Source organism: Lactuca sativa, chromosome 8 (genome assembly GCF_002870075.4).
Source record: "Lactuca sativa cultivar Salinas chromosome 8, Lsat_Salinas_v11, whole genome shotgun sequence".
Lineage (NCBI taxonomy): Eukaryota > Viridiplantae > Streptophyta > Magnoliopsida > Asterales > Asteraceae > Lactuca > Lactuca sativa.
Window position 1 is genome coordinate 3,166,836 of NC_056630.2, and position 54,412 is coordinate 3,221,247.

The 54,412-nt window shown below is 41.0% G+C and overlaps 2 protein-coding genes across 3 annotated transcripts; both read left to right on the plus strand.

Annotated features, from left to right (window-relative positions):
• The first annotated feature begins 19,197 nt into the window (after positions 1 to 19,197).
• On the plus strand, positions 19,198 to 23,207 carry LOC111920956 (uncharacterized). 2 transcript variants are annotated; one of them, XM_023916521.3, is made up of 7 exons: positions 19,198 to 19,621; positions 20,587 to 20,644; positions 20,845 to 20,925; positions 21,437 to 21,472; positions 21,933 to 22,172; positions 22,237 to 22,374; positions 22,500 to 22,701. In XM_023916521.3, the coding sequence occupies exons 1-7, from the start codon at positions 19,443 to 19,445 to the stop codon at positions 22,551 to 22,553; spliced, it is 786 nt and encodes a 261-aa protein (XP_023772289.1). In that variant the 5' UTR covers positions 19,198 to 19,442; the 3' UTR covers positions 22,554 to 22,701. The 2 variants fall into 2 exon arrangements, with proteins under 2 accessions (XP_023772289.1, XP_023772287.1); XM_023916519.3 differs by having other exon boundaries at positions 19,203 to 19,621; positions 22,237 to 22,378; positions 22,500 to 23,207.
• Positions 23,208 to 42,706: 19,499 nt separating this feature from the next.
• LOC111920957 (phospholipase A(1) LCAT3) lies at positions 42,707 to 46,610 on the plus strand. Its single transcript, XM_052766970.1, has 10 exons — positions 42,707 to 43,122; positions 43,476 to 43,567; positions 43,709 to 43,836; positions 43,936 to 44,071; positions 44,206 to 44,358; positions 44,475 to 44,654; positions 44,874 to 45,031; positions 45,813 to 45,867; positions 46,057 to 46,110; positions 46,239 to 46,610. Exons 1-10 carry the CDS (start codon positions 42,906 to 42,908, stop codon positions 46,401 to 46,403), a joined length of 1,338 nt encoding a protein of 445 aa, XP_052622930.1. The 5' UTR covers positions 42,707 to 42,905; the 3' UTR covers positions 46,404 to 46,610.
• The last annotated feature ends 7,802 nt before the right edge of the window (positions 46,611 to 54,412 follow it).

Genomic DNA, 54,412 nt, shown 5'->3' on the forward strand with positions numbered 1-54,412 from the left:
AGGATGAACAATGACGGCCATAAGGCCCCTTATATACGTCCCAAACCTGGACGGTTAGGGTTTTGCTAAACAACGCAGACTCGCCGAGTCCATATCCGGACTCGTCGAGTCCAGTCGTGAACCCGCGACCAGATCCGCTATCCTACTCGGCGAGTCTGAGCTCCAACTCGCCGAGTCCCCTCTTAAAACACCCAAAAATCATAAATATAACGATACCTGGAATTCCAGGCTGTTACAACTCTCCCCCACTAGGACTAGACTTCGCCCTCGAAGTCTCACTCTGAAAATAGCTCCGGATGCTGCTCCCGCATCTCACGCTCCGGCTCCCAGGTTATTTCCGATCCCTTCCGGTGCTGCCACTGAACTAACACCAGAGGTATATCCTTATTCCTCAGAACCTTGATCTTCCGATCTCTGATGGCCACTGGTCTCTCGGCATAATTCAGGCTCGCATCCACCTGAATGTCCTCTAATGGAACCACTGCCGACTCATCGGCTATACACTTTCTCAATTGCGACACATGAAAAGTGTCGTGGATCTGACTCAATTCCGCTGGCAACTCCAAACGGTAGGCCACCCGGCCTACCCTCGCAATCACACGAAAAGGCCCAATATACCGGGGCCCCAACTTGCCCCTCTTCCTGAATCGAATCACTCCTTTCCAAGGAGAGACCTTCAGGAGTACGAAGTCGCCGACCTGAAACTCAAGCTCGGACCGGCGTCTGTCTGCATAACTTTTCTGTCGGCTCTGGGCGGTCAATAACCTCTGTCTAACCTGCTGAATCTGCTCTGTCGTCTGAAGCACGATCTCTGTACTGCCCATCACTCTCTGTCCCACCTCTCCCCAACAAATGGGGGTCCGACATCTCCTACCATACAACAGCTCAAAGGGCGGCATACCGATGCTCGAATGATGGCTGTTGTTGTAGGAAAACTCCGCCAAGGGCAAATACGCATCCCAGCTACCCCCAAAATCCAACACACACGCCCGAAGCATGTCTTCGAGCGTCTGAATCGTCCGCTCACTCTGACCGTCTGTCTGGGGATGATATGCGGTACTAAAATGCAATCTAGTACCCAACTCCTCATGAAATTTCTTCCAGAACCTAGAAGTGAAACGCACATCATGATCTGAAACAATCGAGATCGGCACCCCATGCCGAGATACTACTTCTCTCACATACACCTCCGCCAATTTCTCTGCTGAAGAACTCTCACTAATGGCAAGGAAGTGAGCGCTCTTCGTCAATCTGTCTACAATCACCCAAATTGCATCAACTCCTCTGGCAGTCCTCGGCAATTTGGTGATGAAATCCATAGTGATCTGGTCCCACTTCCACTCGGGAACCTCCAATGGCTGCAACTTGCCATGCGGTCTTTGGTGCTCGGCCTTAACCCTACGGCAGGTCAAGCACCTCTCGACAAACCACGCGACGTCCCTCTTCATGCAGGGCCACCAATATTCTCTCCTCAAATCCAAATACATCTTTGTAGCCCCGGGATGGATCGAGAATTTCGATCGATGTGCCTCCTCCATCAAAGTAGTACGCGTACCGCCCACAAACGGTACCCAAATCCGACCCTGAAAGGTCATCAACCCTCGATCATCAGTAACGAACTCTGAAACCAAACCAACGACCCGTTCCCTCTTCCGCATCTCCTGTTGCATAGCCTCAGACTGTGCCCCACGAATGGCATCCAGTACTGAAGCTATCACGGTCAACCTCAAACATACATTTCGTAGTGGAGTGCTCTCCCCCTTATGGCTCAACGCATCTGCTACCACATTAGCTTTGCCCGGGTGGTACAGGATCTCGCAATCATAATCCTTGACCACATCCAACCACCTCCTCTGACGCATGTTTAGGTTGGGCTGGTCCATCAAGTACTTCAAACTCTTATGGTCAGTGTATATCGTGCAACGAACTCCATACAAGTAATGACGCCAAATCTTGAGGGCGAACACTACTGCCCCCAGCTCTAGATCATGCGTGGGATATCTCGTCTCGTGAGGCTTCAGCTGTCTCGATGCATATCCTATTACATGCCCTCTTTGCATCAGAACTGCACCCAACCCCGAAATAGATGCATCACAATAAACTACAAAATCCTCCATCCCTTCTGGGAGAGCTAACACCGGGGCTTCGCACAATCTCTGGCGAAGTGTCTCAAAAGAGGTCTGCTACTCGGGTCCCCATGAGAATGCAACCCCCTTTCGGGTCAATCTAGTAAGTGGCACTGCAATTCTGGAGAAGTCCTTAATAAATCTCCGATAGTACCCTGCCAATCCAAGGAAACTCCTGATCTCAGAAGGTGACTTCGGCACCTCCCAACTCATCACCGCCTCAACCTTGGCCGGATCGACCAATATCCCTTCCTGATTGACAACATGTCCTAGGAATTGGACCTCCCGCAACCAGAAGTCACACTTGGAGAACTTTGCATAAAGCTTCTCCGATCTCAACACCCCAAGGACCTCCCTCAAATGTTCCTCATGCTGCTCTCTAGATCTCGAATACACCAAAATATCATCGATAAATACGACCACTGACCGATCCAACATCGGCCTACATACCCTGTTCATGAGATCCATGAATACAGTCGGGGCGTTGGTGAGCCCGAAAGGTATCACCACAAACTCATAATGCCCATATCGCGTCCTGAATGCTGTCTTCTGTACGTCCTCATCCCGCACTTTCACTTGATGATATCCCGACCTCAAGTCGATCTTGGAAAACCAAGATGCTCCCTGCAACTGATCAAATAAATCGTCGATCCTCGGTAATGGGTAACGGTTCTTGACCGTCAACTTGTTCAACTCCCGGTAATCAATGCACATCCGGTGTGAACCATCTTTCTTCTTGACGAACAGAATAGGTGCTCCCCACGGCGAGCTGCTCGGCCGAATGAATCCCTTCCCCAGCAACTCCTGAAGCTGCGAGGATAACTCTTGCATCTCTGGGGGTGCAAGACGATAAGGCACCTTAGCGATAGGCGTGGCTCCCGGAATCAAATCAATACCAAACTCCACTTGCCTCACAGGAGGTACTCCCGGCAGCTCCTCGGGAAAAACATCTGGAAACTCACGTACCACCGGTACCTCCTCAACTGAACTCGGTCTCTCGGAAGTCGCTCGCGTATCCATTACATACGCCACAAAACCCTTACAGCCCTGCTGTAGACACTGCCTCGCTCTGGCGGCCGAACAAAAGGCTGATCCCGAACGCGTACCCTCGCCGTACACCGAAAGAACTCCCCCACTAGGGTCTCGTATAGTCACCAGCTGACGCTCGCAGTCGATGACTGCGCTGAATCGGCTCAACCAGTCCATGCCCACAATGACACAGACATCACCCATCGCGATAGGAATTAGGTCAATCGGAAACTCAACCCCAAAAATCTCCAACACACATCCCCGGAAAACCCCCGTGGCACAAATCACTCTATCATCAGCTATGGAAACTCTCAGAGGCCGACTCAATGCCTCACGACTAGCACTGATATGCCGACTAAAGGCCAGAGATACAAAAGACCGACTCGCACCCGAGTCAAATAACACTAAAGCAGGCACAGAATTCACAAGGAAGGTACCTACGCATAACCTAATATAAGCATAATATTTCAACATCAATATAAATACATGAAAGGAAACGTACCAGCCACCACATCGGGCGCAGCGCGGACTTCCTCCGCAGTCAGCTGGAAGGCTCTCCCTCGAGCTCTCAGTGCCTCGATCTTCATAGGCCGACTCTCTGTAGCTCTGACGGTGGCAGGAGCAGATCCCTAAGGTGCACCGCGCAGCTGCGGACACTCAGCCTTCCGGTGTCCAGTCTGGTTGCAGTGAAAGCACACTGCAAACCCCTTGGGGCAGTCCTTGGCCATGTGCCCCTCCTTGCCATATTTGTAGCAAGACCCCGCTCGGCAAACTCCGTCATGCCCCTTGCCGCACTTTACGCAAGTGCGTCCCTTCTGGCTCCCTGGTCTGGGATCAGCAGGCTTGGCCCGCTTGGCGGCCGGCTGCGACTGTGCCGGTCGCCGATCCCTCCCCTGAGACTCCGCCTCCTCCCTGGCCTGAGTCTCAAGCTCGATCTCCCTCTTCTGGGCATTTTCCTGAAGCTCGGCAAATGTCCGGTACGAGGAGTTTGCAGCAAACTCCCGAATATCCCGCCTCAAGACACTCAAGTAGCGGCTCATACGTGCCTGCTCAGTGGGCACGTGCTCAGGGCAGAACATCGCCCTCTCGTGGAACATCCTCGTGATTGCTGTAACAGACTCAGTACCCTGCTTGAGGGTCAGAAACTCCTGTGCTAAACGCTCCCTCTCCACCTAGGGAACGTACTCATCTCGAAACATGGTGGTGAACCTCTCCCAGGTCACCGCAGAAAGGTCGGCAGGCGTATAATGCGCCGTTGCAAACTTCCACCAGTCCTTCGCTCCCAAGCGAAGCTGGTTCAGCGCGAATCGGACCTTAAAATGCTCAGGAGACGAGCAAATGAAGAAGCACTCCTCAATATCAAATATCCACCTCATAGCTGCCACCGGACCCGGGGTCCCATCGAACTCTGGTGGTTTTGTGTTGCTGAATTCCCGGAATAGTAACGCGTCCCCACCCTGCGGCCTTGCAGCAGTCACCGCTGCGGTAACCGCTGCAGCAGCAGCCTCAGTAAGAGCGGCATAACGCTCGTCGAACGCCTCAATCAGTGTGGTCTTTATGGACCCAAACATCTCCGGAATCTCGGCCCTGATGGCCGCAGCTACCTCCTCCTGGATGATCCGGCGGATATCCTCCTCACTGGTACCACTGCTCTCGGACGTGAAACGTGTCCTCACCATGATCTACCGCTGAAATACGACATACAATAAATTTAGAATCCCCACGTACACACTCACACTAGTCAACTTTTTCCTCCTTGATTCTTGGCATTCCAAAGATTCTTACTTGGGCTGCACCCCGCTCCGGTGCTTCCAGTAGTACGGGCCCAATACTACTGTCCGCACCGCACCAGAATACACTCCAAGTCCTCCTCTTCGGATTCCAGGTCTCAAGTACTCTATCATGCGTAGACCACCCTCTATATATCTATCATAAGTCCCTCGCTGCTACCTACTCACTCTCAAGCATCTCATAGCAGCTCACCTCTCCCTAGACTAAGGCATCACAAATCAAGCCAATCTATTCCTAGTAGCAATGCCTAGCCTACTCTAGCATGCAGATACATCATATCAATATTAACATCACATAATGTAAGGGTATTTTGGGAAATCACCGTTCGGGCGCGGGCTGATCGTACACACATCTCTTGCTCTGCGTCTTTTTAAAATCTTTTAATCTTTTGAAAATTACATCTCAATCCTCAGTTTGAGTCCAAATACGCCCGAAGGTGTACTCGAATCCCTCAAACCAAGGCTCTGATACCAAATTGTAACACCGTGAATTTAAAAATAATTTATCGCATTTAATAAAGACAACTTCATTTAATATTCATAAAAATATCATTGGTTGTAATTCATTTCATAACATATATAAAATCCCCAAGATCACATAATATAAAAATCCCGCGTGTGTGCACTGATCAGGCCGGCGCCTTCCCGCGATCCTCACTAGTACCTGAAACAAATAACACCAACACTGTAAGCATAAAGCTTAGTGAGTTCCCCAAAATACCATATAATACATATTAGCCACTCGAGGCTATAACTCTGTGGGTCCGTGCACCCATACTCTGTGAACCCTCAGGTTCTAACTCTGTAACAAGCATAGCATAAATCACATAGAAGAATGCAGTGCAACACACAACATACATAGCATACAAATACTCTATCATATAACTCTGGTTACCTACTCAAGGTAAAGTATAGTGAGAAGACTCACCTCGCGTGTCTCGATATCTCACAACCTGGGAATCCCTCGTGCCCGATTCTCTGAGCCCTAATCCTCCTATAACATCATAATGTCCCTAGTTAACACTTTATATCTCTAATGTTGACTATCCCTAAGAAGTCAACACAGGTCCACTCTGGTCAACGGTCAACGGTCAACTTTGACCGGACTCGGCAAGTGCTAGGGCGACTCGGCGAGTCTACACGTTCTCACCAATTCTCTAAGATTCCCTTTCTACTCGTCGAGTATCCCCCTTGACTCGACGAGTTCCTCCTGGAAGAATCGCGGGGCCACCCCGACTCAACTCGCCGAGTCTGAAGAACAACTCGGCGAGTCCCAGTTAATCTTCAAGCTACTCGCCGAGTCTGTTCATCGGACTCGGCGAGCCCATGCCATGCAACCGCTCAAACTGCTTCCTAAGGTCAGATCTGCTCCGACAATTCACAGGTCTGGCCTTCCTAAACTGGTTCATCACGTAAAGCCCTCATTTCGGTGCTCATAATACACCCTAAGACTCATAATTTACATTTTGACCTAAGGCATAAGGATTCCAATCCAAAACCTCCATTGATTCCCGAATTGCTCAGGCATGGGACATTCTGGACTTCTAAGGGTCCCAATATAGGGTTCCAATCGCTTGGGGGACTGGGGAAACACTCAATCTAGCCACAAAAGGGTTCAATAAACCCTAAATCTATATACACATCAACATAGAAGAATGCAACTCGAAAATAATACCTAAATAACGTTGCTCTGTGTCCCAAATCCTCAGAATGTGGCTTCTCTTGTTGTTCCCTTAACCAAGCCTCCTCCTCCTTGCACAATAACACTTCCAAGATCAATAATGGTCTTCAACCTTGCTCCAGATGCTCACAATCGAATTAGGGTTTCTCTCAGAGGACTAGGATGAACAATGATGGCCATAAGGCTCCTTATATACGTCCCAAACCTGGACGGTTAGGGTTTCGCTAAACAGCGCAGACTCGCCGAGTCTATATCCAGACTCGTCGAGTCCAGTCGCGAACCCGCGACCAGATCTGCTATCCTACTCGGCGAGTCTGAGCTCCAACTCGCCGAGTCCCCTCTTAAAACACCCAAAAATCATAAATATAACGATACCTGGAATTTCGGGCTGTTACACAGCACATAAGTATTAGTCGAGAGGCGTTAAGTCGACCTCTGAGAGTCTCCATCGCCGATGAGAGAGCAGTGTATGCCACGGAGGTGATTCAAGGATGTGTACTCGAGATTTTCGGTGTAGAGTTTCCTATTGATTTGGTCCCGATTGCGATGGGGGACGTCTGTGTCATCGTAGGCATGGATTGGTTGAGCAGGTTTGGAACAGTTATCGATTGTGAGTGGCAGCTGGTGACTATACGCGACCCAAGTGGGGGAGTTCTTACGGTGTACGGCGAGGGTACCCATCCCGATTCAGCGTTTTGTTCAGCTGCTAGAGCGAGGCAGAGTCTACAGCAGGGCTGTAGTGGTTTTGTAGCGTATGTGATGGATACGAGAGTTGGTGCAGAGAGAACGAGTACGGTTGAGGAGGTTCCGATAGTGCGTGAATTCCCGGATGTCTTTCCCGAGGAGTTACTGGGTGTGCCTCCCGAGAGGCAGGTTGAGTTTCGCATTGATTTGATTCCAGGGGCAGCACCTATTGCCAAGGCGCCCTATCGCCTTGCACCTCCAGAGATGCAGGAGTTATCCTCGCAGCTTCAGGAGCTGCTGGGGAAGGGGTTTATACGGCCGAGCAGCTCGCCGTGGGGAGCACCAATCCTTTTCGTGAAGAAAAAGGATGGTTCGCACCGAATGTGCATAGATTATCGAGAGCTGAACAAGTTAACGGTCAAGAACCGTTATCCTTTGCCGAGGATCGACGATTTGTTCGATCAGCTGCAGGGAGCGTCTTGGTTTTCCAAGATTGATCTGAGATCTGGATATCATCAGATGAGGGTGCGCGAGGAGGATATCCAGAAGACCGCATTCAGGACTCGTTATGGGCATTACGAGTTCGTGGTGATGCCATTCGGGCTCACCAATGTGCCTGCAGCGTTCATGGATCTCATGAACAGGGAATACAGACTGATGCTGGATCGATCAGTGATTGTGTTCATTGACGACATTTTGGTGTATTCGAGATCCAGGGAGCAGCATGAGGAGCATTTGCGAGAAATCCTCAGTATGCTGAGATTGGAGAGGCTTTACGCCAAATTCTCCAAGTGCGATTTTTGGTTACGCGAGGTGCAGTTCCTTGGTCACCTCGTTAACCAAAAGGGGATTTTGGTCGATCCGGCCAAGATCGAGGCGGTGATGAGTTGGGAGGTGCCGAGATCTCCTTCTGAGATCAGGAGTTTTCTAGGGTTGGCCGGCTATTATCGGAGGTTCATCAGGGATTTCTCCAAGATTGTTGTTCCTCTCACCAGGTTGAACCGGAAGGGTGTGGTGTTCAGCTGGGGCCCAGAGCAGCATGCCTCATTTGAGACTCTTCGCCAGAGATTGTGCGAAGCCCCGGTGTTGGCTCTTCCAGAGGTAATGGAGGACTTCGTGGTGTATTGTGACGCATAGATATCTGGGTTGGGCGCGGTGTTGATGCAGAGGGGGCATGTGATCGCGTATGCATCAAGGTAGCTGAAGCCCCATGAGGCAAGGTATCCCACCCACGATCTAGAGTTGGGGGTTGTGGTGTTCGCCCTCAAGATTTGGCGCCATTATCTGTATGGGGTTCGGTGTACGATATACACGGACCACAAGAGTTTGAAGTATTTGATGGATCAGCCAAACCTGAACATGCTTCAGAGGAGATGGTTGGATGTAGTAAAGGATTATGATTGCGAGATCCTGTACCACCCGGGCAAGGCTAATGTGGTAGCCGACGCCCTGAGTCGTACGGCAGAGAACGCCCCGATTCGGGATATTTGTATGAGATTGGCGGTGATGACTCTGGTGTTGGACACCATCAGAGGGGCTCAAGCTGAGGCAGTGAGACCGGAGAACCGTAAGAGAGAGCAAGTTATCGGTCAGGTGTCAGAGTTCGTGACCGATAACAGAGGGCTTATGACCTTCCAGGGTCGGATTTGGGTACCGTTTGTTGGAGGAACGCGTACCATCTTGATGGAGGAGGCGCATAGATTGAGATTCTCGATCCATCCCGAGGCCACTAAGATGTTTCTGGATCTTAAAAGGGAGTATTGGTGGCCCTGTATGAAGAGAGATGTGGCGTGGTTTGTTGAGAGGTGCCTAACCTGTCGTAGGGTTAAAGCCGAACATCAGAGACCGCATGGTAAGTTGCAGCCACTGGAAGTCCCATAGTGGAAATGGGAGCAGATATCCATGGATTTTATCACCAAATTGCCGAGAACGGCGAGGTGTGTCGATGCGATTTGGGTGATAGTAGACCGCTTGACAAAGAGCGCTCACTTTCTAGCCATTAGTGAGAGTGCTTCCGCGGAGAAGTTAGCAGAGATATATGTGAGAGAGGTGGTATCGCGACTTGGGGTGCCGATCTTGATTGTGTCAGATCGAGATGTGCGTTTCACTTCCAGATTTTGGAAGAAATTCCATGAGGAGTTGGGTACGAGGCTGCATTTTAGTACCGCATACCACCCACAGACTGACGGTCAGAGCGAGCGGACGATTCAGACGCTCAAGGACATGCTCCGAGCATGTGTGTTGGATTTTGGCGGAAGTTGGGACATGTATTTGCCCTTAGCAGAGTTCTCCTACAACAACAGCCATCATTCGAGCATTGGTATGCCGCCCTTTGAGCTGTTGTATGGGAGGAAGTGTCGGACTCCTATTTGTTGGGGAGAGGTGGGGCAACGAGTGATGGGAAGCACAGAGATCGTGCTTCAAACGACTGAACAGATTCAGCAGGTCCGGCAGAGATTGCTGACCGCTTAGAGTCGCCAGAAGAGTTATGCGGATAGGCGACGATCCGAGCTCGAGTTTCAGGTTGGTGACTTCGTGCTCCTAAAGGTGTCTCCTTGGAAAGGAGTGATCCGATTCAGGAAGAGGGGCAAGCTGGGGCCCCGGTATATTGGGACATTCAGAGTGATCGCGAGGGTGGGAAGGGTAGCGTATCGTTTGGAGTTACCCACGGAGTTGGACCAGATTCATGATACCTTCCATGTGTCGCAGCTGAGAAAGTGTATAGCCGACGAGTCGGTGGTGGTGCCATTAGAGGATATTCAGGTGGATGTGGGCCTGAACTACATTGAAAAGCCGGTGGCGATTCGGGATCGAAAGATCAAGGTTCTGAGGAACAAGGAAGTGCCTCTGGTGTAGGTCCAGTGGCAGCATCGGAAAGGGTCAGAGTTGACTTGGGAGTCGGAGCGTGAGATGCGTGAGCAGCATCCGGAGTTGTTTTTAGAGTGAGACTTTGAGGGCGAAGTCTGATTCTAGTGGGGGAGAATTGTAACATTCGGATTCCTAGGTATATTATTTATTCATTTAATTTTTGGAGTTTGTGGAGGCACTCGGCGAGTTGGCGCAAAGACTCGCCGAGTAGGGACGCGGATGTTCATTCTAGTTCATGTCTAGACTCGGCGAGTCCACGCTGCTTAGTGAAGCCCTAATTCCCAGGGCTTGGGACCTATTTAAAGGCCCTTATGGTCGTCCCTTGCAGCTACCACACCCTAGAGAGAGTCCTGGATCGCTTGTGAGGAGAAGAGAGCCCCTTTATTGATCATTGTTAGTGAAATTTGAAGGAGAAGGTGTCCAAGGCAAAAGAAGGCTGAAGGAAGTGCAAATCTAGTGTCTTCAAAGATCAAAGGCTTCATATTAAGGTATTACTTCAGACCTTCTCTAGTATTGGGTGTTGATTCATAGAGTTAGGGTTTTTAACCCTTTAGAATAAGAGTATGTAGAGTATTTAGTCCCCTTTTTTGAGTATGTGCTTTGGATCTGGACTCAAAGAGGTCCAGAGACCTTAAACCTAGGAGCTTTATGAGCAATTTTGGAAGTATGAACTTAGAATGTCATTTTTGGGGCTAAATCACCATTTTGGACCATTTTTATGTTATATGTGTGTCAAGGTCCAAATTTTACATGATTATCATGCTTGGGGAGGCCAAATCTATGATTATATGGGATGGATCTGACCTCAGAAGTTGTTTTGAGAGTGTGCATGGAATGAACTCGCCGAGTCCCAAGAACAGACTCGGCGAGTAGTATGAAGGTTGCCCATTAATCATTCAGTGAGTGGACTGCCGAGTTGGGGGATGACTCAGTGAGTCAGAAAGGGATTAGAGGACTGAAGTTCAAGGCTGTACTCGCCGAGTTGTTCTTGAAACTTGGCGAGTTGAGTCGGGGTGGCCTCGCGATTCATGCCTGATGAGACTCGTCGAGTTTAGGGAGGGAATCGACGTGCCAAGCGGGACAAAGAGTTAGGAGTCATGTGTGTACTCGCCGAGTCACCGGAGTGCACTCGGCGAGTTGGGTCAAAGTTTGACCGTTGACTTTTGTTGACTTTTAGGGTTTGGTCAACAATGGAGTCCTTGAGTCAAGAGGGGGGTAAAATAGTCTTTTACCCTTCTGAGGGTGACAATAGAGGGTCGAGTCTAGCCTCGAGTGTTATATTTATGAGGATATTTACTTTGTGTGAATAGGCGGAGGCTAGGAAATACTTCTACCGAGTCAGGGATTTACGGGAGTTTGAGGTGAGTCTTCTCACTATACTTTACCTTGAATAGGTAATCAGAGTTATGTGATACAGTGTTTGTATGCTATATATGTGTTATGTGTTGCACTGCATTATTCTATGTGATTTATGCTGTGCATGTTTACAGAGTTAGAACCTGAAGGTTCACAGAGATAGAACCTCAGGGTTCACAGAGTTTGGGTGCACGGTCCCACAGAGTTATAGCCTCGAGTGGCTAATACGTGTTATATATGGTATTTTGGGGAAATCACTAAGCTTCGTGCTTACAGTGTTATGTGTTATGTGTTTCAGGTACTAGTGAGGATCGCGGGAAGACGCCGACCTTATCAGTACACACACGAGATTTTTATGTTATGAGATCTTGGGATTGATATATGTTATGAATTGAGTTTTAAACAATGATGTTTTTATGAGTAATGAATGAATTATGTTTTTATAAAATGTGAAAAATTGTTTTGAAATTTACGGTGTTACAAATCCGAATGTCAAGAATCTGTTTTGCTGGCCCCAAGTCTTTCATAGCAAAAGACTTGCTCAATTGTTTCTTCAGCTGAATAATTCTCTCTGCATTCTTGCCAAAAATCAACATATCATCAAAACAAAGCAATAAAATGATGATATCATCATCACCATACCCCTGGAAGAAAACATAGTGATATGAAGTAGTCTTACGGTAGCCTTGCTCACCCATGACTGACTCAAATTTCTTGTAGCACTGTCTTGGTGCTTTCTTCAACCCATAAAGACTTTTCTGAAGCCTACACATATAGTCTTCTTTTCATTTAACCTGAAAACCTTCATGTTGCTCCATATAAATTTCCTTGTCCAAGTCACCGTGAAGGAAAGCTGTCTTGACATCCATTTGCTCAACCTCAAGATCAAGGCTTACAACCAAACCAAGAATCACCCGAATGGAACCCATCTTCACGACTGGAGAGAAAATCTCATCAAAATCAATACCCTTTCTTTGAATGAACCGTTTGACCACCAATCTAGCCTTGTACCTAGGCCATGAGGTATGTTCTTCAGTCTTCACTTTTTAAACCCACTTGTTCTTCAAAGCTTACTTGCCCTTAGGCAACTTCACCAACTCAAAAGTATTGTTTTCATGTAAGGAATTCATCTCATCTTGCATAGCTTCAACCCACTCTCTTTTATGCCCATCTTCCATAGCCTCTGAATAACAATTTTGCTCTCCTCCATCAGTAACCAGAACATACTCATCAGCAGAATAAGGGGTGGAAGGATGACGATCTCTCGTAGACTGCCTAAGTGGGACAAATGGTGGTATATCAGTTATCGACAACTCTGGATGAAGATCCTCATCCAACTTCGACTGCTCTGGAACATCATTTTCATCAATATCATGTTGTTCATCATTATGAACATCTTCATTAATTGGCTCAAAGTGTTGAGGGGGAACCAAATCCGAATCAACATGATCATTAGTAGATTGAGGAACTATCTTTATCTTCTCAATATCTTTTAAACTCTGATCTTCAACAAATATAACATCACGAATCCTTACGAGTTTCTTTAGAACTGGATCATATAACATGTAACCGAATTCATCTTGGCCATAACCAAGGAATATACATGGCTTGGTCTTCACATTAAGCTTTGATATTTCATCTTTAGGAATATGTACAAAAGCCTTGCATCCAAAGACTCGTAAATTATGATAAGAAACATCTTTGCCACTCTAAACCCTGTCAAGAACATCAAAAGACAAAGGAACACAAGGAGTAAGATTAATAACATGTACCGTCGTATTCAAAGCTTCTCCCCAAAAAGAATCAGACAATCCTGTATGTGAAATCAAACATCTAACTCTTTCACCCAATGTTCTATTCATCCATTCTGCTAAACCATTCAACTGTGGTGTCTTTGGAGGAGTCTTTATGTGTCGAATACCTTGCTCTCTACAATAAGCATCAAAAGGACCAATGTATTCACCGCCATTATTTTTCCGAACACACTTTAATTTCTTCCCAATTTTTCTCTCAACCAAGGCATGAAACTACTTAAACACATCCAATACTTGATCTTTAGTCTTCAAAGTATAAACCCATACCTTCCTTGAATAGTCATCAATGAATGTGACAAAATACAAACAACCCCCAAGTGTCCTAGTCTTCATGGGACCACATACATTAGAATATACCAGATCAAGTAATTCTCTTTCCTAGAAGGAGGATGGCTCTTAATGGAAACTCTATTTTTCTTACCTGCTAGACAATGAGAACATCTCTTCAAATTCACATCATGCACACCGGTTAACACATTTTTCTTCAATAATAAAGACATCCCCTTTTCACTCATGTGACCAAGTCTCTTATGCAACAAATTGGTCATGTCACAATGTATCGATGCATGGATCAATTCTTTGGAGATCTTCGGATGTGTCATGTATAACTTTAAGCTTCTTTCACCTCTTGCCACGATCAAAGAACCACGAGTGAGTTTCCAAATGCCACCACCAAAGGTACTATGGTAACCGTCATCATCAAGTAAGCCAGCAGAGATCAAACTAAGTCTAATATCTGGAACATGTTTTACATTGTGAAAAACCAACTCCATCCCAGTCTCAAACTTCAAACAAATATCTCCGATACCATTAATCTTTGATAACCCATTATTACCCATCTTAACATTCCCAATATCACCACGAGTGTAAGATGTGTAAAAATCCCTTTGTGATGTCACATGACAGGCAACACCACTGCCAACAACCCAACTCGAATCATCATGTGCAAGATTAACCATATCATAATCACAACAAATAAAAAACTCTGCGGTAGCAGTGTTAACTTCAGCAGTATCATTACCACCATCATCTTTCTTGTGATTGTTCTTTTGATTTTTGTAATGCGCCTTCTTGTTCTCCCTTTTCAAATGTCTGCAAAATTGTACTGTGTGCCCTTTTCTACCAGAATGATTGCACTCATAGTCAACAAACTTTCGTTTAGATTTACTGTGATGCTTCCCTTTGTTATTCGGACCTCTACTTTGACTTCTCCCCCTGCTTTCTATAACCAAGACAAATGAATGTGAATAGGAACCTTGTGACTTTCTTCTCATCTCTTTATTTAAAACACCGCCTTTAGCCAATTACATGGTGATAATACCATCTGGTGCAAAGTTGGACAAGGATGTCCTAAAAATTTCCCAAGAATTCGGTAAAGTGCCAAGAAGCCATAAACCTTGTAACTTATCTTCAAACTTGATACCCATTCCTGCAAGTTGATTAATAATTCACTAGAAAGAATTCAAATGATCACTAATAGGATTTCCATCATGGTACTTCAAGCCAATCAACTATTTAATCAGGAACAATTTATTGTTCCCGGTCTTTCGAGCATATAACTGCTCAAGCTTGTTCCACAAAGTATGAGCATGAGTCTCCGCGCTAGTAGGGTAAAAAACATTATCATCAACCCATTGTCAAATATACCTACAAAATTTTCTATGCAAAATAGTCCACTCTGCATCTGTTTTATCTTTAGGTTTTTCAGTATTAAACACATGCATATAATAATCCTTCACATAAAGAAGGTCTTCCATCTTGCCTCTCCAAACTTGATAATTAGAACCATTCAAATTTACAATCCTATTTGTATTAGCTTCCATTGTTCAAAAAAGTAACCTAATAACAAGAACCATGCTCTGTTACCAATCTGATGAGAAAAACACGACCACAACGGTAAATAACAATGCGGAATAATACTTCGTTTGACTTAACTATTCCCGTATTGAATAACCTTTTAGGATGCAAACAAATATGATATTCACTTGCAACAAATCAGCCCCAATGCAAGTTATATGATCAATATAATCAACCCAAAACAATAAGTAATCAAGTCCACTATCACCAATATTAGAGTAAAACCTCTCAAGAAAGGAGAGTAAAACCACGGGACTACTATAGTCGCTTCAAATCCACTATCACCAATATTAGAGCAATACAAAGTCTTCTCTAGATGTACTAGAGGCATACAATAATCATCATATATTTGGAACTAAATCACATCAAGCATATGGAATCAAATAAGCAAAGACAAAGAAGAATATCACCAAAAACGTTCCTGATTTATAGCAGCAAATAGAAGCGACGATTCCCAAGTCTCTGAAGCTGATCTCGACAATTCAACCGTTGGATCTGAAGGTCTCGATGTTAGGAAGTTGCTGTCCAAAAATGAGAGAAAACGGACCGTTGGATCTCCGGAAAATTACCAAAAAACTGCACGTGTATCTTCAAAACAGGAATTGAGAAAAAAAAACCTCTTCTGCTTCTTACTCTCTCTAACTCTCTTAGTGGCTGAAAAATTTTGTGTGTTAATGAAATTAGGGCATGTAACACACACACACACACACACACACATATATATATATATATATATATATATATATATATATATATATATATATATATATGGGCTAAACAAGTGGGCTTTCCTCATGGGCTAAAAAAACCCAAGAGAAAACCCAACAATATTTACAATGATGAAGTGTTGTTTACGGAAAACAAACGAGAAGTTTTTCGATATGTGTTTGAAAGCTTGTATCTTGGAGAATATATGTTTTCCGATGTTATAGACTCATAGGCTGAATTGCTAAATTACAATACGAACGACAGAGACTTAAAAAATTCTCCATATAGAGTATTCTTTTCCGTCCAACTCACAGTAAGTTAAACATATGTGATTCTAATACTCCCTCCGTCCCAATATTATTGTCCACAGACAAAAAACACACAGATTAAAAAAATCATTAATTACCACTAACTTTATATAATAAAATGATAGTTTTGTCCTTACTTTGCATTTAATGTTTAATTAAATGCTTAGTTGGTTAAATAATAATGAAGGGGTATTTTGGTAAAAATGTTATTTATTTTTAGAAGTGGACTATTATTGGGACAAACCAAAAAGGAAAGATGGACTATAATTTTGGGATGTAGGGAGTACTAAATTAATAAAAGTTGTTTAAATACATATATCATTATACACTGAATCACACATGATTCACCATTTAGACAAAGTACATTGAGGATGAGCCAATTCCAAAACCAACAAAAGATGAGAAGAAGAAAAAGATAGATAAACAAATAAAGGAATAATGGAACGGGAAGCTAAGGAAAAGACAATAACATATACAATCTATTCAGGAAATACCTTATAGATTGGTTAAATGGAGACGAAGAAAAAACACAAACGAAAAATGTTGATCTTGTAAGTTTTTAAAAAAATCTTATTGTTCTTATTACAATGTATATCCTTTCTAAATATGATAATACATATTTAAATGCATATATTTTTCCATGTTTTCGATGAAGAAAACATGCTTGTATTTGTTTTTAACATAAAAAATGCAAACATTGTGATACTAGACAACAACATTTCAGGAGCAATAATCAAAGATATGTACATGTATATACTCAAAACCTGGTAAGCAATCACATGTGATTATATAAAACAATCGCATATGACCGAATAAAATATTTATAATAAAATATGATTACATAAAAAAATCAAATGTGATTATATAAAACAATAACATGTGATTTAATAAAAAATGTGAATAAACATTTGTAAATCACATGTGATTATACATTTGAATTTAAGCATAAAACATTATTTCATGCTTGTAAAAAACATTGTCAAACAACATAACCTATCATTAACAACATAAACATTTATTATTAAAAAAATATTAATAATATATGATATAAAACACTATAATATAAAATGTAAATGTTATGCTATAATATAAAATGTAAATGTTTATAACATTTGTGATTAAAACATATATCAATCACATATGATTTTAAACATATATGCTTAAAACATTTATGATTATAACTTATATTAATAATGTATGATTTAAAGCATTGTATTATAGTTTATAACATATATCAATCACATATGATTTTACCAATGTTAATAAAACATTTATAGTTTATAACAGATATCAACGATATCAATAACATATAATTTATGTTGAGTATTATAGTTTATATAACCGATATAAATCACATATGTTTCTTTAATAACTAATCATAAATTGTTAATAAAAGAACTTAATCACATGTGATTAAAATAATACAATTTTAAACATATACTAATCAAATATTTTCTACATAATTAGGTTTTCCTCCAAACATAAATCACAATTATTAACTTCATACTCAACAATTTCGATTATACTACATAAATATAGTAACAAAGACAATAATCGACGTTTAATGATCAACCCAAGGTACAATTTATTAAACCTAACTCCTTTCGAACTCCAAACTTTCAATTCATACTTCATAATGCAGTTACAATGCAAGAATCGACGATAAATGATCAAAATAAGTTCCGAAAAGTGACGATCTTTACTTTTTGATGAACAATATGTTAAACCTAACTCATTTCAAACTCAAAACATTAAATAACTGACTCGATTACTAAAATAGATTAAATAAATAAAAATGTCAGTGTTTAATCATTAAAAAAAGTTATGCAAAGCGAAGATTTTTACTTTTTGATAGAACGAACAGTTAAACCTAAAATTCTTAGACGATGATGCAATTTCTTCTTCCATAAGAATCGACGAACAACAAGCATAGAATTTTGGAAGAAAAATCCAAGAAATCACTAAGATCTAGGATGAATTGCGAAAAAATCGAATCGAATCACTCTGAATTCAAATAATACTCCCAAGCTTGCGTCAAACATGTAAAGGAATTAGACAAAATAATCGTTTATAACAGACAAAGTTATGAAAATACCCCTGAAGATAATCACAAATAGAAACACATGTGTTTTTAATGTGATATGTAAAAAGTGTTCCCAATTCAAAAAACTATTTTCATTTGAATATATATATATATATATATATATATATATATATATATATATATATATATATATATATATATATATATATAGAGAGAGAGAGAGAGAGAGAGAGAGAAAGAGAAAAAGAAAGAAAGAAAGAGAGATTTGAAATAAGTTATGAGCGTGTTTAGCAAAAATAATTGTTAGCTGGAAGTGGGTAACAGGTAACTGGTAGTGGGTAGCGAGTAGCGGGAAGCTGTAACTTTTATTTGTTATATGAGTGTTTGGCAAAAATAACTGGAAGCTTTTGAAATATATAAAATTATATAAAAGGACAATTGATTAAAAATAAATAAATATAAATATATTTTTAAGGGTAATTATGGAAATTGATTTCAAAGGTCGGTAGCATTTTGTTAAACGCTACATGAAGTAACTTTTAGATTTGGAGTGTTTTGTTTAAACTAAAAGCTAAACGTTCGTACTACCAAACGAAACTTTTTGTTTAAACTAAGAAGTTTTGTCAAAAACTAAAAGCTAAAAGCTCTCAAACGCTTCCAAAATTTTTTAACGGAATTTCAGGGTGTGGCGGAATGATCATTTATGTAATAATGACAAAAGAAAACAAGGACCTGGATTGTTTATTTTCTTGAAGTTGGACTATATGTAATTATTTTACCAAACCATAGGACCATTTATATAATTTTTCGTCTTTGATTCGATTAGATTTCTTGGGTGAGAAATGAGATAAGAGGCGTTGAATTATCGAGAATTGAGATAGTGGCGCTGACGTTTACTTTTATAATAGGTTTGAAGGGTCAATAAGTAATTTGAAAAGTCAAGAGGAAAGTTTGGAAGTCTGATTATTCTCTAACTTCTTTTTTAAGGAACACCATTTTTTTGACTTTCTTTCCAATTCCTTTCTCTTCTCGCTTTAATTTGTATAATTCAGGAACATAGCATAAATCTTTTCTTTGTATATAAAACTCATCATAACGAATCATCATCAACAGTCATATCTGTAAGCTTATTCTCTGAAGAGGAATCAAGATCAACAGTAAAAACGAGCGAGGGAGGATGTGGGGATTTGGGGGAAGATTCTACTGGGGGAAGCGAAAAGAAGAAGAAAGAAGAAGAGGAATAGTTGTTGTATTCGCATGGATGTCAAGCGAAGAGAAGAATTTGAAGAAACATGTTGACCTTTACTCCTCTCTTGGTTGGGACTCCCTTGTCTGCCATTCGCAATTTCTTAATATGTATGTTATCTTCATCAACCCTGATTACCTACCTACCTACCTACCTACTTTCTTTTATAATTTAAGTCTATTATATCCTTCGTATCATCATCTTCTGGTGTTATTCCCGATTTCCGGTTTTAGATTAATGCATCTCAGCTGAGTTTTGTTATGACTCATTACTATTTGAATTTGAATCATTACTCAGCAATCCGCACCATTAACACCGGAATAGTTTGTTTTTTTATTCATTAACGGCTTAACGAGGGTAATTTATTTTTAGGCTTAGTACATATAATCCTTTTCTCATTCAATAATTTAAATTTTTAACATTAGTTTTTTCTTTATAAAATAATTTATATATTAAGTATTTGATATTTTTTCAATTATGAAATATTAAATTTATAATGATTATATAATATATTTTAAGTCAGGTTTAAAACAACAAATTAGACGAGTGGTTTATATAACATTTTAATTTTAATATAGTTGGTGATAAATTACTTAAATTTGTTAAAAACTATAATTCGAACATGTTATCCATTAGGGAATACATATTTAATATTGGGCAAAATTAACAGAAAGATTATATGATAATAATCTTAAGTCATGTCATAATCTCACCATTGTAGATGTTCTGAATTGTTACATAATTTACACTTTGACTTCTGAAATCAACTGATTTGATTTCCATTTGTTGACGTAAATTGGAAGACTTATCTGTAGAAAATATGCTTAGAAATTGATATCCATACAATTATTACAACTTGCAAATTTCTTACATAAGTGTGCTACTTTTTCTTGAAATGATATGCTTCCGGTTTTTTTTTTTTTTTTTTTCAATTTGGGGCATCTAAAGGTTTGACTTTTGGTTTTTGCGTGATTCTTTTGGGTTTGATTGGCATGATGAATCTGAATTGTCCTTGAGGTTTAGTCCAAAAGTTACAACTTACAAGTTGCTGAAAGATGTTGCAATTGATTGACAGGTTCTTCCCTGATAAGGCTACTGCTTTGGCACTGAACCTTCTAAATGAGCTCATTAAGGTAAATTTCATAACTTCTGACCACTTATTGTGCCTATGTTCTATGGCAATTATATCCTTGAGTTTGTAGACAACATCACAATAATCAGGAAAATCCGCTTGAGTACACTGCTTGTATTTCCTTTTCTTGATTAGTTATGATTTTTTTTTTTTGATATATATATAGGCTTGATACAAAATTTTGTTGTTTTGTATTTGAAGGAACTAAAAAGAAGGCCATGCCCACTTGTGTTTGCGTCTTTCTCTGGTGGCCCCCTAACTTGCATGTACAAAGCCTTGCAGGTAAATATAAGTTGCATATCCTTGTATATCATAATTTTTTTATAAAGACTTAGTTACCATGGTAAGGTTTTTATTTCATAGAAAAAGTCATGGAAATGTGGTTTTTCTATTAAGTCCTAATGGTTTACAAAATTTCCATCATTTATTTATTTTTATTCCATTTTCCTCAATTACTTTTGTTAAACATTATTTATCCCGACAACACTTTATTCACACAAGAGTTAATTAAAAAGAAATAAGGGAGAAACAATGATGATGGTTAACCAGGTTGGCCGTTGGCGATATTTTATTCAAATTTGTCATGGCAAAATCCTTTTGTTTATTCCATGATGCATGGCATTTCCACTTTCCAGCCAAGGTTTTTACAAATCATGGATTTGAGAATGGAAGTTATTATACATCATTTGATTGAGAGTGAATTGTATAACATTTGTCTTTATGGTATTTAACCCTGTCACAAAGGGAGGCTTCATAGTGGTTTGGTGATTTACTTGGCGTCTTCTTGGTACAGATAATCGACTCAAAGCATGATACTCATGGAAATCTGGTATGACCTTTATTCTTCTTCTTCTTCTTTCCTCTGTATCATGTTTTTATTATGATTGATTAGCCATGAGTTTTTGAAGGGCAAGCTACAAAAAAACACTTTTTTATTTTCACCATCTTCCAGGTTACCCTGTTTTGAAAAAAAAAAAAAAAGAAAAGGTACAACATACTCTCATCATCTTCCCGATTTAGTCACCAAACTGTTATTCTTTTATTATTACCATAATAATAGTTATATGGTTAAGTTAATAAAAAAAATTGGTCGACTAAATCAATAAAATGGTGAAAAAATACGTTTTTGCTTTTCTGTAATTTCTCCTTGCCCTGGTAACTTGGGAAAATGTGTTTTAACTATATATATAATGGGCTAACTAATAAAATGGTGACAGTATAAGTGCTTTTCTGTGATGTGTCATCCGATGGTAATCAGAAAACCTGTTTGATGTTGTTGAATGGTGAAGGATGAGTATGAAGTCGTTAGAAATTGCATTTCCGGACATATATATGACTCTTGTCCAATCGATTTCGTAAGCGATTTGGCCACCCGTTTTGTTCTTCACCCAAGCGTTCTTAAAGTCTCGCATCCTCCTATAATAGTAAAATGGATTGCAAATGGTTTCTCATCTAGTCTCGATACCTTGTTCCCTAAGAGATGGAACTCCCTACGCGCAGATTATTGGCAGACTTTGTATTCAACTATAGTAAGTTCCCATTTCTTACCACTCAACCCCTTTTTCCATTTCTTATTTTCAAAATAAAATGTAGGGATTTGGAGCACCATATCTAATACTTTGCTCAGAAAACGACGATATTGCCCCTTACCAAACCATCGCTAACTTTGCTCAACGATTACAAAACCTTGGTGGTGATGTCCAATTGCTAAAATGGAGTAGCTCCGCTCATGTAGGTAATACTTGCAGTTTCCTCAACATAACTATTTGTTTGGTTGTATTTTCACGGTTACCAAGTTGCCGCGATCCACTGAGCATCAACCCTACGTCGCTCATATATGTATAATGTCCGTGTAGGTCATTATAAGCATCATCCAAAAGAGTACAAGGATGCTGTGGCCGAGCTCCTAGCAAAAGCTGTGTCTATTTACTCGCAAAAAAACGAACAGGGTGGTGGGCCTTCCAACGGTTCAACCTCCTCAGAACCGCAACACCATTTAAGGGAAGCGGTTTCGAGCTCGAACCAATATCATAGTCTTCATAGAGTCGCACTTGATTTGAATGGCCAGTTTGTTGTGCCGGCTGGCTTGGTGGCCGAGTACCATGAAGGTAGAGACTTGAGTTCCATTAATGATGCGCCTGAAGAAAGGTTCATTACACGGTCAGACCTATCGACAATTAATGCTCATGGGATTTCTAGTAAAATCATGTTCGATGAATGTGTTCCAAAATATGTGGAAGACTGGGATTTAAGGTTGTCATCATCTTTCTCTTCAAGTAGTAAACATTCACACTTCAACCCTATAAAATGCACTCAAAGATCGAGACTGTGATGGATTTCGAACGTTTGAATAATGGGCTTTTAACATGGAATATACGTATATACACGGGCGTAGCCATATATGTGCAAGAGTGGGCCTTGATCCACCTACATAAATTTGAGATTACATATGTACAATATATATTTTTGTTAAATAAAAGAAATTATAAAAGAAATTAGGGTTGTGATATTGTATATCTCATTCAAAACTTGAAATTTAATAGAAGATAATACATTGTTGCATATATTAATTAGACTTCTATTTAGATTATTTTAATGATGTAAAATAAGATTGTGTGCAACTTAAATAAACAATTTAGTTTAGAATACATTTGTTAATGTTACCGTATACGACCACGTTAAATCTGACGGAAAGCACTGACGGGACGTTATCTCGCCAGGGCCTTGGCCGGGTCTCAGTCTTAGCCTGAAACTCAGTCTTAGCCCGAAACTGACATGGCCGTTAGACGGCGTGAGCATACTTCTCCCAGTAGGAAAGTGTCACATTTCACTCCCACATGAGGAGAGCCACCCCATTTCGTTAACAACATGTATAAAAGGATCCCTTCCTACCCAAGGAAGGGGATCATCTTCTTCTATATACAAACAATCCTATGTGTGCATGCAACCCTAGAATTGGATCTATGTATTCACTATTAGATATACAACATTATGAACACATAAAGAACCCTAGCATGCTCCTAGGTATTTCGAAATTTAGATAGTAGAAGGGATTACATATCTTTTGTTGTTATATTGTAATAACAACTCAAATCTTCAATCTTCTTGTCTTTGAAAGCAAGTACCACAAGTGTAGTACCTCTAATGGCTCACAAACACCAAGAGCAAATTGAGAGGCAAGAGAGAGAGGGGGGGGGGGGGAGAGGTAGAAAATCGGCTCTAGGAACTCTAGGATCAAGTGGCCGATTTTCCTAGGCTGAGGGGGTCCTTATATAGGTGTAAGGATTAGGGTTTCAGTCCTTATCCTTATCTGATTACTTGCCCACCAAGCAGTCTAAAGGATAAGCCCATAATCCTTATCTTGGACAAATTCTAGGGCCTTATCCCCTTGAATTCGTCCACCCTATCCATAAGGCATCCATTGCCCTACTTTGCAACTATCACGTAATTACAATTCAGCCCCTAGTTTAATTAACTTATTTTAATCACAAAATTAATTCTTGACCAATGTCAACTAAACAAATATGATTTCTCTTTTAATATATTATTCTTATAATATATTAATAAACCATAATAACCTCTTTCTCTAACATTTCTCCAGTCAAGTTGCTTTTGTGAAGGCAACCCAAAAGGACCATGCACAACCGGGTCAAGTACTTACAAAATATGGTTACGGGCTTAGACACTAATCCAACAGTCTACCACTTAGATAAGTCTAGTAACCATAAATACAAGCACAACCCGATTAGCAATCGTAGCTCTCAAAGACGTTGTTGAACTCTGATCTTATCAGTAACCTGTCCAACAATTTGTTTCTCGATCTCATATTCGTTTGACATAGAACTTAATTGAACACATCAATTTAGTCATGACCGGGCCCGACACATAAGTCAAATCAAATCATTGAGGGGCCATGATATCGCTTTTACCCTTTTAGGATAAAAGTAACATATAAACTTCGACTTATATGCATCTACTATTCACTAATCAAATCATACACAACAATGCGTTTTATGACATCAAGTTACTGATGCGTTTTCGCATTATCAATGTACAACCAATCAGCAAACAATAAACCATATATCTAGGTTTTAAGACCATATGATATTATCGTCTTGCGATCACTCATGATAAATTCCATGAAGTAATTCCAGCAAGTGTGGGTTTATTCCAATGCTCAAAACTTGTTCATAAGCACTCATGAACGTTGCAGCAAACCTTTGCTATGTCTAATACCTTTCACACAATCTACACACCAATTCATGACAGTCTTCATTCATACCTACTTCCAACATATGAATGACTGTGGACCGTTCGAATAATTCGATTATTCTTAAATAACTCAATTATTCAGGAAGTTAAAACATGCAAAGTGAAACAATAGTTAAACAATTAACATAAGACGGTAACTTTACTTATAAATAATACTCCTTTATTTAATCATCAAATGTCAATTAAATTTATCTATTACACGTTTCTAAACTATCTAATCTAAACTAATATCGTCCTTCAACTCAATGCTCCTAACGTGCTGCAAGTGCTTAACCCTACTCAGTCCCTTCGTAAGCGGATATGTTGGGTTATCCTATGATGATACCCTCTTCACTACGAGGAGTCCTTCTTCTACCCAATGTCGAATAAAGTGATATTTTCTGTCGGTATGTCGAGATCTACCATGATCCCTTGGTTCCTTGGTCAAGGCAACCGCTCCTTCATTATCACAGAAAATTTCCATGGGCTCTTATATGACTGGCACAACTCCAAGGTCTCCAATGAAATTCTTCAGCCATATTTCCTCTTTTAATGCTTCGCTTGCTACGATGTACTCTGATTTTCACGTTGAATCAGCTACGGTTTCTTGCTTGGAACTTTTCCAAGTCACTGCTCCTCCATTAAGGGTAAAGACCCAGCCCGAATGCGAACGGTAGTTGTCCCTGTCGGTCTGAAAACTGGCGTCACTATACCCTCGCACTTTTAAGTCATCACTCCCACCGAGGGCTAGAAACTATTTCTTGGTCCTCCGAAGGTACTTAAGAATATTCTTGATTGCGGTCTAATGTGCTTTGCCAGGGTTCCCTTGATATCTGCTGACCATGCTCAAAGCGAAGGCCACATCGGGGCGAGTACAAGTCATAGCATACATGATCGAGCCTACTGTGGAAGTGTAAGGTACTCGACTCATCTCTGTTATCTCGGCTTCGGTACTCGGACATTAAGTCTTACTCAACTTGGCATTACTTTGGATTGGTAACTCCCCTTTCTTGGAATTCTCCATACTAAAACGTTTTAGTACCTTGTCCAAGTAAGTATTCTGACTAAGTCATATTAGTCTTTTACTCCTGTTTCTCACTATCCTTACTCCCAGAATATATGCAGCTTCTCCGAGGTCCTTCATAGCGAAGCACTTCCCGAGCCAGGATTTAACTTCTTGTAGTGTCGGGATGTCATTTCCTATGAGCAGTATGTCATCGACATACAATATGAGGAAGCTCACTATACTCCACTGGCTTTGACATATACACATGATTCATCTTCGCTTCACAGAAAACCAAACTCTTTGAATTTCTCGTCGAAACAAAGATTACATCTGCGAGATGCTTGCTTAAGTCCATAAATAGACTTGCAAGCTTACACATTCTATTGGGATGCTTCGCATTGACAAAACCCTCTGGCTGAGCCATGTAAACATCCTCAGCCAACTTCTCATTAAGGAAAGCGGTTTTGACATCCATCTGTCATATTTCATAATCATGAAACGCAACAATGGCCAGCATTACCCTAATAGACTTTATCTTCGCAACTGGTGAGAAGGTCTCATCATAGTCAACTCTGGGAGTTTGAGTAACGCCCTTCGTAACCAATCGCGCCTTATACGTGTGCACATTCCCATCCATGTCGGTCTTCTTCTTGAAGATCCACTTGCACCCGACCGTCTTACGCCCGGGCACATGGTCAACCAAATTCCAAACTTGGTTGTCGTACATGGACTGAATCTCGCTGTCCATCGCCTCTTTTCATTTTGCAGACTCTGGGTCTGCCATGGCTTCCTTATAGCCGTTAGGTTCGTCCAAATTCACTAGTGTACTATCACTAATGAACGTATCCCCTTCCATAGTAATATAAAAACCATAAAACTGGGGTTAAACCCTAACTCTTTCGGAACGTCTAAAAGGCAAGGACTCGTCAATTGGCTCAACCGGAGTTTCCTCCTTGGGTTGAGAGCCAATGTTAAACGTTCCTTCATCACTTGACTCTTGAATCTCTTCAAGATCGATTTTCCTCCCACTGTCCCCTTGGCTTATGAGTTCTCGCTCTCGGAAAACCCTTCTCCTTGCGACGAAAACAACATTTTCACTCGGTCTATAGAACACATATCTAAAGGACTTTTGCGGGTAGCCGATGAAAATACATCGCTCACTACGAGGTTCGAGCTTGTCGTGAGTCTCTCGTCTTACGAAAGCCTCGCAACCCCAAACCTTGATATATGTCAACGAGGGAGCTTTCCATGTCCACATCTCGTGAGGTGTTTTGGCAACCTTCTTCGTAGGGACCAAGTTAAGGATATGGGTGGCAGTCTCTAAGGCATACCCCCAGAACAAGATAAGTAGTGAAGCACGACTCATCATGAAACAAATCATGTCTAGCAAGGTTCGATTACGCCTCTCAGCTACACCATTCACTTGTGGTGTCCTCGGTGGCGTCAATTGTGAAACTATTCCGCATTCCTTGTGGTAGTCGTGGAATTCAAGACTTAGGTACTCTCCTCCTCGATCGGACCGAAGCATCTTGATTTTCCTGCCCAATTGAGTCTCCACTTATTGTTTAAACTCTTTGAACTTTTCAAAGGTTTCTAGCTTGTGCTTGATTAAGTAGATATACCCATATCTGCTATAATCGTCGGTGAAAGACACATAGAAGCGGTTCGCACCCTTGTGGTGGATCTAAAGGGCCCACACACATCGGTGTGTATGAGATCCAATAAACCCTCACCCCTCTCACAAGTGCCAGTGAAGGGTGACTTGGTTATCTTTCCAAGTAAACAAGACTCGCACACGTCATCGTCCCTAAGGTCGAATGACTCAAACACTCCATCCTTTTGGAGTTGGGCTATGCGTTTCTTGTTGACATGTGCAAGACGACAATGCCACAAGCATGCTTTATCCATACTATTGGAAGAATCGATACACAACACATCATTTCCTAGGTTATCTACAACCATCACAGTTTCATAAATTCCATTACAAGGCAATGCTTCAAAATATAAAACACCATTTAGATAAGCATAAATAGAACCTTTCTCATTGTCAAATGAATATCTAAATCCATATCTAAACAAACCATGAAATGAAATGATGTTTCTTGCCATATCTGGCGAATAGCAACAATTATTTAAATCTAATCCTAATCCATTACTAAGCGCTAGAGAATACACTCCAATCTTGATGACAGGCGACGATCTTCTGTTCCCCATGATTAGATTTATCCTTCCACGCTCCACATCCCTATCTCTTCTTAGTCCCTGCAAATCAGAACATATGTGAAAACCACATCCTGTATCAAGAACCCAAGAAATAGCATGTGATGAATCATTAGATTTAATCGTATAAATACCTGCAAAAGATGTCTTGATCTTCCCATCCTTGATGGCTTGTAGATATTCCAGGCAGCTTCTCTTCCAATGCCCTATCTTGTGGCAGTGGTGGCACTCTACCTCCTTCGGGTTAGAGTTGGGCTTAGCAGAACCAACTTTGGTTCCACTAGAAGAGGTACCACCTTGGGTTTTTCCCTTGTGGTAGCTCTTTGAAGGAGCCTTCCTCTTTTTGCCCCTCCCTTGACCCATTGCCAAGATAGGCGCAACAGTGGGAGTGGAAGTCGATGCAACAGACTTGTCCTTGAGATTTCTCTCAGCAATCCTCAACAAGCCTTGGAGCTTGCTCAAGGTGACCTCTTCCGTATTCATGTGGTAAGTCATGCGGAACTGGTTGTAGCAGGGAGGCAAGGAGTGAAGGATAATGTCAATTGCCAGCTCTTCATCGAAGTTAACATTCAACTTCAGCAGGCGATCAACATATCTCTGCATCTTTTGCAGATAAGCGGTAAAGGACTCTCTACTGCCCATTTTGGCAGTGATCATCGAAGTGATGATCTCATACCTTTCTTGCCTCTCACTTTGGTGGTACCGGTCCACCAAGTCTTGATGCATCTCGTAGGGATAGTAGTCTTCGTAGGAATTTTGAAGTTCAGCAGTCATAGTCGCTAGCATGATGCAATGGACTTTCGTGGCATCATGCTCATGGGCCTCAAAGGCAGCAATTGTTTCGGGAGTAGCAGTGTTGATGTTCACCTCCTTCAGCTCCTTATCGAGGACATATTCTTTGTCCTCGTAATGAGTGACCATTCAGATGTTACATATCCCATCATTGAAATTGGACCCGTCAAAGATCACTCTCCCACACAAGTTCATGAGTGAGAACGAGCCGGATGAGGTTGAGCCTGAAGCGTTGTTGTTGTTTGAGTTCGACATTTGAAGAAAAGAAAAAGGTTTGATTAGAAATGAATCCCTAATTAAACACCCAAAATGATAAATTAGGGCTAGGATCCAACAACATTATTTAGTATTAGAAAAAGGATGTCGTAATCTATCATGCAAATAATTTGAAGGTAAGTGAATGAGGATTCACTAATTCTCCACCATGAAAAGCAAAAGAGATTAAGCTTTAAATGTATTGAAAACTCCTAGATTCCTTTGAGATTCATTGAACTTTTCAATGACATGTTTCAATCTCGATGTGCCCCTCTAGTTTGTGACTGGGATGCCGAGAATCACAAAGCGGGTGTGAATAACCATGCAAATGTACATGGTGCCCTCATTGTTACAGTCACCTATTCGATGTGCCGGTTAGCCACACACGCTCCATCGAACTATGACAAAAAATGAGTCACCCTTTTGTCACCTATGCTTAGAATCCAATTAGTGTGTCGGTTAACCACATGCGCTCCACTAATGTCTTAGCAAGGGTGTAAAGTGTAATTTCATGGAATTGCACCAATTCATTTTTCCTAAAGTAACTAAGATTTGGGAATTGTTGTTTCCCAATTTCTAATTTGTTTGACATAGAACTTAATTGAACACATCATTTCAGTCCTGACCGGGCCCGACACATAAGTCAGCACAAAATCGTCGCGGGGCCCAAGATATCGCTTTTAACCTCTTAGGATAAAAGGAACAGATAAACTTTGACTTATATGTTTGTACTATTTACTCGTCAAATCATACACAACAACACATTTTATAACATCAAGTTATTGATGCGTTTACACATTATCAATGCATAACCAACTTGTAAACAACAACTCACATATCTCGGTTTAAAGGTTATACGATATTATCATCTCACAATTACTCTTGATAAATTCCATGAAGTAATTCAAGTGAGCGTGGGTTTAATCCAATACTCAAATCTTATTTCAGAAGTACTCATGAACGTTGCAGAAAACCTTTACTATATCTAAGCACTTAGACAATCTACAAACCAATTCATGACAGTTTTGCCTCATTACTTACTTCCAAAGTATGATTGACCGTGGATAATTTGAACAATCTAATTATTCTAGAAGTAAAACATGCAAAAGTGAAACAATAGTAAACAATCGACACAAGATAGTAAAATTTACTCATAAATAAATCTCCATTACTTAATCATCAAATGTCAATTACATTTATCTATTACAAGTTTCTAAACATCTATCTAATCACTAAAACTAATATCGTCCTTCGGACCAATGCTCCTCACATACTGAACGTGCTTGATCCTACTCGGACCCTTTGTGAGGGGATCCGCAGGATTCTCTTCTGACGATACCCTATTTACCACGAGGAGTCCTTCTACCCGATGTCTGATGAAGTGGTATTTTCTGTCGATATGTTTGAATCTACCATGATCCCTTGGTTCCTTCATTAAGGCATCCGCTCCTTCTTTATCATAGAAAATCTCCATGGGCTCCTTTATGGATGGTACAACTCCAAGGTCTCCAATGAAGTTCTTCAACCATATTGCCTCCTTCGACGCTTCGCTCGATGCTATGTACTCTGATTCGTACGTTGAATCAGCCACAGTCTCCTGCTTGGAACTTTTCCAAGTAATTGCTCCTCCATTTAGGGTAAACACCTAGCCCGACTGAGAGCGTAAGTTATCTCTGTCGGTCTGAAAATTGACGTCGCTATACCCTATCACTCTCAAGTCATCAGTCCCACCAAGTGTAAGGACGCAGTCCTTAGTCCTTCGTAGGTACTTAAGAATGTTCTTAACTGCTATCTAGTGAGCTCTACTAGGGTTCCCTTGATATCGGCTTACCATGCTCAAAGCAAAAGCCACATCAGGGCGAGTACATGTCATAGCGTACATGGTCGAGCCAATGGCGGAAGCATATGGTACTCGACTCATTTCCACTATCTTGGCATTGGTACTCGGACTCTGAGTCTTACTCAGCTTGGTATTGCTTTGGATTGGCAGTTCCCCTTTCTTGGAATTCTCCATGTTGAAATGTTTCAACACCTTATCCAAGTAAGTACTTTGATTAAGTCCTATTAGTCTTTTACCACTATTTCTCAAAATCATTTTCCCCAGAATATAAGCAGCTTCCCCTAGATCCTTCATAGCGAAACACTTCCCAAGCCAGGACTTAACCTCCTGCAAGGTCGGGATGTTGTTTCCTATGAGCAGTATGTCATCCACATACAATACTAGAAAGCTAACTATACTCCCACTAGCCTTGACATACACACAGGACTCATCCTCACTTCTAGAGAAACCAAACTCTTTGACTTTCTCGTCGAAGCAAAGATTCCATATGCGAGACACTTTCTTTAATCCATAAATGGGTTTCTCAAGCTTGCACACTCTATTAGGATATTTAGCATATACAAAACCCTCTGGCTGACACATGTAAACATCTTCAGCTAGCTTCCCATTAAGGAAAACGGTTTTGACATCTATCTGCCAAATTTCATAATCATGAAATGCAGCGACAACTAACATAACCCTAATAGACTTGATCTTGGCCACTTGTGAAAAGGTCTCATATAGTCAACCCCTGGGGTTTGAGTAAATTCATTCGCAACCAGTCGTGCCTTGAACGTATGCACCTTACCATCCATGTCAATCTTTTTCTTGAAGATCCATTTGCACCCGACTGTCTTTCGACCTGGTACATTGTCAACCAAGTTCCAAACTTGATTGTCATACATGGATTGGATCTCACTGTCCATTTCCTCTTTCCATTTTGCAGACTCGGGGCCCGCCATGGCTTCCTTGTAGTTAGTAGGCTCATCCAAATTCACCATTGTACTATCATTGATAAACGTATCACCTTCCGTAGTAATATGAAAACCATAAAATTAAACTTCGGTGTCATCCTAACTCGAGGATTACACCATGTTGTGTCACCATGATGGATATTGGACCATTAGTGTTCATGATACGCCACTTATGCATCATGATGCTCCACTATTGTAACATCCGAAAAACACAACAAATTTAAAATTTTCAAAGCAACCCGATTTTCATTAAAATGTTCCCAAAAGGTTTTCAACATAATTCATTTAAGTATTCCCAGAATCACGTTGTTACAAAATCATGAGGAACGGTACGATCGCGCCTTCGCCTTGCCACAGTCTCCTGAAGAACCTGAAAAACATTAAACCACAATTGTAAGCCCGAAAGCTTAGTGAGATACCCCCAAAATACCAACCACGCATACGCCTTTCCAGGCCGTGACCTTCCGGTCCAAAACATATAAATCATACATAACAAAACGGATCATAGAACAATCATGCATATCGGGTCTATCGTGACTGGTCCGCCTTATCAGGCCTTCAGTCCGTCGGATCCATCCTCCGGGTCTAGTCATGTCCTCCGAGTCTACAGTGGGATTGGTCCGCCCGCATTGGGCCTTCAACCCACCTGGTCCACTCTCCGAGTCTACAGTGTGACTGGTCCGCCCGCATCGGGCCTTCAGTCATCCTGGTCCACTCTCCGAGCCTCGGCACGTCTGGTCCGCCCTCGTGGGGCCTACAGCTTATCCGGACCGCTCGCTGGGCCTTCGGAACAACCGGTCCGCCCTGGGTATCTTGGCCTACAGCACGAAGCAGGACCCGCCTCAACCCATCTCTAGTCCAAACAACCATGTGCACAAAACATACAGTCATATAACAGTCATATTCAACAAACCGAGTAAACAGATCACATAGCATATCATTACCATAACCGGCTACCGCCCTATTCGATCACTAGCATAGCATTACTCAGCATATCGAGAACTGACCTTTACAAGGTCACCTAGCATGTACCATCCTAACTACCAGGATGCAGACACAACCAGCACTAACATGATAAACGTAACTAACTCTCAATACAATAAAGGGCCGGCCTTGGTGCCTTAGACCCTGATGATATAGTGGGGATAACTCACCTCGAACTGACGGCTGAAAAGATAAGATCCTGCTGCTCCGAACTCTGACACAACTCCTCCACTGAAAATCAACAATAACCCAATAAACTCCCATGATTACCAAAATACCCCTGGAAGACAACTGGTCAAATCCTTGGTCAAGGACATGGTCAAAGTCAACCCCTGACTGACCCTACTCGCCGAGTCAACCCTATGACTCGCCGAGTCCCCATACTCAGAACTTCGCTTAACCCGCGACCTAACTCGCCGAGTCACCCCAAGACTCGCCGAGTTCAACGACTCTGAGTCCACTCGCCCTTGACTCACCGATTCCTTAAGATTCCCTTTCTACACGTCGAGTATCCCCTTCTTACTCGACGAGTTCCTCCTGGAAGAATCGTGGGGCCACCCCGACTCAACTCGCCGAGTCTGAAGAACGACTCGACGAGTCCCAGTTAATCTTCAAGCTACTCGCCGAGTCTGAAGAACAACTCGGCGAGTCCATGCCATGCAGACGAGCAACTGCTTCCTGAATTACGAATGGTCCCGAGATATACAATAATGGGACTTTCTGGACTTCTAAACATCTTATTACTGGGGTATAAACGTCTGGGTAATAACATAATAACCCGTCTAATCACTAAGTGGGTTTCATAAACCCTAGATTCGTATACACATCAAAATAACAGAAATGGTCCGAGTGTTACCTGAAAACGCACTCTCTGTGTCCCCCAAACCTCAGGACTCGATCCTCCTTGATATTCCTTTGGCCAAATTCTTCTTCTTCTTGCCTAACAAGTTCTTCCAAGTTCCAATAGCTTTCTCCCTTGCTCTAGACGTCCACAACGATTAGGGTTCTTCTCAATCGACCAAAAGACGGACAATGACGGCCTAAGGGGCGTTATATACGATCCAAAACCGAACGGTTAGGGTTTCTGCTGAACAGCGTCGACTCGCCGAGTCCATATCTGGACTCGTCGAGTCCAGTCGCGAACCCGCGACCAAGTCTGCGATCCTACTCGGCAAGTCTAGGCTCCAACTCGCCGAGTCCCCTCTTAACTCACCCCCAAAACATAATTATATCAATATCTGAAATTCCGGGCTGTTACAACTCTCCCCCACTTAAATTAGTCTTCGCCCTCGAAGCCTTCGGCATCTCATCTTCAATCTACTTCCCACTCTGCGCCACTTGACTTTGACCGAACCAAGCCCCTCAAAGTACAACCATAGAACCAGAAGCTCACTTTCTCATCCCATACGGTGTTCCCACCACCTACTCAAACCGGCACCCACTGTACCCTCCGATAACCACACTCAACAACCGAGAATTACCCATGATGCCTTACTGCTCCTATTCTCATCTTCCATTTGACTCACATGGCTATAAAGCCACGCACCCTCGGATTCCTGATCCAAATTTCACCCTACCCTTACCATAACGACCGAAGGACGCATTCTTCCATTTCGGAGCAACTCCCCCGAGTTCTCCCATCGCAATCACACCTACATGCCGATCCAGCTCTAGCACCCTCAGGTGCGGATAACCTGATATATAGACGATATCCTCAACATCCTTCCAGGATAAACCACTGATACATACCCAGAACCCTGATCATGATCTCACTGAGAGTCCAAAACTCTTGCTCTGCATCCCTTCCTAACTCCTCTCCCTGACTCCACGTCGCGATATTCCCTCTGCGCCCAAAGCAACATATCGAGTCGAATAAACTCATATTCCGCCGCTGCAACACACTACTCGAAGATCATCGACGGACCACTGCGATCGCAACTCTGCACTGCCGCTTTCACCTCCGTGAAACCCCACTTGTCTGCCCAGCCACCATGACAGGCACCATGGTGCTCATCCTACGCCACATTACCACTTTAGGGCGTACCCAATACCCATGCATTACCGCTACTCTGGCTCTTAGCACAAGGACTCTCAAGCCCATGCACTACCTTCACTGCTCAAGATCGCTAGCCGGGGCCAGACCTCCCAATGTAATCCCATCGCGACATACGCAACCCATAGCCTCTAACCGATTCGATATTACCCGCAGAGTCTTCAGCATGACTGGACCGCCTCCCCGGGCCTTCAGCCAATCTGGACCACTCTCAGAACCTTCAGCCAATCTGACTGGACCGTCCTCCGAGCCTTCGGCCTGACTGGTACGCCTACCGGCCTCCAGTCTATCCGGACCGCCCCACAATCACTCATCATTCCAACTATCTCTTCGGGAAATCCTCCCGTGCATACCGTTCTAGCTCTCTAGGGGTTCCGAACTCTACCTCCATCATACATACTCGATCCCGGCCTGCTCCCATGCCTTCCTCAATCAACTGCTCTAGGTCTGTATTTCGCCCCGCACGCCTACTGCTCACCCATCCGAGCCTGCTCTCATCTGATAGAAATACCGCTGAATTCCCAAGCGGCTAAACAACCTTCCAAGCCCAACGACCATCCAGAGGATTTTCAATTCTCCCCCACTTAAGACGCTGACAGAAAATCACCGGTCGCCATCACCGATCTCCCAAAGCACCTCGTAGGAATCAGCACATGCACTCCAAGTGCGTTTCACCAGTACCGACAACTTTCATACAAATCATGCTCCTACGCCGTACAACCCGCTCGAAAGCGACTCAATCTTCATCTTTCCCTTCCTCAGATTGCAGAATCCAACTAGCCTCCAAACTAACACCGCATCCGCCACCAATCTTCTCAAAGATCATCAATGATGGCTCGAAGTACAATCCCAAAACCATAACGATCCCTCAAGGGACACAAGATACTAACACCAAAATTCCGATCACAACTCGCCAATCCCTCAAGGAACAACGAATACCACAAGAAACCCGAAACGCAATTTCCATAGCCAACCAACGAAACTAGCAGATAACAATACTCCACAACAAGCATAAATAATTAAAACATCAGAAAGAAACATACCCGCAACAGCAAGCTGAAAAACACGACCCTAAGCCCTTGGGGGCTCCGCTCCACCCTGACCTCCACCTGTGATCCTCAGCGTAGCCGGTGCTGGAGCCTGCACCGATCCTGCAGCAATCTGTGGACAGTTGACCTTCAAATGTCCAACCTGATGACAATGATAGCATATCCTCAACTCCCGAACCGGCACCGACTGCCGACAATCCCTCGCATAGTGTCCCTCCTTCCCGCACTTGCGGCATGCTCCACCGGACCGACAAACCCCGGCATGACCCCTTCCACACTTACCACAGACGTGGCCACCCTGATCTCCCATCCTGAAATCAACGGTCTTAGACCGTTTCGTCGCCGGCTGCGACTGAACTGGAGCTTGCCTCAGCTCACGCATCTGTAACTCAATCTCTAACTCACGCCGCCTGGCGGCCTCCTGCAACTCCAGCAAAGTCTCGCACCTCTGCGCAGACACAAACTGTCTGATATCCCTCTTTAGCATACTCAGATATCGGGACATCTGAGCCTGCTCCGAAGCGAACTCAGGACAAAACATCGCCCTCTCAGTAAACATCCTGGTGATTTCTGTTACCGATTCCGAATCCTGCTTTAGCTCCAAGAACTCCTGAGCCAACCTCTCCCTCTCGACCTGTGGAACATAGCGAGTACTGAACATCTCCCTGAACCGATCCCATGAAATCGCAGCCCTCTGCGCATCCGAATACGATCCCGTGGTCAATCTCCACCAATCCTTTGCTCCGAGCCTCAACAGGTTCAAAGCACACCTCACCCTCTGATCAGCAGGGCATGAACAAGTGAAGAAACATCCTTCCACATCTGATAACCACCTCATAGCAACGATCGGATCCTGAACTCCATCAAAAGTGGGAGGCTTCGTATTATCGAAGTCCCGATACTGAAAACCTCTACTGGCTCCTCCTCCTGCCGCCGCTACTGCTGCGGTAGCCGCCGCGGCAGCCGTCTCCGTGAGAGCCGCATAACGCTCATCAAAATACTCCACCATGGCGGTCTTGATCGACCCAAACAACTCTGGCAGCTCAGCCCGAATCAATGCGGCAACCTCATCATGCAGAATCTCGCGAATCCTCGCATCCAACTCGTGCGTACTCATCTGACTGACAACCTCTGGCTGTGCAGACCCACTTGGAGCTCCCTCTCCTGCTCCTGTTCCTGGCCCGGATCCACCCCCAGCGTGCCCTGGAATCTCCATACTGAAAATAAAACACCAATCTCAGACATATTCCACTAATCGGGAACCAGCTCTCATCCCAACCCTAGAGGTCATGATTTCCCTGATACGCGTATGAGTCCGTGCTTACAGTAGTACGGGCCCATACTACCTTCCGCACCAACCCATATTTGTATGAAGTACTCCCACAACACCCTAGCGACACATATAACAACGCTCTATCCTCACCACTAGAGGAACACTAGAAATCTCTCGCAAGGAACCCTAGGCTAGCAGGCATCATAAATCAGGCAACTCATCAATAAATCCTGAAGATCCCTAGCCTAACTCTAGCATGCTGTTCTATCAAAGCTCAATAAGACAATTGCCATGTATGATATTTTGGGGTTACTTACTGGCTCCGGCTGATCGTACCTCCGCGTCCTCCTTTACTTGTTTTGAAAACCATTTTAAATTTCTCTTTTTGAAAAACTCTCCTCGATTTGAGACTGGAGTCACACAAGTGTTCCTCCAATTCACTCAAACCAAGGCTCTGATACCAACTTGTAACATCCGAAAAACACAACAAATTTAAAATTTTCAAAGCAACCCGATTTTCATTAAAATGTTCCCAAAAGGTTTTCAACATAATTCATTTAAGTATTCCCAGAATCACGTTGTTACAAAATCATGAGGAACGGTACGATCGCGCCTTCGCCTTGCCACAGTCTCCTGAAGAACCTGAAAAACATTAAACCACAATTGTAAGCCCGAAAGCTTAGTGAGATACCCCCAAAATACCAACCACGCATACGCCTTTCCAGGCCGTGACCTTCCGGTCCAAAACATATAAATCATACATAACAAAACGGATCATAGAACAATCATGCATATCGGGTCTATCGTGACTGGTCCGCCTTATCAGGCCTTCAGTCCGTCGGATCCATCCTCCGGGTCTAGTCATGTCCTCCGAGTCTACAGTGGGATTGGTCCGCCCGCATTGGGCCTTCAACCCACCTGGTCCACTCTCCGAGTCTACAGTGTGACTGGTCCGCCCGCATCGGGCCTTCAGTCATCCTGGTCCACTCTCCGAGCCTCGGCACGTCTGGTCCGCCCTCGTGGGGCCTACAGCCTATCCGGACCGCTCGCTGGGCCTTCGGAACAACCGGTCCGCCCTGGGTATCTTGGCCTACAGCACGAAGCAGGACCCGCCTCAACCCATCTCTAGTCCAAACAACCATGTGCACAAAACATACAGTCATATAACAGTCATATTCAACAAACCGAGTAAACAGATCACATAGCATATCATTACCATAACCGGCTACCGCCCTATTCGATCACTAGCATAGCATTACTCAGCATATCGAGAACTGACCTTTACAAGGTCACCTAGCATGTACCATCCTAACTACCAGGATGCAGACACAACCAGCACTAACATGATAAACGTAACTAACTCTCAATACAATAAAGGGCCGGCCTTGGTGCCTTAGACCCTGATGATATAGTGGGGATAACTCACCTCGAACTGACGGCTGAAAAGATAAGATCCTGCTGCTCCGAACTCTGACACAACTCCTCCACTGAAAATCAACAATAACCCAATAAACTCCCATGATTACCAAAATACCCCTGGAAGACAACTGGTCAAATCCTTGGTCAAGGACATGGTCAAAGTCAACCCCTGACTGACCCTACTCGCCGAGTCAACCCTATGACTCGCCGAGTCCCCATACTCAGAACTTCGCTTAACCCGCGACCTAACTCGCCGAGTCACCCCAAGACTCGCCGAGTTCAACGACTCTGAGTCCACTCGCCCTTGACTCACCGATTCCTTAAGATTCCCTTTCTACACGTCGAGTATCCCCTTCTTACTCGACGAGTTCCTCCTGGAAGAATCGTGGGGCCACCCCGACTCAACTCGCCGAGTCTGAAGAACGACTCGACGAGTCCCAGTTAATCTTCAAGCTACTCGCCGAGTCTGAAGAACAACTCGGCGAGTCCATGCCATGCAGACGAGCAACTGCTTCCTGAATTACGAATGGTCCCGAGATATACAATAATGGGACTTTCTGGACTTCTAAACATCTTATTACTGGGGTATAAACGTCTGGGTAATAACATAATAACCCGTCTAATCACTAAGTGGGTTTCATAAACCCTAGATTCGTATACACATCAAAATAACAGAAATGGTCCGAGTGTTACCTGAAAACGCACTCTCTGTGTCCCCCAAACCTCAGGACTCGATCCTCCTTGATATTCCTTTGGCCAAATTCTTCTTCTTCTTGCCTAACAAGTTCTTCCAAGTTCCAATAGCTTTCTCCCTTGCCCTAGACGTCCACAACGATTAGGGTTCTTCTCAATCGACCAAAAGACGGACAATGACGGCCTAAGGGGCGTTATATACGATCCAAAACCGAACGGTTAGGGTTTCTGCTGAACAGCGTCGACTCGCCGAGTCCATATCTGGACTCGTCGAGTCCAGTCGCGAACCCGCGACCAAGTCTGCGATCCTACTCGGCGAGTCTAGGCTCCAACTCGCCGAGTCCCCTCTTAACTCACCCCCAAAACATAATTATATCAATATCTGAAATTCCGGGCTGTTACAACTATGGTCAAGGTGGTCCATCGTGTGTGTTGTTGGTGCTCATGGGTTGTATCACATGGAAGAATGTTCCATAAGATGCTGCATGGCGGGATATGATTGGTTGTCACATTTCATGGGCCAATGGGCTTCGCCCATTAGGGTTTTAGGTATGATCCCTCAAGTATAGATAGACTCATATCTCCATTATTATGGGTGTGTAGAAATTTCAAGAGAGTAATCTATGTAAGGTTGAGAGCACTCCTTTGGAGCAGTTAGTAAGCAAGAGAGATTCTTTCATTTTGAGAGCACAAGTGAGGTTTAACCTTGTGTGTGATTGTAATTGTTATTGGACGTTAATAAAATCCCCTCTTTCTTGTTCGCCCGTGGATGTAGGTCACTTTGACCGAACCACATTAAATATTGTGTTCACTTGATTTACTTTTTTCAGAAGTTTTATTTCCGCAAGGTCACCGAAGTTTGTTTTGTTTTTTGTCTGAATTGCTTAACTTGTTTTGTTGTCACCCAACATAATGAGGGTTGTACAAATGATGGCTGCCATGGGTATAAATAGAGACTTCATCTTTAGTTGTGAATAGGGTTGTAAACGAACTGAACGTTCGACGAACAGTTCGGCAGGAAGTTCGTTTATGTTCGTTTATTTAATAAACGAAAGAACATGAACAAGATATTTGGTTCATTTAGTTAAACGAACGAACATGAACAATGTTCTCATTCATTCATTTACGTTTGTGAACGTTCGTTTACGTTTGTTCATTTACGTTCGTTTGTTTAGGTTCGTTCGTTTATGTTCATTTACATTCATTCATTTATTTTTGTTTACGTTCGTTTGTAAATTGAAGGATTGGCTAGAAGGGAAATGGTTTTTGTCTTTTTGAAGTATTATTTGGTTATTTTTGTATGGAATGACAAACAACGGGAAAATGACTTAGGAGGGTAACTACCTCTTATCCGTGTTCACATATTGGCAACTTCTTCTTTTTTGTACATAATAAAGCAACTAACTTGTTTTAACTGTTTAAATTACACCAATATTACCGGCTAATACATGTTTTAACCAGTAACACAAAGGGAAAATGACTTAGAAGGGTAACTACCTCTTATCCGTGTTCACATATTGGCAACTTCTTATTTTTTGTACATAAGAAAGCAACTAACTTGTTTTAACTGTGTAACATCCTAGAAATCATGACCAAAAATTTCGTTTTTAATTTAATACTAAGCCATAATTGTCAAACCATTAATTTAATACTCCGGCATCGGGCCCCGCCTGGCATCGAGCCCCACTCGGTATACATATTTGTCTCTTTTAGGTCCCGCCTGTCTCCGGGCCCCGCCCGCTAAACACATATAATCATATAACATGCTAACACATAAAGAAACATACTCTAATGTATCCCTGTCCTAAGAAACATACTTTGCTAATAATGAGATACGGAACATCGTCCGTACTCAGCTAGTGATGAGATACAAGACCTCGCCCACACTCACCTCCCTACCAGGCACATACAAGTATCACACAAACAACAAATATAATCTAACATGCAAACATTCCTCGGGCACCCGTCCGACATCAGACCTTGGTCTGGAATAACATATTAGCATACAGTGCCTAGGGCTAACCCCCTGGTCTTCCTACTCATAGACTACATGAACTGGCATTGTGGCCTTAGACCCATTCACACAGTGAGGAGACTCACCTTGCACTGCTGAAGCTCTGGCCGGAACTAGCTGAGTACGGATGAAGTTTTGTATCTTATTATTATCAGAGTATGTTTCTTAGGACAGGGATATAGTAGAGTATGTTTCTTTATGTGTTAGCATGTTATATGATTGTATGTGTTTAGTGGGCGGGGCCCGGAGATAGACGGGGCCTAAGAGAGACAGATATGTATACCGAGTGGGGCTCGATGCCAGGCGGGGCCTGATGTCGGGCGGGGCCCGATGCCGGAGTATTAAATTAATGGTTTGACAATTATGGTCTTAGTATTAAATTAAAAACAAAATTTTTGGTCATGATTTTTGGGATGTTACACAGTTAAAACAAGTTAGTTGCTTTCTTATGTACAAAAAATAAGAAGTTGTCAATATGTGAACACGGATAAGAGGTAGTTACCCTCCTAAGTCATTTTCTCTTTGAGTTACCAGTTAAAACATGTATTAGCTGGTAATATTGGTGTAATTTAAACTGTTAAAACAAGTTAATTGCTTTATTATGTACAAAAAAGAAGAAGTTGTCAATATGTGAACACGGATAAAAGGTAGTTACCCTCCTAAGTCATTTTCCCGACAAACAACTAAGTGCAATTTTAATGAACAACTAAGTAGAACGTTATTATTGTATGGAAATGTTGAACACCTGTTTGTTTTTGTCCTCTTTAGTGTTTTATTACTGTGATTTAGTGGTGTAATTTTATATTAAGTTAACAATTATAGAAATGAAGTTTAATTAACATTTATACATATAAAAAAAATAATGCATTCACACACTGCTTTGAGTATGAATTTTTCATTTGAAAGAAAACCAAATTCTGAGACATTTAAAGTTACCTTTGATTATTAAGAAATATGATTGAAAAGCATAAACGTGTTGAACGATTATAACAATTAAATCGCTATAAAAAATGGATGCGATAGATGAACGATTAAAAAAAAAAAGTTATGTTTTCTTTATTTTGTGAGTGTTTTAAAATTTAAAGAGAGAAACAGAGTATGATAAGGAATTGAATAACGTAAGAGTATACTATTAATTTTACATTTAAACGAAAAAGATGGAGAACAGTAAAAATGTAGCAAATACGTTTAATTTTAAGATATAGTATGAGTTTTCAGTATGGGGGAAGTATAAAAGGTGGGTGGAGAAGACGTATATCGATGAATACAGAAGAATATTAAAACCGAATATTATCTTAGGATTAAATTATCGTAATACTTATCGCAAATCTTCCGGCTACAATTTCCTACTTTCCTTTCTTTTGTTGATCAATATAATCTAAATTACTGCTTCTCTAGAAACTCCAACTACTCACGGAGCGTGGTACACTTCGAGAAGGAGGAGGAAGAAGAATTAAGAAATGGTGGGTGGAAAACGGTGGTGCTTCGGTAATCAGAGCTCCGGTGACGATGTGGCTGATTTTGACCCGATACTTCTGGTGAGTGGCATAGGCGGGACTATTCTTAATTCGAAGCTAAAGAGCTGCTTCGGGCTCACGACCCGTATTTGGGTCCGTATCCTTCTTGCTGATATGGAGTTCCGAAAGAGAGCCTGGTCCCTGTATAATCCCGACACTGGTTCATTCTCTTTCTCGATAAAATCTTTTTTGTTATATACTCTAATTTATAATTTATATATAATGGCCTTAATTTGTCAAACGTTTCATAAGCTATACTATCAAGATGGTATATTTGTCTGTTAATTGCATGGTGGTACATGTACATTTGCGTCTTAATAGATTGTTTATGGGTTCTTTATATGTTATGGGGGATGGATAGATAGCTCGCAGGTGAACTGTTACTTATTTCATAACGACAGATGCATATATGGCTGTATTGGTCAAATAAAATTAGTTATGCTAATCATCAAGAAATAGCGATGAAATTTGTAAATATTAAGTTTGGAAATTCTGTTTGTCTTGCATTTTCAGGCTACACGGAAGCATTGGATGATAGTTCTGATATTGTGGTTCCGCAAGATGATTATGGGCTTTATGCTATCGATATTTTGGATCCCTCATTGGTACTTAAGTCTAGTAGCATGATAAAGAACAGAACTTGTTTTTTTAATCATATTCATTCTTTCTTTGATCAAATGCATACAATTAAGAATAAGTAATGTCTTGTATATTAATATAAATTCTCATATATTTTGGCTTTTCAGTTGATAAAATGTTTACAAGTGACGGACGTATACTACTTTCATGACATGATCGATATGCTTATTAAGTATGGATACAAGAAAGGAACCACATTGTTCGGATATGGATATGACTTCCGCCAAAGTAATAGGTACATATATAATTTTACCTTTTAGTAATTGAGCGTTTCAAAAAATTCAAAATAAAACAAGTAGTATGGCAGTGACCGAGTGTCATGTATTGTTGGCAGAACTGACCAGGCAATGGATGGTCTTAAGGAAAAGCTAGAGACTGCATATAAAGCTTCAGGGGGTAGAAAAGTCAACCTTATATCACACTCCATGGGTGGGTTGCTAGTATCATGTTTCATATCACTCCATTCTGATGTATGAAAATAAACCCAATTAATGACATGTTTATTAATTAATTACTTGTTCATTAGACATATATGATATGTGATGAATTAATTGATATAAACTTTATGGTCCCATGACATGTGATCCACTTGCTATATATATAGGTATTTTCCAAGTATGTGAATAAGTGGATAAGTATTGCAACCCCTTTCCAAGGTGCACCCGGATACATCAATGATTCTCTCTTAACCGGGTTACAGTTTGTTGAGGGACTTGAAAGCTACTTCTTTGTGTCTAGGTGGTCAATGCATCAACTAGTAATATTTCATGACATTCATCTGTTTTTAAAGTATCATTAGAATTGAAACAAACAAAAAAATAGCTATATATATAAAAATGAAGGCGATTCAGTTCTCTCCTTTTGTGTTTTCAGTTGGTGGAATGCCCATCAATATATGAAATGCTTCCTAATCCTGAGTTTCAATGGAAAAAACAACCTGAAATTGTGGTTTGGAGAAACCGTTCAGAAAATGGACAAGATTCAGCCACACAGGAAACTTATGACCCATTTGGCTGTGTGGGGCTGTTTGAAGAAGCATTGAAGGACAATGAGGTAATATATATATATATATATATATATATATATATATATATATATATATATATATATATATATATATATATATATATATATATATATATATATATATATATATATATATATATATATATATATATATATATATATGTCCCAAAAACGAGTCAAAATATGACTTTTGCATGCATGCCATGTGAGTGATTTATCTAAACTTCTGTTATTCAACTATGGCAGATAGAGTACAACAAGAAGACGATACCTCTGCCATTCAATTTGTCAATCTATAAATGGGCAGCTAATACACGCAAGATGCTAAATAGTGTGCAGCTTCCCGAAGGGATTGATTTTTATAACATTTATGGAACATCATTGGATACCCCTTTCGATGTTTGGTAGGTTATGAAGTCGTTAAACGTTTACCTATGCAACAATGTTTTTCCTTTTTTTTTAAAAATAAGAAAAGCACAGCCTATTACAGGCATCTTACTGGGAAAAATTAACCCATATTAAATTCTTGACTATTTAAAACTAAATTCCCATTTTTTTAATCCATACGGAAAAAACGGTATATTAAATGTTTTGGAATGTCAGAAGAGCACAACTTATTATTGACATCGTATTGAAAATTCCCTTAAAATGCAATTAGACGGTTTCAAATAATGGGAGATATAGGGTATGTTTGGGTTAGCTTTTTTATCTCAAAAGTGATTTTTAAGAAAAGTTTTTTAGTAAGAGAATTTAATATAGGGGTATTTCAATAAAATGCCTATAATATACAGGTTAAGTTTTCCTGACATTTGCCCTTTCTTTTAAGAATTTATGTGACAATGTTTCACTTTTGAAAGTTTGGGCAACTGGCACAGGTCATGCAATCACGTTTTAACCGGTTAAAAAGCAGGTTATACTTGAGTTGTTATATATTTTCAACTTATAGAATGAAATGTGCTTGCAGATTTCGTCTAAAAAACACTTTTGTTGTATAAATTGGGAAAAAAGTGAAACGCCACTACATAAACAAGCATTTAAACCCTTTTTTGTATTGGACTTGTAATTTTTTAGCACTACGCTCCATTCCTTTTATCACACTATAAAACTAGTTGATCCATGATTATGATGTATATTGTGCTTTGTGATTGATAACTTTTTTGTGCTCAAATGAATACTATTTTGCAGTTATGGTTCGGAAACTGATCCAATTAATGATCCATCTGAGATATGCCACTCATTGGTAAGTAGTCCGAATCCTTCAATCAACCATCTGACATATGTTGTGTACTTGTCCCTACATGCTTGCACTAGCAGTTAAAAGGTAAGAATTCCATAAGTGAGGTCTCATGTTCAAGTCTGGCCTTCTCCAGGGACATTTTTATGTAAATTTTTTTAACATGAATGCTCATTTTCTTTTTACCTTTTGCAGCCTGAATACTCTTATGTGGATGGAGATGCAACAGTTCCCGCTGAGTCAGCAATGGTACTATTCCTACCTTATGTTATGTCATATGTAATGTGTGTATTAGCCTGACAATAATATTTAACAAATGCAACCAAAAGATTGTGATTTGTGTCATCAACTGAACTATGGTTTATATGCATGAACAGGCAGATGGATTTCCAGCAATAGAAAGGGTGGGAATTCCTTGTGCTCATAGGACACTACTAAGAGATGAAACTGTATTTGAATACATACGGAAATGGTTGGGAATCCAAGAACAGAGCACTACACGTGTTAAGACCTCCAAAGTTGTTGATGTTGATTTGGCTTGAGGCTTGTGTAGTGGCTTTTGGTTGATCATGATAGTTGTTATGTTATATCTTAGCAATTCATGATGCCAAGTTATTGCCATTGTTGATGAATAAGAGGTCACTTCATTGTGGTCATAACATTGTACTTTGGTGGACTTATTTCTCCACTTCATATTAATACAATCTATATTCTATAATAAAGTACAAAAAAGATTGGTAATTGGTAAACGGCATTCATGGGTGTTTCACCACTATGCTTCAACTCGATAACTCACTTATAAATTTTTCACATACTTAATTATTGCCGACACAAACATACATGTATGAAAACAAAGTAGCAATTTGCACTGGTTGAAAATCTAATTTGCTTCTTTTGTGTAATGGCTAAGAGCAGAATTCTGCTAGGCGGTGAAGATGAAATGAGTTTGGTAAAGATAAATCACGAGACATAATAGGTCGACCATGTTATAAAATATTTGACATATTTTTTTGTTAAATTCTTAATGACTAATGTATTATATATGTTAACAAAAGTATGTGTACGTATTAAAGCTATAATTTAACTTTTTTTGAATAAAGTGATTTGAACATATGGTCTTCAATCTATTTAACTTGTTTACTAATTAGTGACAATCTGCAATAAACATAACTAAACTAATCGATAATGCACTTACCAAAATATAAAACTACTTGGCATGAGCATAATCATAGTGTTATAGTGAAAGAGCTACTCTAAACATTCCAATGAAGAGTTCATTAGGAAAGTGTTATATAAGTTCAGTGTGATGGATGTAAAGGCCAAAAATACACCTTTTGTCAACTCATATGGTTAAAGAAGCTCCTATAAAATTTATGCATGAAACAAGAAAAATGTGCTCTTCATTATGACAACTAGACTGCAAACCATCTAACGAAGAAACCGATGTTTCACAATAGGAAAAAACTCATTTAGATGAAACGTTACTTTATTATAGAATTGATAAATGATTGTACGTTATCTTTGAAAAATCCAGTAAAAATAGGGACAATAGATAATAATAGAAGATTTACATAGCTTCAATTTTATTTAAATTTTCAATTTTGACACCTATAACATGATGTCATCAAAAAAATATCATTTCATCATCACATGTCACCACCACGCCATTAAAGTCGTACACAAACAAATTGAAAAATATAATGCTAAAATTACTATTTTAAAAACTTAGTATCTTAATTGTAAACAAAATAGCGTCAATATATATATATATATATATATATATATATATATATATATATATATATATATATAGAGAGAGAGAGAGAGAGAGAGAGAGAGTTAGGTTCAAATGTTTTTAACAACTATTGTGTGCCTAAATGCACCAATGAGAATTCAAGAATTAATAAAGAATTAAATAAATCATTAAAGGGTATTTTGGACTTTTGGTACTTTTAATTAAGGAAATGATTTAATTGAATTCATTCAATTAAGGAAATAAAGTTAATATATTTGACCTAGTTATTTGGGGCCGAACACATTCATCATCGTCTCACCATCGCCGATTCTGCTTCTTCTTCTACAATTGATGTATCCTCTCGTCTCGCACCCTCCTTCCATGTACCTATTTGCACCACCGCCTGCAAGGACCTTCAACAAGATTCGGACTTTATTCGATCTTATTTTACAGCCGTTATCTTTATCTCTCTCGTTCCAAATCCATGGACCGATCCTAGAATACAGTGATTTATACTCACCAGTCATAGGTATGTAATTATATTTCTCAAATATTATCAGTTCAATCAAAACCGAAGCCACATAACCATTTATGCTTTTTTTTGTTCGATCGTATGGAAACCGAACACAGGAGGTATACCCTCCTGTGTAACTCATTTGATGTTGATGGTTCTGATATGCTTAATCTAATCACAGGTAATTTCTTGAAACAACATTCTGTCATGGCCTCCATGTGTTTGATAAAATGCCTCAATGAAAAAATAGTTAAAAATCATTAATGTTTTTACTTCACTTTGTTCCTTATTCTTTTCAGAACTATATAACTCAATTTAGATTGGGTTGGATGTCATTTTCATAACAATAGGTTGATGCTAGTTCCTTATTCTGTCAGAATTTGCAGTTAAATACATTGAACATATCGAGAAGAAACACATGGAACTCGAAGAATGTTAGTTCCTTGAGAAAATTACACGGTTGGTCCCTATGGTTTGCTCTTACTTGCACGCTTCGTCCCTGGAAAGAATTTTTAACTCGGACAATCCCTATAACTTTATTTCGTTACCCGCCTAGTCCTTTAGTTAACTTTCCGTCTTATTTGGGGTTAGGAACTACTCACGTGAGTGGCACGCTGGGGGCATTTTTGTCCTTTCAACCCTACAATATATTAGCACAATTTAGAATACAGACGGATGGTTTTACGATTCCGATCATCGTCAAACCAAAACACACACAAACACACACTTGTCAGACGAATTCCCTTTCTTCTCTCAAACGAAAACCCTAGTCGCTAGCTAAAACTTTGTATGCTTTTCCAAATAATCAACAATGCCGGTTTGGAATTTAAGTGAAGCACGAGGACGGATGATCAGTGAAGCAGAAGTTCGTCTTCAATATGGTAAGTCCGCCTAGTCCCTAATCTCGTTTTTATTTGCATTTGCTTCGTGAAATCCTACAACCCTAATCAAATGTTAATCAAAATTTTTGGGGCATTTCCTTAATAGGTGATCATCCGACCATGTTTTGCATGCTATTAAACCATGGTAGAAAGTTTACTGATTTTCCTGGAAGGAAGTATGTAAACGGAAAGAGACATTACGTTGACTTAATAGACATCGAGACTTTCTGTGTTCACGATATTGATGACATGATGGTGAAACTTGGGTATATCGATGAAAATCTACATGTGGAGATGTACTATCATTTTCGAAGGCCACTATGCGATTTAGATTTTGGCTTGTTTGCTTTAGCTTCAGATGATGATGTAAGGCATTTAGCAAAATATGTTGGCCAGCATAAGCTAATAGAGGTGTATACAGAGCACGGGTAAACGAAATTACACACATACTCGATGTCACCAAACCCATCTAAGGTACGTATAGTTGAGATTGATTGTACCCCAAAAAGATTGTTTTTGGAATGGCATGATACACAAGTTGAGCCTAAGGATGTGTTGACATTTGAGCCTAATAGAAACAACCCTCATGTTTCACCTACTAGAAATGAGCCTTCAATTGACAAGGTGGACATGGTAAGTGATAATGCAAACATCATGGAAACTGAAATTGAACATAGTAGTGATGATAATAGCAGTGGTGATGAGATCAACAGTGGTGATGATAGTGAGAGTCAAGATGGTGACTTTCTTCTGGACGAAGACAATATCATTGATGATGTTGAAGTTGACATGAGAGAATTCCACTTGAATGTTGACCCAGATGTTGAGTGGATTGGAGGTGCTTCTAAAAGAAAGAATCATGTAGTTACAGAAGATGGGAATGAAGCAGACCTTGAAGTTATAGATATGGAACTTTTCTTGTCCGACTCTTCATCATATGATGGGATCGAAGGAGAAAGAAACAAAAAGATTAAAGCTATTAGAAGGGCGCATGAGAACGAAAATGCTCAAGTCAGTGAGCCTTTCTATTTATATCAGAAATTTAATTCGTCAAAGGAGTTTAAAGATATGGTTAACCAACATGCAATAGATACAAGAAGGGAGTTGGATTTTGAGAAGAATGATAAAAACAGAGTAAGGGTTGTATGCAGGGGAACCATAACAAGCCTAGGTGGTGGGACCGATCAAGAAGTAGTCAATGAAGAAGGTAAGTGTCCTTGGGTTCTTTTAGCCAGTAAGTGGAAACGTGACATGGATTGGACAGTTAAAACATATGTTAGTGAACATAAATGTCTTCAAACAAGAAAGGTTAGGGCTTGTGATTACAAGTTTCTTTCAAAGCAAATTCTACAACTGGTGGAAGCAAACCCAAAAATTCCAGTCAAGGCTTTAAGGGAACAACTTCAACGTATCTACAAAGTAGATATTTCTAAGATGAAAGCCTTTAGGGCAAGAGAAGTGTGACATCCCCAAAATCACGGCCACAAAAGACCGGTTTGTTTATGCTTTGTTTAAAAATCAGAGTTACATTTTAAATGAAAGTGTTGCGGAATTTGTCCCAAAACAAAAATATGATAAAGATTTATCAAAAGCATTTCCATAGAAATGTATTTCATTAAAAGACTCGGGATGTCATGTTCGTACAGATCAAAAGCATAAACAGTACAATATAAGCCTTACTACATTATTTCATATTTACAGGCCTATATCCGTAATCCCTCGTCCAAAACATCACACCTATGCTCATGCGCCACTACCTGTAATACATAAAACTGAGTGGGTCAGGCTTGGGAGCCTGGTGAGCACATAGGGTTTTCAACCCACAATAAATAAGTTTATTAATTCAATCAACAATAACCCGATTACCCGTTCCCGTTATCCTCACTTTACGTCCCTAAACACCTATCATAAGGGACCTAGCCTAAGGATCATCATCGGGACGGACACTGCTGCTAAGGGGATTCCTCAGCAATAAATGTCCTAAAGGCAACCATGTGGGGGATGGAGTACACCGGTGAACATGTCGTTCACAAACACCTACAGGTTGCGAGCCTGCTAGCATTCCACTGGACTGTCTAGAAGAGTCCGTGGTCGTCATCCATACTCCGCTAGATGATAGAAACAACAACATCAACATCGAGGCCTCTCATCATTTTATCACACATCAGCTATTACATATACCCATGTTTTACCCCAACATTTTCGTAGATATAAAATACATATACAGTTTAAATCATTGAAAACATGTATAACAATGTTCATCTAGCATAGATAGCAAGTATTCAGATAATATGCACATATAACACGTAATTTATATAAAATACTTCATATCTATGTGTAAGCTGAAAGTAACTAATGCACTCACTTGTTAAGGTGATGATTCCAAAATCGGGCAGCGCTTGCTTCTAACGATTCTATTTTCCTTCGACGAAACCTAACATTATTATCGCTAAATTTTAGTCTAATATTTACCGTGACCAACTATTAGTCTTAGTATTATTATTATTATATAAGCGTTAAACAATATTTTCCAACCACTATGTACAGACAGGGGCCACACATAAAACACCGGAGGGCAGGACCATTTTGGCATATAACACTTCTGAAATCCAACAACCCTATGCGGCCCTTTAAACCAGATTCCCCGTACCGCGAGTAGTTAAAAAAAATATTATAACGACACTTATATAAGTTATAATAATAGCTCAAATATTTATTATAAGTTCATAATAACAATACTAATTTTAAATATAAGCTATATTAAAATAAGGTAAGCATAACTTACTTACAAGGGGGTTTTAGCTAGGAGTCGGGCTTTGCAGGGGCAGAACTTCGTCGCTGAATCTTTCTAAGAAAGATTCGTGCAGCGCTTCAGCGCTCACCTTACTATACTAAGCTACAGAAAGAGAAGTCGAATCACGAGGGACCGAAATGCTCGGGGGATAAGGAGAGAAAGACTCTTGAATCAAGAGAATGGTGCAAGAAATATGAGAGCCCAAGGCTCTTATTTATACTAATTGAATTTTCAAAAACTACCCTCCATAATTACTTAATGACCTTTTAGTTATATAAACAACTAAACACCCCTCTATAATACTATTATAAATGGATTTAATGATATTTGTACTAAACTAATGTCGAAAGAACTCAACATTAGTCTTATAATGACCGCATCGTCGATACCTTTCTAATGATATATACATATGTATATATATATATGTATACGTATACATGATTTATACTTTATTTTAATACGTAAATATGATATTATAATTTGTAACTCGTTCATACGAACTCCGTTTTTGACGTTCTTTATATCCACGCGTAGGTGAAGACGTACTCTACAACTTTCGTTTAGACTCCGTCGGCTAATCTTGACTTTATTTTTAAAGTTATATTTTTAACAAGCCGGGATAGGATTGGTCTGTTTAAAATCTCATAACTTCTTCATACGAAGTCAGATTTGGGCGTTCTTTTTACCGAAGTTCTTAGTTCAACATATTCCACAACTTTTGTTTAGATTGCTAAGGCTAAATCTCACTCTATCGTAAATTCACTATTTACGCTTCCCGGTGCCGTGCCGGTTTTGCCGTAAAACTTCGACGGGCCATAACTTCTTCGTTATAACTCGGATTTCGGCGTTCTTTATATGTACGGAAACCTTGAGACATAGTCTACAACTTTATGTAGAGATATCGGGCTTATCTCACACTTTAATTTTGACGCTTATTTTTATTATTTATTAATTATACACTTATAATTAAATAATAAACACATAAACACACATAATTCACATAATACTCAAATATTTCATCTTTATTACTTCAAAAAGAGTTACAAGAGTTGACCTAGACTATTACATTGACAAAAATGCTTAGTCCTGAAACCCGGGCGTTACAATTCTCTCCCCCTTAGGATGATTCCGTCCCGGAATCATGCATCAGCAAACAGATGTGGATAGCGACTCATCATGTCATCCTCTGTTTCCCAAGTGAGATTCGACCCATTCGAATGTTTCCATCGGACTAGCACCAAGTCGACCATCTTGCGTCGTAACTTCTTAGTCTTACGGTCAACAATTGCCTCAGGCTCTTCGATCAACCTTTTATTTTCATCCATCCTTAACTCTGAGATTGGAATTATGTCAGGAACTTCTCCCATGAACTTCCTTAAATAACACACGTGGAAGGTGTTATGAATACCATCGAGTTCTTCAGGCAATTCCAGCTTGTAAGCTTGGTTCCCAATCTTCTGAAGAACTTTGAATGGTCCAATAAACCTTGGACTCAACTTTCCTCGTTTCCCGAATCTTATAAGTCCCTTCCACGGTGAGACTTTAAGCAAAACGGAATCCCCATCTTCGAAGGTTATCGATCGTCTTTTCTTGTCAGCATAGCTCTTCTGACGATCCTGGGCTGCTAACATTCTTTCCCTAATCACCTTCAACTTCTCAGCAGTCTCATGGACTATCTCGGGGCCCATAAACTGCTTCTCTCCGGCTTCAAGCCAACAAGACGGCGTACGACACTTCTGTCCATACAACGCTTGGTAAGGTGCCATCTTGATGCTCGAGTGAAAACTATTGTTGTAGGAAAATTCTACCAGAGGTAAGTGCTCGTCCCAATTTCCTTGGAATTCGAGGGTACATGCTCTTAGCATATCTTCCAATGTCTGAATCGTTCTTTCGCTCTGACCATCAGTTTGCGGATGATAAGCAGTACTCAAACACAACTTTGTACCTAACTCCTCTTGTAGACTCCTCCAAAACCTTGACGTGAAACGACTATCACGATCTGATACAATCGTAAGAGGAACACCGTGAAGTCTTACAATTTCCTTCACGTAAGCATTTGCGAGCTTATCCATAGACCACTTCTCGTTGGCTGCTATGAAGTGTGCACTCTTGGTGAAACGATCCACGACTACCCAAATCATGCCGTGACCGTTCTTCGTCCTGGGCAGTTTAGTCACAAAATCCATGGTGATGTCTTCCCATTTACCCATGGGTACAGGTAAAGGTTCTAAACTCCCATACGGTTTCTGATGTTGTGCCTTAACCCTCGCACATGTTACGCACTCGGCCACATACTTCGCAACATCGAGCTTCATCGTCGGCCACCAGTAGTAGGGTTTTAAGTCCCTATACATTTTAGTGCTACCAGGATGAATCGAGTACATGGTCTTGTGTGCTTCTTCCATCAGAAGATCTCTTATTCCTCCCGTCTTAGGTACCCAAATTCGATCTTGGAATACCTTCAGTCCACGACTGTTTGTACCGAACACTAACGTTCTTCCCAAACGTTCTTCCTTTCGGTCATTTTTCTCTAAAGCTTCTTCTTGAGCTTTCCTGATGCTTTCCACAATCGTCGAGACGACTTCAATTCTTAACGCTCTTGGCATTTTCCTTTCAAGATTGACTTT

What these genes read in the sequence shown, in the direction of transcription:
- LOC111920956 (XM_023916519.3), top strand. Translation starts at nt 19,443, where the DNA reads ATGTGGGGATTTGGGGGAAGATTCTACTGGGGGAAGCGAAAAGAAGAA. An exon ending in GCATGTACAAAGCCTTGCAG is followed by an intron (nt 20,926 to 21,436) that starts GTAAATATAAGT and finishes TTCTTGGTACAG; the next exon opens with ATAATCGACTCAAAGCATGA. An exon ending in GAGTAGCTCCGCTCATGTAG is followed by an intron (nt 22,379 to 22,499) that starts GTAATACTTGCA and finishes ATGTCCGTGTAG; the next exon opens with GTCATTATAAGCATCATCCA.
- LOC111920957 (XM_052766970.1), top strand. Translation starts at nt 42,906, where the DNA reads ATGGTGGGTGGAAAACGGTGGTGCTTCGGTAATCAGAGCTCCGGTGAC. An exon ending in GACTTCCGCCAAAGTAATAG is followed by an intron (nt 43,837 to 43,935) that starts GTACATATATAA and finishes TATTGTTGGCAG; the next exon opens with AACTGACCAGGCAATGGATG. An exon ending in TTCCCGCTGAGTCAGCAATG is followed by an intron (nt 46,111 to 46,238) that starts GTACTATTCCTA and finishes ATGCATGAACAG; the next exon opens with GCAGATGGATTTCCAGCAAT.